Source organism: Cryptomeria japonica, chromosome 3 (assembly GCF_030272615.1).
Source record: "Cryptomeria japonica chromosome 3, Sugi_1.0, whole genome shotgun sequence".
Classification (NCBI taxonomy): Eukaryota; Viridiplantae; Streptophyta; class Pinopsida; order Cupressales; family Cupressaceae; genus Cryptomeria; species Cryptomeria japonica.
Genome location: NC_081407.1, coordinates 753253971 through 753326059, shown reverse-complemented (window position 1 = coordinate 753326059; position 72089 = coordinate 753253971).

Below are 72089 nucleotides of genomic sequence, written 5' to 3'. Positions count from 1 at the left end.
GATTTTATTGTAATATCTTGTAGAGCCGACCTACTATAATTGGTCTTAGGTTATGGTAAAAATGTAAGATGGAATGTGGAATGCGAAAAAGGTTGTGTGTGAAGGTATATGCGAGATTAAGCATAGATATACATGAAGACATCATTTGAAGGTAAAGCTAGGTTTTTCTGAAAGCATGTCAGCATTACACTGGTACTAAATCCAGCATATGAAGATGTTATTTTAAGTAGTACATTCTTATTGGATTTAACCATCCAATTGTAGTCAGCGTGACTCCAATTTGTGTTTGAGTAGTGAGCTCTATGTGCTTGGCCTTTTTGCATGTGCAGACCCCATTTATGTACACTTACTATCTGCAGTAGTATCATTTGATTGTGGGTAAGGTTTCCCACCATGGTTTTTCCCCTTACAGGGTTTCCACATACAAATATTGGTGTTGTGTGTTGTGGATGATTTTTTCTTTTGGTTTCATGGATTAATCTTTATCAGTATTGCATTTATCGGTTAATTTGTTTCACCGGTATCATAGATTGTTTCATTGGTATTAAACAGTAATTTGATTAAGTGGTTTTTGGTTTAATATTATAAGACAACTGATTCACCCCCCCCTCTCAGTTGTCCCCAGGACCTAACAGCGCTCACTTTCTCATCACGTTCATTTTTAAAAATTCCTCTAAATAATTTATGCTCAATTCATTATCATTGCTCAAAATTACCTATCATCATGTACCCTTGCTATCTTTTGATTTCACTCTTGAGGGGGCATACTCGTGACCTTATGACCTCACATCTTCAATGTCGAGAAAATTTTTAAATCTTCATCAAAAGTCAAGCCCAAAAAAAAATCCTTTCAACTAAATAAAATCAAATAAGACTTCATCGCCAGGGGCATCTCAACTTCATTGCTTTATATCAAGTTGAGATCTCTTGACCATCTGAATCAAATCAATCGCTAGGGGCATATCAGTTTTATCACTTCATATCAAGTCGATATTGTCTTTGTTTGAATCAGTCTCTTAACGTTAATCAGTTTCATCATTTTTCATTAAGCTAATTATTCATTTAAACTCAATCAAGGGTTTAAAGAGTATCTTCGATCACACTCAATCTAAGTAGGTGTTCAGTTTCATCGCATTGAATCAAGCTGGACAGTTTATCTTCGCTCATCGTATCTTGATCAATCAAGTTCAAGATTGATTTTATCTTCACTCACTATGTCTAGATCAATCAAGTTCTAGATTAGTAAGATCTTCTCCTTGATCAATCAAGTTCAAGTTTGGTATCTTTTCTCTCTATCATTCCTAGTTCAATCAAGTTCAGGACTAGTATCGCATTAATCAACTTTGTTCAGTTTCATCGCATTGAATCAAACTGGACAGTTTATATTCACTCATCATATCTTGATCAATCAAGTTCAAGATCGATTTTATCTTTGCTCCCTATGTCTAGATCAATCAAGTTCTAGATTAGTAAGATCCACTTCTTGGTCAATCAAGTTCAAGTTTGGTATCTTTTCTCTCTATCTATCCTAGTTCAATCAAGTTCGGGTTCGGTAACACTTTAAATCAAACTTTGTTCAGGTTCATCGCTTCAAATCAAGCTAAACACCTCACTCTTCATCCGGTTCCTGATCAATCAAGTTCAAAACTAGTATCTCGTAGACATCAAATTTTCTTTGAACCAATGCACTGCTCACACATTATTTCAAAGAGGGGCAAATGTAATACCCTAAAAATGGTCATCTAAACCATGAGCCGCTAATCTCGACAACATCACCAAGGTCCTAACCAAAGGCAATTAAATAAATCTTGAGCATACAATTAATTTCTAAAATCATCAATGTCACATGGCAAAATTAATCACTCAATATTAATTAAATATTTATTTAATTAATTGATCATTAAAAATAAATCATTTTAAACAATTATCTTATTTATTTTAATTAAATATCTTTTGCATATTGAAATAAATAAATCAATTTGCCATTAAATCATCAAAAAGAGGAATTAATTTGAAAAATAAATAAAATTTACCATAAACCTTCAAAAAAGGAAACAAATCAAGAAAGAGGAATTGGAAACTATGAGCACAAGTCTTCAAAAAAGGAAAGAAATAAAAAAAATGAATTAATTGACCAAAAAAGAATTAAAATTTGAGAAAAGAAATCAATTGGAGATAATCTTAAAAAAAACAAATTAAAAATTGATAAATAATCTCAGAGAAAAGCAATTAAAACAATTAAATCTCAAAATTGAATGAAATAGAGAATAAATCAGTTTTTTTCTTATTTTATCTTAATTTTAGTTCAATTTCCTTTAAAAATGAGAAAAGCATCCAATCACATCAATTCACCTGGACTGTGCTTCCTCTTGGAAAATCTTGACTGCTCATCATCATTTGATCTCAGCCATTGGTTTCTTTCTAAATTTTCTATAAATTCAGGCTCTCATCTCTCATTCAAAAATCTTGGAGAATGTATTGTTATTATGTTGTTTTTTCTCTAGGTTCATTGAGAATTTTTATTAAGATATTGCATATTAGTTATTTCATGTTTCTTAAATCATTTAGCTTAAATATTCATATATTGCTTAAATCATGTTAGATTAATCTTGCATATCTAGCTTAAATCTTGCATCAATTTAGCTCATATTCATGCTCATATGGATTTAAAAATCATTCATTTAGGTGTTGTCTAGTCACTGGATAGTGTAGCAATCTGAGAGCAATCTAAACTTGCATCTACTAGAAGGCAATGGGTCGCTTTGTAATGGTTTATTATTCATTAATTATTGATTTACTAACCATGCATCTAATGACTTAATTGAAGTGTTGTGTATTTCAAATATAGATACAGGTCCACTTTTCACCACATAGTAAATGATATATCAAAAGAGATGATTTCATTGGAAAGTTTGATCCTAGATGTGATGAAGTGATATTTCTTCGTTATTCAACTAAAAGCAAAGAATATAGATGTTATAATAAAAGATTGTAGAGAATTGTGGAGAGTTTTAATGTCAAGGTGGATGAGCAGTACAAAGGTCAAATTAAAACTTATGAGAGGAACTAGAAGTGGAAATGATCAAAATTGATCTAGTAGTTCCTGTACCGAAACAAAATGTTGAACCAGTTACGTCAACAATATCAAAAAATTCAATAGTAACTGAAGATCAGAGAAAAGAAACATAAAGTCAGAAGACTCCCAGGTATGTAAGGTTGAATCATTCAAAAGATCAGATCATTGGAGACAAGAGCAAAGGAGTGATGACCAAGAGAAGGTTGGCAGCTGAAGAGGTATGCTTAATTTCTCAAATTGAATCGGCATCAGTAGTTGAGGCATGTAAGGATGAATGTTGGATGAAATCTACGGAAGAGAAACTAGATTAGATAAAAAGGAACAACACATGGACTTTAGTTTCTCGACCTAAAAATAAGAATGTTATTGGAACTAAATGGGATTTTAGGAATAAATTGAATGAAGATGGACAAGTTGTGATAAACAAGGCTAGATTGGTTTGCAAAGGATATTCTCAGAAGGAAGTAATTGATTATGATGAAACTTTTGCTCTGGTAGAAAGGATTGAAGTTGTGAGATCATTTCTTACTTATGCTGCCCCTAAGAACCACAAGGTTTGTCAGGTGGATGTTAATTGTGCATTTCTAAATGGAGATCTTGAAGAGGAAGTCTACATTGAGCAGCCATATGGATTTTCACTTTCAAATGACAAAAACATGGTTTGTAGATTGAGGAAAGCTTTATATGGATTGAAGCAAGCCCCTAGAGCTTGGTATGTCAGATTGGACATATATCTTTTGAAGCTTGGTTTCACTAAAGGTAATACTAACAATAAATTGTATTATAAGATCACTAATGATTACATATTATTATTGAGGTCTTTGTTGATGATATCATTTTTGGAGGTGAAGAAAATTTATGTATGGAATTCTCGAGCAATATGAAGAGCGAATTTGAGATGTCTATGATTGGGGAAATGAGATTTTTCTTAGGTTTGTATATTTCTCAGACTGATAAAGATATTTTCATCTATCAAACTAAATATGCTAGAGATTTGTTGAAGAAATTTGGTATGGAAAATTCTAAACTAGTTGGCATTCCTATGGTTACAAGTGAGAAATTGACAAAGAAAGATGCATCTACTCCGGTAAATCCTACAAGGTACAAATCTATGTTTGGAGGTCATTTATATTTGACTCAGAATAGACCAGATATAATGAATGCAGTTTGTGCTGGGATCCAAGAACACTGAGAGAGGGGGGTGAATCAGTGTTCTACTAGTAACACAAGATTTTATCTTTTTATACCATACACATATAAAATGGTAAACATATAAACATATAACTTGAAGCAAATAAACCGTCCACATAAATAAACACCATAACACACAAAATTTATACATGGAAAACCTCAAAGAGGAAAAACCACGGTGGGATTTGTGACCCATAATATCAGTTCACTAGCAATATGAAAGGATATTACATATAATGGGGGCTTGCACATACAGGAAGACACACTTCCTAGATCATACTGCTAATCACTAAAGAGTCTCACAAACTACAAGTTTCTACTGAAATAAAATAATAAATTTGAACTAAAAAATGCATCTGCTATGCCTAATAGAGTTCCAGTTCTAGCTCTGCTTTGTACTAGTTCATAAACCCTAAACTCTAGTACCAGTATCTCTTCTCCTCCAAAAATGGTTTCCAAGCTATCTATAGATCATTGCATGATATAACACTTGCATACAAATGATCTACATACATATATTTTGCATTATACAGTTTTACTATATTCTCCTATGTTGCATCGTATGTTATATCATTATCACACTTCAAAATGACCTAGAAAACTAACCTAAATACCCATTATAAACAATATGCCTTATGTCAGCTCACAATGGTTTACAAAAGATATTCAATGTCGGCCTCGAAAATAATTACAAAATTATTTACTAAATAAATTTCCCTTGATGTCAGCTTCCTTCAAGTATTCATGTTGGTGCTTGTGTAATCCTAGATACTCCAATGTCGCTATATGACTTACATATAATCTTGTTGCCGTCAATGACAAAAAAATGAATCCAATGAGTGTCAATTGCCAACAATCTCCCCCTTTGGCATTGATGGCAACACTCATGTGAAAAATGGATTCCCTATCGGTTCAATCTAAAATATGCTCCCCCTAAGAAATACACTCCTTCTGATATCCTGATATCATTCCCATTTGATCCTATCTGATTTTTTTGATATTTTTCATATATATACATACTCCCCCTTTTGCATCAATGCCAAAGACCGGTGAAAAAATTGAAAGACTTTAGAACAAAATAATAAATGAATACTATTAATTTTACTGGAGTTTAACCAACTTCAAAATTTATGGGTAAGCCTAATTCAACAACTGAAGATATGTATCCTAGCCAATTTTGAAGGTGTTAGATATGGATGCTAGTCCACTTAGTAAGTGGGCAAGTGTTTCCTTCTCCTTGACATCTTCTGGTGTAGGTTTAGCAATCATGTCCATGCACTCTATCTTATGAACACCTAGTGAATCCAATCTTGGACTCACCAATCCACTAAGACTTATTGCTCTCCTAATGACTTTATCTCTCTCCTTATCGAAAGAAAAAATTTGGTTCTCCAAGGACAAAATTTGTCCATCAACAAATGTGGTTAGTACGGTTAATCCATCAAAAGAATTAGCAATACTAGCTACCTTATCATGTAACTCCTTTAATCTTCTATCTACATTAGCTATAAGAATTCCTATGTTACAAGACAATTTGTAGATATTTGTACCTTGTTTCAAACAATTCTCATAAGAATGAGTGTGGCCTCAATTTTCTTTTTCTTTGTTTCTATTATCTGGTCAAAGGCTACTCTTTTAGCTGTAGTGAATCTTTCCAGAGCTTGTTGGTCTGCAATTTGCCTCAGAGATTGAAAATTGTTAGAAATGTGTTCTGTTAGAGTCTTGAGCTTGCCAGAAAGGCTTGCTCCATCTTCAATATGACAATCAGCTGTCAATCTATGCAATATTGTAACTAATTGATCAATTATTCCCTTTTTTGTAGTACCCTCCTTTAATAGTTTCTAAGTAGCCATCATCATAACTCAGTGGGACTCATCTTAGTGACGAATTTCTTCTCAACTTGAGAAGTGTCAATTGCCAAAACCTTTGTCGGGGAATCAGATTTAACTGTTGGCATAGATTCAGTTTCCTTTACCTTATCCGCTACAACCTCTTTTGCATCAGTGGCTTCGCCACTTGGTGCAGTGTCAATTACTACCAGAGGAGTATTATCCATAGTATTTAAAATATCTTGTACATTTCCTTGCTCAAAAATAGTTTATGTCAGTACATACTTTACACTCTCCTTTACTATCAATTGTGTCTGCATGTCTATAGTTACTGCTGGTGTAGTCAAAACTGGAGTTGAACTATCCAAAATACCTTTCCCTTTTGATTTGTCAGGAATGGTGGAAGATATAGCCTTAACAAATTCTTCATGAGATGTGACAAAATCAGGATTCTTCTGGAAGAATTTGGTCCAACCCTTACTGGTCTCATTTACCACCTCATTAACTTTGCCCATCATTAGGATTATTTGCTGGGGTTTACTATTGAAAACTGTCCTATTTGCAACATCTATGCATCTTTTTATTTTCTCATTGTTTATAGAACCACACATTTCTAAAAGTTATACTTCCTTAATCTCCCTATCTCTCTTGACAACGTCAAGTCTTCTAGCATCAAGTTTATTATTGTAGCGTCCTAAAATTGTGACACTTGCAATTTTGATTGCATTTCGGTCTTCACGATGGTGACGCAACACGTAACCTGAATGGAGACCCCGAAACCTGATTACGACACTAAAAACTGCATTTTCTTGCACCCTGGCCTGAACCTCCTTTGCACCCTGCTGTCCCGGGAGGTGGGACCAGAGCGCCCAGCGCCCTAGTCCTTCAGGACCAGGGCGCCTAGCACCCTGGTCCCCCAGGACCATGGCGCCCAGCGCCCTAGTCCCTGGGCCTATTTTGGGCCCGGTCTCCTATGGGGTATCGGGTCTTTTTGTTTGCAAATTGGAAAATAAACTTTCCTGGTCGGCCTAAGGTCGGGAAAATCAGTCTTGTAACCCTAATTAGCAAGTATATAAACTACATTTTCCTCTCCCATTTGGGTAGATGAAAAAATGATGAAGAGGATATGTGTACAAGTGTGGAAACTATACTCAAGCATTCAAGCATTCAAGCATTCCTTCTAAGTCTCCATTCAAGGCTAAATGTTGCATTCAAGACAAGGATTCAACCATTGAAGAGGAGATCACTTACTACAAGCTACATACAACATACGACAATACAACAAACAACAACATCTATACCTTCGCACATAAGGATACAAACATCCTTAGAACAAGGTATTAGTACTTGTTTTACATTACAGACATTTACATTTACAACATTTCTCATTTCTTGGTTAATTCCAAAACCAGGGTTTGACCTAAAGGCAAACCCCTAATCCCTAACCCCCCAATCGTTTTCGCTTTTATGTGTGTAGGTTGCAGGTACGCGGCTGAAATTGAAGATCTGGAATCCTTGTGCAGAGACGAACAGATCCCCCTTCGTTTCGCGGATTTTTCGGAGGACCATGGCGCCGGGTGCCATCGTCCCGACAAATTTTTCTCAAATTTGTAGGACAGCACCGTATCGACATTTTGCTACTAATTCCAGGTCCGCAGCTTCATCATATATTCCTATCTCAGTTTATAAGTGAATCTTTGTCACTTTCTATGCATTCCTAGCTTAATTCTTCTATCAACTTCTTTACAAAAGAGGGTAGCCTTGCTTTCTTAACCCTTGAAACTCATTTAGCATCCAATCTTGCCTTGTGTGGGATTGGATCTTGTGGGTTTCAACCCCTCTTTTGAATGTAAAGTCTCTCCCCTAAGTGAAAACCATCAACCCTAGCAACCTCCCTTCTCTCTCCTCAGAGTTGGAAGAGGGGAGTGCAACTAGGGTTCGATTGCAATTTTCTGCTTTACATTTTGGTGAACCCGGCATGAACATCCTTTCTGATTATTCATGATTAGATCTGAAAATTGATTCCTTGATTGCATTTCCATGTTTGATCTTTTGCAAAATTTTAGAGGTTAATTGCATAAAAACCCTAAATTTTCTTTTTGAAAATTGAACTTGTGAAATGTTTAATTGTTAATGCTGGTTTCAGATCTCCCCTTCTATTACAAATTATCAATTCATATTTGTGCTTTAATTTTAAAAATTAAGTGGTTAAGTGTCAAAACCCTAATTTTTGAAACCCTCTTGATTCAACCTTTGTCCGACAATTTCACTTATCAAAACATCTCCAAATCAGCTGTAACTTTGGATTCCGCAATAAAATCACAATATCTTTCATCCCTGAAAATTTGGAAAAACGTTGTGAGGACCGTGTGCACTCCGAGCGCTATCGTCCCCGACATTTTTTCTGAAATTTCGGGAGCAAGATCTTACTGTATTTTCCTGCTAAAATCCAAAATTTTGGCTGATTTTATCAATTATAACACTTTCAAAATTACAGTCAAAGTTGGTCTTGTGATTGCTTGGTTTAAGGCTTCTAATCATTCAAAAATCATTGAAATTGAAATTTTGTGTCAAAATTGTGTTCTTACTATCCTAAATCTGAAAAGTGTGTTTACATTCATTCGAAATTTCAGTGCTTCATTCAAATTCTTGCAATTTGTGACTTTTGAAATTAAATGCTTAATTACAACAACTTTGATTTCCACTTTCAAAATTGAATTTTGCGTGAAATTGAGTCAATTTTTAAAATCCAAAACTTGCATTACTTTTGGTATTCCCTCTAAAATCATAAAATTCAAAATTTCAGTTTCCCTCTCTTTTTCAAAATTCAAATTTTGCATTTTTTCGACAATCTTGATAGGGTTCAATTTTGAGATTGCAACTTTAATTTGGCCTATCTACAAATCGTAAAATCACTCAATTTTTTCAGATTAGCTCTAAAATCATCATACCTTTCATCCCTGCAAATTTCGAAAAAAGTTGCAAGGACCGTGTGCACTCTGGGCGCCACGGTCCCGAAAATTTTTTTTGAAATTTCGGGAGACTGTCGTGATTGCATTTAACAGCTTAAATCTAGAAGATTGGCTGATTTTACTGAAAATTGCTACCTCTAAAATCAAAATCTTTTCTCCCTTTCTAGTGCATGAGTTTTACAACAATAAGCCCTACTTACACTATTCCCATTAGATGAAGCCGTAGAATTAAGTCTTTCCGAGGTTTAACTACCGAGGAGATGGAACCTAATTTGAATAGCCTTTTTAACGAGGACATGGGTAATTCCTCTAATCCTCCTAATGATGAAGAAGCTCTCCATGAGGTTTCTGTGGAACAAATTTCGAAATTGGATAACCAATTTGATGATTTTCACCAATGGATGTCTCATGAGTATCCCGATAGTCAAGCTCTTCCTTTAATTGAGGGTCTAAAACATATGCTTCAAAGTGATAAGAATGGAATTGATATTTTGCGTGGTATTGCACACATTGTGGGTTCGAATGTGATGCCTATGAAGAGTTGTGCTGAAACTTTAGGTTATACACAACCTCCTACACAAGTTAATCATTCTATTCCTTTGACAACTCCTATTGCTAGCATACCTACCTTTACATCAAACATAATGGCTACTTCTATACAAGACATTCCTCCTATGATTACCAGTCATGGGGGCAATCCCTCTTCTTCAATTAACCCTATTCCTTCATTCAATCCAACTTCTTCATACATTCCTTCAATGAGTGTTCCTATTACATCTTCACAAATGAACATGACGCAAAGGGGGCAATTCATTTAACCATTCCATTCCTCCTTGTAGTGTTCCTCCTGTCCAATCATCTCCTATGACTAACTATCATAGGGTCCCACCACCTTACTCTTTACCTTCTTTCAATAACATAACACCTCCATCTCAATCCAACACACCTAATATGAATTCTTCGACTGAAGCTACCATTAACAATCTAGCACAAACTGTCTCTTCTTTACAGCAACAAATTGCCTCTATGAATCAATCTAAGTTTAGTGTGCCCACATTTGATGTTGCGAGCCCACTTTCTCTTGACATTGTTCGAGCTATCCCTCCTAAACATGTTGAAATCCCACATTTGGAGCTTTATAATGGTAAAGGTGATCCTCTAACACATGTTAAGACTTTTCAAACAATATGTACTAATTTTTCTTATGACCAAAGGTTGCTTGCAAAATTGTTTACTAGAACATTAAGAGACAAAGCCCTACAATGGCATTGCTCGTTGCCTTCTTATTCTATTACTTCTTTTGAACAACTTGTAAATGCTTTCATTCAACAATTTCAAAACAATATAAGTCCTAAAGTTACTTTGATTGATTTAATGCATTGTAAACAGGGTGTTAAAGAAAAAGTGACTGATTTCATTGGTAGATATAAGCATTTGTATGCTCAAATTTCTTTTCCAGTGCCTGACAATGATATTCAAAGAATCTTTATTTCTAATTTGCAAAAAGATATTCAAGACAAACTTCTGTTTTCTGAGTTTACTTCTTTCCAACAGTTGTGTGCAACTCTTCACAATTATCAACTGACTGTGAGTCAAATGGAACAATCACATCCTATGGCTCCGAGTGATAAGGGTGATAGCAGTCAACAACCATTTGGAAAGTTTAAACCGAACAGAGATTCCATCAAATTCAATGAAAACATCATCAACAACAATGTGAATGCAGCATCAGGTGTGCCTCCTATTTCTAAGTTTTTCAAGAAAGAAAGAAAGTATACTCCTTTGAATGAATCATTGCATAGTATTATGAATAAGTTATTGGAACAAAATGTGCTTACTCTTCCTCCTATAAGGCAAATTGATCCTGCAAAGATTACTTCACCTTATTTTGATAACAAATCTTTTTGTCACTTTCATCGTCAGCCTGGGCATGATACTAAAAAATGTTTTTCTTTAAAGGGTAAAATTCAAGATTTGATTGATAATAATACTATCTCTGTTTCTGGAGTGAATGATAAAGGCAACACATCTGTAGCTCCTCCTAACCAAAATCTTCAGATTTTTACTGATCCATTACCTTCTCATACTTCTCATACCTCTAATGCGATTGAGGCTAATGATTCCTCTCTCTCATCTGATGGTCTTGTGTCTATGACTCCGAATGTGATTAACTTTGTAGAGCAGCAAGAAAACCCTAAAGAACCTTCCATCACATTTGATTCTAGTGAAACCATTAGAGCACCTGATGGTCCTTTATACATAGTTGCAAAAGTTAAGAATACACCTTGCCGTGGAGTACTTATTGATCCTTCGTGCATGGTTAATGTTATTACCAAAGAATTTCTTTTTACTTTGCAATTGAATCAAGTGATCTATGACAAAACAGATGTGGTTGTGAAATTATTTGATGCATTCTCTTCTCCTGCAATTGGTTCTATTACATTGCCTATTGAGGTCCATAACAAATCTCTTGATGTGAACTTTGCTATTATTCCTTCTTCTGAACAATTTCGTGTGAAGCTTGGCTATCCTTGGCTATCTTCCATGAAGGCTATTGCTTCTCCTATTCATAAGTGTTTGAAATTTCCCCATAATGGTGAAGTTGTTACTATTAATCATAGTCTCTTTAAACCAGCTGAAAGAACTTCTAGTGTTCCTATTGATTATTTTTGGCCTAAACAATTCCAATCTCTTCCTCCGCGAGGTGATCATCTTTTCAAATCCTATCAAAAGTGGAAAACAGATATGATCTTATCTCTAAGTGAACCTAGAACACCTAAACTTGATATTCCTATTGTTCTTGAGAAGGAAGTTCTTCCTTTGAAAGATAAAACTAATGTCTTTCCTCAAGAAGATTCCCAACCCATCCCCATGGGTATGACTATGTCTATGCCTAATAAACCTTCTAAAAGTAGACCTATACCTCCTCATCATGATGGACTTGGTCTCCTTCCTAAACCAAAAATTCCTCCTTTATATGGAGCAGTTCCTCCTCCTTCCTTTTATAGAGAGAAGAGACCTTCTTCTTCTCCTATTATCCAGCCTAAGAGACCACAACCTAAACACCCAAGTAATAAGGATGAGAAAATTCCTCCTCCTCAATTTTCTCCACTTCCTACTAAGACTAGATGAAATCATTCTGCATGTGAACGCCGACGAAAGCGTTGTCTTAGGGCTCAAGCAGCTGCTTCTCAAACTTTGCAATCTCCAAAAACACCTTCAACAAGCATTATTCCATTTTCTCCTTAGCCGGACATTGAGCCTAAATCTCCTAAACATAAGATACATGATGGTCTTGATCCTATGCGAGTTAAAGACCCTATTTTTATAAATCTTGATGATGATATAGATGAAAATGTTACTCCTCTTGCTTCTGATAGTGAATATGAACTTGTTGATGTTGATAACCATTTATCTAATGAATTTTCTAAAGCACTTATCCTAGCTCCTAGACAAGGACAATGTGGCTCAGAACATGAACATAGCCCTTGTTTGGATCTTGTGATAGCTCCATCTGCTGTGTTCCCTGCCTTCCTGAAACATTGATCAGCAAGATCGGGGGGTAGATGACGTGCTAGACTAGTTACATTAGCATAGCAGATTCTCTCCTCCTCTCTTGTGTTACTTCTTCTATATGTTATTCTCATTCTTCTATTTGTTGTCCTTAGTGTTGTCTACTTGAGGACGATGCAAAGCATTGAGATCTCTTTTGGTCTCTCTCATGTTGACTCAAAAGACACATGTGTTCCCTTCTTCTAGGTGACCTTCCTTGATTGGGGAATGAAGAACAATTATGCATACATACATATGATATATACATGAATTATTATACAGCATACTGACCCTGAGGAAAGCGAAGTCACCTCGTACTTTGTGTTTTGTGTCTATTATCCTTGGGTTTATCTCACACTTGGGGGCTAAATCTTTGTGATAACGTGCTCCTTTCCCTTCACATTTCTTATGTGTATCACTACGCTAAAACAATCACCCCTGTTGAGGCGTGTGCGATCGCTTTAACATAGGGGGGCATACACCCTGTCTATCCTTTCAAGATACTTGAAAATTTCTTGGCAAACTTAGCTTTGCCTTGAAAATTTTTGGTATTTTCTCTTGCATGACTCATAGTGAGGGAACCTTACTACTAACAGTCATGGTTCTCCTTTGTGATCTTCCCTTTTACTTTGTCAATTGAAGTCGTAAGATCCTTAGTCCACTGGGGGCTTGGTGTATCTTGCCTCCTTGACGTGGTGAAAGTCTTTCAATGTTGTTTCCTTGTACTTTACCGGAAGTATGAGCATACATACTCCCGCTAAAGTGGGGGCTAAATGTAGCATCCTAAAATTGCGACACTTGCAATTTTGACTGTATTTCGGTCTTCACGATGGCGACGCAACACGCAACCTGAATGGAGACCCCGAAACCTGATTACGACACTAAAAACTGCATTTTCTTGCACCCTGGCCTGAACCTCCTTTGCACCTTGCTGTCACGGGAGGTGGGACCAGAGCACCCAGTGCCCTGGTCCTTCAGGACCAAGGTGCCCAGCGCCTTGGTCCCCCAGGACCATGGCCCCCAGCGCCCTGGTCCCTGGGCCTATTTTGCGCCCGGTCTCCTATGGGGTATTGGGTCTTTTTGTTTGCAAATTGGAAAATAAACTTTCCTGGTCGGCCTAAGGTCAGGAAAATCAGTCTTGTAACCCTGATTGGCAAGTATATAAACTACATTTTCCTCTCCCATTTGGGTAGATGAAAAAATAATGAAGAGGATATGTGTACAAGCGTGGAAACTATACTCAAGCATTCAAGCATTCAAGCATTCCTTCTAAGTCTCCATTCAAGGCTAAATGTTGCATTCAAGACAAGGATTCAACCATTGAAGAGGAGATCACTTACTACAAGCTACATACAACATACGATAATACAACAAACAACAACATCTATACCTTCACACATAAGGATACAAACAGCCTTAGAACAAGGTATTAGTACTTGTTTTACATTACAGACATTTACATTTACAACATTTCTCATTTCTTGGTTAATTCCAAAACCGGGGTTTGACCTAAAGGCAAACCCCTAATCCCTAACCCCCCAATCGTCTTCGCTTTTCTGTGTGTAGGTTGCAGGTACACGGTTGAAATTGAAGATCTGGAATCCTTGTGCAGAGATGAACAGATCCCCCTTCATTTCGCGGATTTTTCGGAGGACCGTGGCACCGGGCGCCATCGTCCCGACAACTTTTGCTCAAATTTGCAGGATAGCACCGTATCGACATTTTACTGCTAATTCCAGGTCCGCAGCTTTATCATATATTCCTATCTCAGTTTATAAGGGAATCTTTGTCACTTTCTATGCATTCCTATCTTAATTCTTCTATCAACATTCTTTACAAAAGAGGGTAGCCTTGCTTTCTTAACCCTTGAAACTCATTTAGCATCCAATCTTGCCTTGTGTGGGATTGGATCTTGTGGGTTTCAACCCCTCTTTTGAATGTAAAGTCTCTCCCCTAAGTGAAAACCATCAACCCTAGCAACCTCCCTTCTCTCTCCTCGGAGTTGGAAGAGGGGACTGCAACTAGGGTTCGATTGCGATTTTCCGCTTTACAATTATAAAAAGATAGAGGTATCTCCATCAAAATTTCTATGAAGGATTTCTTATAAATTTCTATATGTAACAAAATAGCCTCTTCTATTTCATTTTTCTCATCGTCCTCTAAATCTTCATAATATATAGATACATTTTTCAAAATTCCATCTTTTGTTATTTCATCAATTAGCTCAGCACAGGTCTTTTTAGTCTTACCAGACTTAGTGTCATCACTCTTCTTCTTTTTGCTTGAGGTTGTTGGTGTAGATGTGATTGGTTTCCTCTTCTTTATAGGCTTCCTTGTCAGAGGTGGTGGTGTGGTAGGTTTAGTTGCCTTTCTAACAAGTCTCCTCCTAGGCTCTTCCTTCTTCTTCTCTACCAGTGGTTGATCCACTTTCTTCCTTTGTACCCTTCTGAAAGATAGAGCTTCATTATCCTTAGGGTCAGAATCAGAAGTGATGGTAGAAATGTAAGTTTCATGCTTCTTCACCTCTCTAGTACTAGCCACTATCAGTTCAGCTACCAGTTTGGATCCAAAACCCAATTGAGTGTCTATCTTATGAATTACATCTTGTACATATGCAAACATCTTTTTTATTTTCTTCTCTCTTCTCTTCCTGTTAAAACTAGTTTTGACTTGAAGTGCCTTTTATTCTATTGTACCAAAATGCTTGAATGCTCAGTGAGTGAAAATGAATTCATTTACCCCTTTTTATCAGTGAATAAAACCCTAATCTATCTCTATAATAAATGCTTCGTGAAAAACCCTACAGATGTTGGTTACACAGCCTTGTGCTAGGTGAACCTTCATCAATGATGAACACAACTCTCCAAATCTCCTTAGATCTCCTCCGGGGTAATATGTAGGATTTTGCAATGACTTTTCCAACCCCTAAGGCTTATGCCTTAGTTACCAATGAAATTTCTTGCCAGTGGAGGAATGCCCTATTCTACTGGTGGAGTTACTGGTGCAGATCCATCTTCACTTGGTTCTTCAGATTTTCTAACCCATCTCTTGGTGTGATCTTGTTATATTTCATCTACCTTCTTCTTTCCTTTCTCATTATGTTTATTATTGCTAACTGGTTGAGTCTTACTTTTGTAGTATTTAATAATATGACCTATTTTATTGCATGCATAACATGTAACATTGTTCTTTTGAATTGCTTTGACAAATCTAGTGTCATTCCTTGACCTACAGTGATTAGCAAAATGTCCAAACTTTCCACATGCATGAAATTTAACATTCATTCTACAATATTCTGATCCATGATCATATTTCTTGCAATTTGTGCATTGATTGGAAATAGAATTGTAGTTTTGATTTGCTTTATTTCTACATTGTTTAGCCATATGCCCAAATTCATTGCAAACAAAACATCTACCATTGAATTGGTAAGCATTATATTGCCTTACCAGTTTCCTCCGTTATGATGAGTTCCGCATACTGGTTATGTCATTTTCATTTGCAGTACCGAAGACTTCACCTTTTACAAATCCAAGTCCTCTAGAATCATCAATCACTCTTTGTCTTTTCAATAAGTCATCCAACTATGCAACACTAATCCTAAAATTTTCTTTATACTCACTTGCAGTAGTTAGATCATCTCTCAGAGTAGTTATTTGTCTTTCAAGTTCTTGTTCATTATTCTGGGAGTGTGCCAAGTTAGTTCTCAAAAAATTATTCTCATGACTCATTCTGCCACATTCATCAAATTTGCTTCTCAAAGATATAACAGGATTATCTTCCTTCTTCTTTCTATCTTCAATATCTTTTGATAACCTCATAGTCAGATCTTGCATTTCATTCTTCATGAGCATGTTTGCTTGACTTAGTTTCTAACATTGTTCCTTAAGGGCCTTCTTCTCCTCATCATCTGGGTTTTGCAAAATTTCTTTTCTCTTGGCTTGAGCTAATGATAACCTTCCTTGCAGGATAAGAATGAACTCATTTACAGAATTCAAATCTTCTTGCAATTTCAAGTTCTTCATCCTTTCAACATCATAATCCTCAAGAGCCATATCAAGTTGCTTCTCCATAGCCATGCTCAAAGATTCTAGTTTCAGGATCTTCCTCAAGTTGTTAAACTTTGTTTGAGGCACCAGGCATTGATACCAATTGTTGGTATCCACGAACACTGAGAGGGGGGGTGAATTAGTGTTCTATCGGTAACACAAGATTTTATCTTTTTATACTATACACATATAAACTGGTAAACATATAAACATATAACTTGAAGCAAATAAACCATCCACATAAGTGAACACCATAACACACAAAATTTATACTTGGAAAACCTCAAAGATGAAAAAGCATGGCGGGATTTGTGACCCACAATATCAGTTCACTGGCCATATGAAAGGATATTACATATAATGGGGGATTGAACATGTAGGAAGGCACACTGCCTAAATCATACTGCTCATCACTAAAGAGTCTCACTGACTACAAGTTTTTGCTGAAATAAACAATAAAATTAAACTAAAAAATGCATTTTGCTATGCCAAATAGAGTTTCGGTTCTAGCTCTACTTTGTACCAGTTCATAAACCCTGAACACTACTACCTGTATCTCTTCTCCTCCAAAAATGCTTTCCAAGATATCTGCAGATCATTGCATGATATAAAACTTGTATACAAATGATCTACATACATATATTTCGCATTATACATTTCTTCTATATTCTTCTATGTCACATTCTATGTCATATCATTATCACACTTCAAAATGACCTAGTAGACTGACCTATATACCTATTACAAACAATATGCCTTATGTCAGCTTACAATGCTTTACAAAAGATATTCAATGTCGGCCTCGACAATAATTACTGAATGATTTACTAAATAAATCTCCCTTGATGTCGGCTTCCTTCAAGTATTGATGTCAGTACCGGTGCCGGTGCAGGTGTAATCTTGGATACTCCAATGCTGGTGTCTGCTGGTATAAGACTTCCATCTAATCTTGTTTGCATCAATGACAACTAAATGAATCCGATGAGTGTCAATTGCCAGCAGTTTGTATTGTATCAAGATATCAAAGTGATCCAAGAGAGAATCATGAAAGTGTAGTGAAAAGGATTTTCAAATATTTACAAGGAACAACTTAATATAGTTTATGGCATCCCAAAGATGATGACTTTACACTATGTGCATATACAGATGTAGATTGGGTTGGAGATATAGATGATCGAAAAAGCACATCCGGTGGAGCTTTCTTTCTTGGAAATAAACTTTTTTCATGGATCAGCAAGAAACTGTCATGTACTTCTTTATCTATTGCTGAAGCTGAGTATGTTGTTGCTGCTACTATCTCTACACAAATTCTATGGATGAAGCAAATGTTGAAAGACACAAAGATAGACTGTGATGAATAGGTAGTTATTCACTGTGATAACTCTGTTGCTATTGGCATATCCAATAATCTAGTATTTCAATTAAAGACAAAGCACATATCAATTAAGTATAACTTTTTTAAGGAAAAGGTAGAAGTAAATGAAGTCAGATTGGTTTATGTCAACACTAAAGAGAAAATTGTAAACATCTTTAGTAAACCTTTGCCTAGGGAATCATTTTAGTACTTTAGAGATAGATTGGGGGTCTTTGCCTCATCGGTGGAGACTTAAGTGATTCTGATTGGCATTAGTCTAGTATGCATTATCAGAGCTATTATTTATTTTGAATTGATGAGATGGTGCTACTACTCAGGGGGAATAGTTAGCTGTGTGGTTCAAAGGTTCTATGGTTTTTCTTTGATGTTTATGTCATATTTTTGGCATTGATGTCAAAGGGGGAGAGATATACATGTGAAAAATAGAGGAAACGAAGATATAAGTCAAAGGGGGAGAAACATAATTTCAGATTGATTGTATCCCATAGGGAGAGTTTGGTTCAGGTCTATGGATGGTTAATTGGTATTGAGATAATTGATTTAGAGCTTCATTGATATATCATTGGTGGGATATTTTTGGGTGTCTTCCATTGGGGGAGACTTGGTTGGTATTTCCTACCACTTGGATGTTTTTCACATCTAGTGTTGCCATCAATGCCAAAAGGGGAGATTGTTGGCAATATGATGGAATTGATTATGTGTTGCCTTGATGTTTGTCATTGATGTCACCACTAGCTTATTCGGTTGTCTATTAGGTTCTGGTAGAATGGATGTTGGATTGTTTAGATTAATGGAAATGATTTGGTTTGGTCATTCATGTGGTTCAGATGTGTGCCACATTCAGTTGGTTCAAAATTTGGTGATTTGTAAGCTATCATATGTTCTAGTAAGCCCTTTAGTTATGGGTAAGGGTTTTACTGAAAGAGCTTTGTTAAATATCTTTTGATGGATTTGATAAGTGGTGTTGGTGAAACATCTTGAAGGTTCTCAGGATTATAATAGTTATCATGTTCATGTTCCAGTTGATTGGTGGTGTTGCATTTGTCTTATGGTGACCTATTTTAGGTCTGGCGCTATTCTGTGTTATTGACACTTAGGTTATGGACCAATTTGTGTAACGTGTTGTTGGTTGTTCCAGATGCATCACCAGTTGGATTTATTGATTGTATAATGTTGTTTTGGCCTCAGGCCAACTTGGGTTATCATTGGATTGTTGATTTATGTAATGGATTTATTGTATTATCTTTTAAGTGGTCGACCTAATTTTTTAGGTCCAGGGTTTGTATAAATATAATATAAGATCTCTTTGTAGATGATAATGGTTATGGGTTATGGGATTATCTATGTGCATAAACTTCTAATCATATGCAGAGATTTTGGTCGATCATAGGTGATCAAATTGAGTTTGTGTAAGAGGTTTAAGACCTCTAGAATTGAGCTTAACTGGAAGCGTACTCAGACATAGGAGATGATATTCTTGCAGTTCAATCTTCTTTTCAGATTATAGTCCAAAGATTTCTTGTAGTTAGTGATGATGCTTAGCGGTGAGCAGTGTACTCTAGGCAGTGTGATTTTCTGCATGTGCAGGCCCCTTATTGTAATCACATACTTACTACAAAAGTGTCATATGATTGTGGGTAGGGTTTCCCACTGTGGTTTTTCCCTTTACCATGTTTTCCACTTACAAATCTTGGTTGTATGTGTTGTGGATGCATGGTAAATGGTTTATGATTTATGTTTGTGCTTATTTGATAACGTAATTGATATCTTTAATGTGAAATTTTAAATGATAGAGTTAATGATAAAATGAGAGTATTGCTCAATTAGTGATTTCATCTATGATGACACGATTAAGCCAATGAAATTAATAAATAAGGAAGAAGTATTATCATAAAATACACAAACTATATAGACATTTATTACACATTTAAAAATCCTTTTAATGAAAATTGCAGTTCCACTCTTGTTTGCATCATAAAATGTGGACCTTGACACTATAATCCAACCATGTGTTGAGGGAAGGATAGGTCATCTTCATGCTTGCGCTTCTTATTGAAAATGGCTAATGGTTTTTTAGCTTTACCATTTTATTTATGACTTATATTTATTTTTTTATTAGTGTGTTTCAATCAATCGCATGTTCAAGATGTGGCCCCTCAACATGTTAGCTATTGGTGTGTTGCAAATCTAGATTGATGATTTAATTTAATGCTTTACTTAATTGATATGCAATATAGTATTCAAGTGTGAGTTAATCATTAGTCTTATATTATGATGTTTTATTATTTTATCTAGATATTAATATGTTCATATACACATTGGGTGTTTATGATATGTTGTGCCTTGACTATATATATAATGAGCAGGTACACTTGACATGTACATTGAGTGGTTAAATGCACTAGTTTGTTTCTCCACCTAGCTACATATCTCTAAGATATTCCTTAATGGTGGTTATTTCAAAGATGTCAATTTGAATTCCTTATTGCATTATCCAATCATACTCAAATTGAGTATGGTATGTGTCAAATTTTACCCTTAATTTGATATTGAATCAACGATGATTTCAAAGTCTATTTATATTTAGAATGCCTATAAATGCTCAACTTAATATTTTATTTTAATTTTTATAGAGTCAAAAATTGCATACTCCTTTGTTGTTTCACCTAACTTTTTGTAGTCATTTTAGTGTCCATTCCCCTAGCATATGATTATTCTCATTTCATCCCTTACATCAACCTTTTCTCTCTCAAGATGCTCAGGACGTGCCTTTTTAGCAACTGCCTTTCAGTGTTACTTTCATGTTGACCAAATGTTTATCTTGTCTCCCATCATTATTTAGCATGATTTATCTAGACACATGCATGCCACGTGGATGTTCACACACTGTACACTATTGTCCTATGATATCTAAACATTCAAATGTCATTTTTGAGCATTTTGACATTTTTCACCTGCCTAGGTTAATGGAAATAGCTTGGAAGCTTCCAAAAAAGCTCGACAGCCCTCTTTCCCTCCTATTCTCTCCTTTTAAATATATTTTCATTCAATTTATCAAGTAATTTACCAAAAAGTAGAGATACAAATATATGGCATGTTAATTTAAATTACTTTTGGGATAGAATTAGCAAAGAGGATAGAGCCCTAATGAAACAATGACTAGTAGAAAGTGGGTTATTTCAAGGTTCATGTTTTTCAATAGAATTGGAATGCATAGACTTAGTAATTGAGTACATAAATGATTACAATTTTGAGACTCGAGAGACAAGAAAAAATGATAATAGAATAATTATAAAGGTGAGAAGATGGACCTTTAGCTCATACCTATGACTACATAAGAGAGAAGCATATAAAGACATCAAGTGTTGGTATTATGGATGTGTTGCATTGTCTTTGTCATTGGTGTCAACACTTATCCTTTTGGAGATCTATATTGTTGACTTGGCAATATGGTTATATTGGTTTACTATTGAACCGACACATTGTGTTCACCAGTACTGATGATGACTTGTTATCATCTGGAGATCACTTGATTATGTCTAAGACATGGTTTGGATATTTGGTTTTGGTATTTTGGTTATAGGTCTAATCAGGTTGACATATTTGATGTTACTGGCAGATAGGTCTAGGTTATGGACCAGTATGTGTTATCTATTCCAGATTAGCATGACACATTATGGAGATAATTTATTTATTCGATATTATTGTAAATGTATTGAGCCGATATCGCATCAAGACTTATTTGTAATTGATTTAACTGTAATATTCTTAGTGTGTCGACCTACACATTTTGTCTTAGGTTTTGTATAAATGTAAGATCTCATTTATGAGATGGTGTGTGGAATTATTGTATCGTATGGTCATGGTATGTGCAAATATTGAAGATCATATGAGCAGATCATAGAGAAAATCAAGCATACATCATTTGAAGGTTCAAGGAAGGTTTGAAGGTGTTTATTATAGCTTAAACCAGTACTGAATCTAGCATTGTAGATGCACTTTGAAGTAGTACATTATTCTAGGATTTAACCATCCTATTGTAGTCATTGCGACTCCCATTTGAGCAGTGTGCTCTAGGCAGTTGACCTTTCTGCATGTGCAAACCCCATTTGTATACACATACAATCTGCAGTAGTATCATCTGATTGTGGGTAAGGTTTCCCACCATGGTTTTTCCCCTTACAGGGTTTCCACATCAAAATATTTATGTTGTATGTTGTGGATGTTGTTTCTCTTTTTGTTTCATGCATTAAGTTTTGTCGGTATTGATATTAATTGCTAATCTGTTAACCGACATTAAGGTTGGTTTATTGGTATTAAGTATTAAGTTAGATTACTTTATAATTGGATTGATATTTATTGACAACTGATTCACCCCCCCTCTCAGTTGTCCTTCTGGTTACTAACAATTGGTATCAGAGCTAATTCCTCTTTTTGTAGAAATCTAATAGCTTGAGGAGATCGTATGGCAACGAACATTTTCAGGAAGGACAGTCTGAAACTTGATGGAAGTAACTATGGTATATGGAAGACCATAATGGAGACACATCTAAATTGCATTGGAAGAGACAAATGGGAAGTTACAAAGAATGGCTATGTTGGTCCTACTACAAATCAACCTAATCCACCAACATTGGCTAAGGATCAAGAGAATGATTGCAAAGTAAGAGAAGCACTTCTAAGTGCATTATCAGATCAGAAAATCATGGGATTATTAGACCGATCTACTGCTAAATCTATTTGGGATAAATTGGAAAAATTGAATGAAGGACATACCACTATCAAAATTGCAAAACTGGAATGTTATCGGGTCAGGTATGAAAATTTGAAAATGGAAAAAGATGAAAGAATTTTTTCTTTTTTCGAAAGAGTTAATGAAATAATTTTAGGAATACAAAGTTGTGGAGGATCCTTAAGTGAAGATGAAATTGTTTCTAAAGTTTTAAGATCTTTGCCACCAACTTACAAAATGAAAGAAACTAATATTAATGAGTTGAGAACAATGCCTAATACATCAATATCTAGAGATACCTTGGTTGGAAAACTTTCAGCATTTGAGCTTGAGGAATTTTAACATGTCGCTACAATTAAGACTGATTTAGCCTTCAAAGCATCATAATCATCTGATTGGAAAGCACTTTATGCAAAAGAACTTGAAGATATCAAGAGGGAAAATGAACAATTGGAAGAACTTGAAGCACTATTTGCAAGAAAGATGCCTAAAGGTCCAGTTGGAAGAAGTATGAAGGTAAAGCATTGTTTAAATGTTTTAATTGCAATAAAGTTGGTCATATAGCATGTAGATGTCCTGATAGACATCTAAGATTGAGAGAGGAAGCTAAAAGAACATATAAGCCTAACCCTAAATATCAGAGATGCAAATTTAAGAAGAATAGAGATAAATCATGTTACTATGCTAATGAAGGAGTTACAGATGATTCAGATGAAGAACTAATAGACAATGGATGGGCATTTGTTGCAATAAAAGAAGATCAACTAACACCTACTGTTCCACCAATAGAGCAGGCCTTGGTAGCTAAAATTGAAGAAAAAGATGAATGGATCATTGATAGTGGATGTTCACATCATATGACTGGTGATAAAAGTAAATTCTTATCTTTTCATAAATGTAATGGAGGTCTAGTAAGATTTGGCGATGATAAAGCTGACTCTGTCATGTAAATTTTGATTGCATTGTAAAGATCAGTTCTACTAAGGCAGTAAGGGATTTACCTAAGATTGTGAAACCTCATAATCTGGTATGCCAAGAATGTCAAATGGGAAAGCAAGTTAGAACAACTTTTAAGAGTATTTCTATGAAATCGAATAATGCTCTTGATTTAATTCATACTGACTTGTGTGATCCAATAAGAACAAGAAGTCTATAGGGAGATATATATTTTATGCTAATTATTGATGATTATTCTAGAATGTGTTGGGTTACTTTTCTTAGGGAGAAATCAAAGGCTTTTGGAAAATTCAAGTTATTGAAAGCAATGGAAGATGAATTAGAACAAATTGAAAAGAACAATACATGGACATTAGTTCCCTGACCTAAAGACAAAAATGTAATTGGAACTAAATGGGTATTTAGAAATAAACCAAATGAAGATAGTAAGGTGATCAGGAACACAGAAAGATTAGTTTGTATAGGACATTCACAGAAAGAGGGAATTGATTATAATGAAACCTTAGCACTAGTAGCTAGAATTGAGGCAGTTAGATTATTTCTTGCATTCGCAGCTCATAAGAACTATAAAGTATATCAGATCAATGTAAAATATGTATTTATGAATGGTGATATTGAAGAGGAAGTTTACATTGAACAACTTGATGGATTTTCATTGACAAATGATAAAGATATGGTTTGCAGATTCAGGAAAGTTTTGTATGGATTAAAGCAAGCTCCTAGAGCTTGGTATGCTAGATTGGACAAATATCTTTTTGAAACTTGGTTACACTAAAGGTAATGCTGATAGCAACTTATATTACAAAGTGACTAATGATGACATCTTGGTTATTGATTTTTTTGTTGATGATATCATTTTTGGAGGAGAAGATGGATTGTGTAAGGACTTTGATAACAAGATGCAGGAAGAATTTGAAATGTCTATGATTGGGGAGATAAAATTCTTTTTAGGATTGTACATTTCACAAACTGATAAAGGTATATTCATATGTCAAACAAAATACTTGAAGGAACTACTTAAGAAATTTTGTATGGAAAAATCTAAACCAGTAAGTACTCCTATGACTACAACTGATAAATTAACATTGAAGGATGATGTAGCTCCTATTAATCCAACAAGATACAAATCTATGATTGGAGATTTAATATATTTAATACAAACCAAATCTAATATAATGAATGTAGTATGTATTGTTTCAAGGTTTCAGAGTAATCCTAAAGAAAATCATGAATCGGTAGTAAAAAGAATTTTTCGGTATCTACAAGGCACAACAAATCTTGGTTTATGGTATCCTAAAGATGAAAATTTTGAATTATGTGCATTCACCGATGCAAATTGGGTAGGAGATGTAGATGATATAAAGAGTACCACTGGAGGTGAATTCTTTCATGGTAGCAGATTGATTTCATGGATAAGAAAGAAGTTGAGTTGTACATCATTATCAACAGCTGAATCATTGTTAGAATATTTAATCTTTACTTAGCTTAGGTTTATTTTTATTTAGTTTAGGATATTCATTTGGAATTCCTACATGTAATTTGTCCTCTAGTACATGTGTGAGGACAAGTCATTTCTTTTATTTTCCTTTATTAAGGAATATTAGATTTCCTCCATAAGAGGATGTGGACACATGGCACAGACATTTTATGAATGGTGGCATTCATAGATTTGGAGTTACTTTGTAACTCCTCTCCTCATCTCTATTTAAGAGATGCCTCCTCTCTCATTTCTTCTTAATGACAATATTGTAAAGAGCTTCTTGCTCTCTCTCTCTCTCTCTCTCTCATTTTTAGCCATTGCCTCATTCATAATATCACAAGGGGTTTTTCTTTGCTTTTCCCCTTTCAAAAGTTCTTGTGCCTCCTTCTTCACATTTGGGTGATGCTCCAAGGTCTTTTCTTTTCTCATGGTAACAATTACTTCATCATAAACTTTCTTGGATTAATTTTCCTTTCCTTGCTCTTTTATTTCCTTTCATGGTATCAGAGCAGGTTTCTAATCCTTGTTTTAAGTTAACATTGATGAAGGTTACCATTCTAAGGAGTTCACCTTGTTGGAGGCATTCTTGAGAGGAGAAGAAGTTCTTTTACTAATATTTTCTATTGTGCAGGGTTTTGGTTTCAGATTTTTAACTTTTTTTTCTTTCAAACTTGTTAACAAGTTTGCCTGCAGGTTTAATCTCCTATTCTAGTTAGTTTTTTATTAAAAAAAAGGGCTTTGGAAGGCTTGCCGCCAAAGTTCCTCCTTTTTTAGTTTAAATTTGTATCTTTGGAAGGCTTGCCGCCAAAGTTTCTGTTTTTTTTAGTGTGCATAGTTTGGAAGGTTTACCGCCAAACTTAGTCTCCTTAATTTATTTGGTTGGCTTGCCGCCAAAACTAATTTATCATTAAACTTCATTTCTGATTTACTTGCAGATTTTAACCTTTTTCTTGCTTACAACTATTCTGATTCAATTTGTTTAAATCTGCCATTCAGTCCTAACATCTTTATTTGCAGGTGTTATTGATAAATAAAAAGGATAATCTTTATTTAAACTTAAATTTGTTGAGGATTAAACTCAAACTTAAATTTGTTCTTCTTGTATGATTGCATCTGATTACAGAAAGTACACAACACATATTAAATTTAACTGCTGGCTATAAGTCTTGAATTCTCATTGTGAAGACCAAAACAACTGCGCATCAATATTAAATTGTATGGACTCTTAAGAAGGGTGGATAGTTTTTTATAACTCAAATATAGTATGATAATTGTATTGAGGCTCAAACACTGATATAAGAAAAAAAAAACATTGACATTGATTTTGGTCCTCTGTATAGCATTTTTGTGTAGCTAGAAACATTTTGCAAAGGTTCAAGTCTATCTTTAGTCAAACCCAACTTGGAAGCAAAATTGAAACCTCTAATTGAAGCAAAACAGAAATTTACTTTTTTTTTATCACCTCTCCAGCTCTCAGCGCCCATAGGGCTCTCTGCGCAGCAACATTAGAGGGTAAGGCAATTTCCTTTGTGATAATTTGGGAGAGGTTGGTGATAGAATCGTCCATCTATCAGTGTGTAATCAAAATCAGACCTGTGCATTGAGAACCCCTCGATTTGGGTCATACCTTCATTATTTGGCGTTGAGACACATCAATTAGCGAAGCGCTTTCCTCTAGGGTTGAGGGCGATCAACTAGGAGTTGGTTTGGAGCCTTTTTTCTGCAGTCCACGTTGACATCTCATACCTCTTATTAGCAACAGCAGGGACGATATAGGAAGAGCTTCGATCTTGCACATTGGAGGCTCTTTGGTAGATGATAATAGCTGGGAGGATATTTGTATAAATCTATAACTCCTCCACGCTGCATACCTCCTCGCTCAGTTTGGCTTCGAATACCTCGTGGCTATATAACCCCAGTGGATCTCCCATTACAGCTTTCAACTTTCATTCCGTCCACAGTATTTTCTTTGATAAAACATCAGTTGCAGTTATTATCAGTGAGTAGGGTGAGATAAAGAGAAGCTTCTTGCCTGGGAGAAGTTGAGCTTTGATGATCTTTTGAAGTTTTATTCTGACTGCGGGTCTGAGGCGCATGCTAAAACCCTAAGCGAGCACAGTCCTGCCATGCAGAAAACATTCGCGTGAGTTTAATGACAGATTGAAAGCTCATTTCGTCCGTCCACGAGGCCTCAAGGGTCTGTAACAGACATCAAAAATCCTCTTACGGTACCCTCAGATTCTCCAGTTTCACCTGCAAGTTTTTTTTTTTTGTCTGGACGCCTCTGCTCGCTTCTACCTCTTCTTCAGTTTGCAGTAACAACTCTGCAATCATTTTCCCACCTTCTCTCAAGTTTAAAAGTTTTTTAAAAAAAAAAGCTTATTTTATTTAAATTAAGTTTACCCTTGTATTTTAGTTTATTTTCAATAAAATTTAAAATAAAGTTTAGTTTAATATTAAATTTTATTAAACTTTTATTTTTTTTTTTTTAAAAAGAAAAAGTTTTAATTTAAATAGTTTTATTTTGTTATCATTAAGATTTAAAGTTTTTTTTTCTAAAGTTTGCTTCAATAAATTTAATTTTACTATTAAGGATTTGAAAACAATATTTTTTGTTAAATAGTTTTGTAAATTGTTATTATTGAATTTCTAAGTTCAATTCTTAATCAAGGAGGTTAATTTTTATCTTTATTTTTAATCAAAGGGGTAATTTTTTTTACAAACTATTATTTTGCTATCATGTCTACATTAATTCCAGAAATTAAATTAAATAGTTCCAATTATCATTCTTGGAAAACACATATCTCGTTTATTTTTCGTTTCAAACACCTTTTGGATGTTGTGACTGATAAAACTTTTGAACCCGCTACATCTGCTCCTCAAGCCGACCTAGATAGATGGAAGGCTCAAAATGAGGAAGCACTTGGTTTAATTGGTATTTCAATGGTTCCTGATTTGTATGTTTTAATTGGAAATTGTACAAAAACGCATGAAGCTTGGGAAATTTTAAAAACTACTTATGATAGCTCAAATGAATCCCGAAAAATTCAACTTCAAGATCAACTGGAAGATCTAAGGTATACGGACTTTAAAACTATGGATGAATTCTTATTAAAGTTTGATTCTGTTAATAGTCAATTAACTGGTTTAGGAGTTACTCTTGCTGATTTACGTTTAATTCATCTTATTCTTAAAAAATGTCTTCCTCGTCAATTTCAACAATTTATTACGAATATTCATGCTCAACTTGCTATTCCTAGCTTAGCTACTCAATTAACATATGATATTTTTCGTAATTTATTGCGTCAAGAGGAAGCTAAATTAATTCAATTTGGTACTCTTAAAAGTAGTGAACATGCTTTTATGTCTAAAAATCAAAATCATAATAATAATTTTAGATCCAATAATAATAAACATAATCATAATCATAATAATAATCATCATAACAATCACAAATCTTCTAATTATCAATCTCATTCTAAATCCTATCATAATAATTCTCATAATAATAATCATAATAATAATCACAATAATCAAAGGAATAATTCTCAAACAAGACCCCATTGCACATATTGTGGGAAAGATGGACATATTACTAATAATTGTTTTAAGAAACAAAATGGTAAAAAGCCCATGAATCAAAATAATCAAAATAATCAACATAAACCTCATTATAAGAAGGGTAATAATAATGGTAATTCATCTCGTCATGCATTTACATGTACTTATAATGTTTCTCAACCACTTGAGTGGATTATTGATTCTGGTGCATCTCAACATGTTACTTCTCATAAAGAATGTTTTGAATCTTTGCATCCCGATACTTCTAATATTCCTGTTCAATTAGCTAATAATCATAGTTGTAAAGTTGAAGCTATTGGTGATGTGAATGTTCCTAATGGGAAATTACATGATGTTCTTTATGTTCCTGAATTAAAATCAAATTTGATTTCAGTTCCTAAACTTTGTCAAGATTATAAGATTAACTTTTATAGGGGCATATGTTATATCATTGATCCAAACACTAATCATGTTATTTCTACTGCTAAAATGGATGGTGATAACTTATTCAAGTTCTATGAATTTGCTCCTCCAAAGTATTCTTTGCTTACTACTGTTGATTTTACTATATGGCATGAAAGACTTGGCCATCTCAATTCTGATTATATTTCATTGATGCAAAAAGCAAATATGGTTGATGGATTGCCTAGTATTGTTCCTTCTCAAATTGTTTGCAATGGTTGCATGAGTGGTAAGATGCATAGGGAACCCTTTCCTCATGGTCAATCTTGGAGGGCATACACTAAATTGCACCTCGTTCATAGTGATCTCTTGGGTCCCATGGAGAATCCCTCCATCCAAGGTTCAAGGTATGCACTTACCTTTGTTGATGATTTTTCCAGAAGAACATGGATATATTTCCTTCATAGTAAGGATCAAGTGCTTGATGTTTTTACTGAATTTCATATGTTTGTAGAAAGGCAATCTGGTTCTAAAATTAAGATTCTCCGTACTGACAATGGAAGAGAATATGTCAATAATGCATTTAATGCTTATTTGAAATCTTTTGGAATTAAACATGAGCTTACCGTTCCTTATACACCACAACAAAATGGTGTGGTAGAACAGAAGCATAGGACAATTGTTGAAATGGCTAGATGTTTATTGCATGCTAAAAATATGGATTACAAGTTTTGGGCTGAAGCTATGGCTTGTGCAACATATTTAATTAATAGAACACCTACCAAAGCCTTAAAGGATAAAACTCCTGAAGAAGCTTGGTCTGGTAGAAAGCCTAATTTGCAGAATTTAAGAATTTTTGGTTCCATAGCTTATGTTCACAAACCTAAGGAGAAAAGGAAAAAATTAGATGCTAAATCTTCTCCTTTTATTTTTGTTGGTTATGATGAAAATACTAAAGGTTATAGAGTTTACAATCCTATTACTAACAAGGTAAAAGTTGCAAGAGATGTTTATATTGCAGAAAAGGGCATTCATGATTGTTCTAAAGTGGAGGATGATGAACTTGGTCAAACCAAAGTTGTGCTTGTGGAGGACCAACCTCCTTCTCTTAACCCTACTCCTAATGCATCTCTTTCTATTCCTTCTAGTGATAGTGATGATGATAATAATAACTCTACTCCTCATGACTCTTCTTCTAGTGATGAATCCATTACTTCTAAAAGAAGACCTAAATGGTTTAAATCTTTAATTCAAGATAGTGATGAATACTTAGCTAGAATGGATAAACTTCAAGCTAGAAGAGTTAATTATTGTAATTATACTTTAATGACTACTATTATGAATTCTAATGATCCTAAAACATTTGATCAAGCTAAAAATCAACCACATTGGCAAAAAGCAATGAAGGAAGAATATGATACTCTAATTTCTAACCAAACTTGGGATTTAGTTCCCTTGCCTCATGGTAAAAATCTTGTTTCTTGCAAGTGGCTTTATAAAACTAAATTGAATAATAATAATCAAGTTACTAAATTTAAAGCTAGATTAGTTGCTAGAGGTTTTTCTCAAATTGAAGGCTTAGATTATAATGAAACTTTTGCTCCTGTTGCTAAAATGCCTACAATTAAACTTGTGCTTGCTTTAGCTTCTAGAATGAATTGGCCTATTCACCAAATGGATGTTAAAAGTGCTTTTCTTAATGGTGATTTACATGAAGAAATTTATATGTCTCAACCTCCTGGTTTTATTAAAGAAGTTAATGCACACTTAGTTTGTAAATTAAAGAAATCAATTTATGGATTAAAGCAATCTCCTAGGGAGTGGTATTCCAAGATTAATGAATTCTTTCTTTCTCAAGGCTTTATAAGAAATAAAAATGATCCTAACTTGTATATTAAACATAGTGAAGATGATATTATAATTATTATCTTGTATGTAGATGATTTGATTCTTACTTCAAGTTCCAGTACTTTGATTTCTGATATTAAGTTTCAACTTAATCAAAAATTTCAAATGACTGATTTAGGTCTTTTACATTATTTCTTAGGAATGCAAATTTGGGAAACCTCTAAAGGAATTTTCTTATCTCAAAGTAAATATGCTCAAGATCTCATAGATAAGTTTAAAATGAATGATGCTCATCATGTTTCAATTCCTATTGAATTAGGCACTAAGTTAATGCTTCATATGCATACTCCTCTTGTTGATGCTACTTTGTATAGACAATTAGTTGGAAGTTTAAATTATTTAACTCTTACTAGGCCAGATATTGCTTATAATGTTGGTTTGGTTTCAAGATTCATGTCTAAACCTCAACAAACACACTTTAAAGTTGCTAAAAGAATTTTAAGATATATTAAAGGAACAATTAATGTAGGTTTGTTTTATGATGCAAATTCTGATTTTACTTTAAAAGGTTTTACTGTTTCCGATCTAGGTGGAGATCCCAATGATGGGAAATCTACTTGTGGTTATTGTTTTTTTGTTGGTTCAGGAGCAATTTCTTGGAATAGTAAAAAGCAACAATCTACCTCTCTTGGATCCACTGAAGCTGAGTACAAAGGATGCACTAATGCTTCCAAAGAAGTCTTGTGGCTTAGAAGACTACTTGAAGATTTGGGTCTACCTCAACACGAACCAACTCCATTATATTGTGACAACCAAAGTGCCATTGCCTTGGCTAAAAATCCAATTTTCCATGCAAGGACAAAACACATTGCTCTCCAACACCACTTTATTAGAGAACAAATTGAAGACAAGCAAGTTTCACTCCTCTATTGCAAGGGGGAAGACCAAATTGCAGATATTTTGACCAAGCCACTTTGTAAAGAAAAATTCCAATTTCATTGTAAAAATCTTGGATTACAACCCATTGAAGGGTTTGATGTAAGCTCCCCAAGTAAAGCTTAAGGGGGGGTGTTAGAATATTTAATCTTTACTTAGCTTAGGTTTATTTTTATTTAGTTTAGGATATTCATTTGGAATTCCTACATGTAATTTGTCCTCTAGTACATGTGTGAGGACAAGTCATTTCTTTTATTTTCCTTTATTAAGGAATATTAGATTTCCTCCATAAGAGGATGTGGACACATGGCACAGACATTTTATGAATGGTGGCATTCATAGATTTGGAGTTACTTTGTAACTCCTCTCCTCATCTCTATTTAAGAGATGCCTCCTCTCTCATTTCTTCTTAATGACAATATTGTAAAGAGCTTCTTGCTCTCTCTCTCTCTCTCTCTCTCTCTCTCTCTCTCTCATTTTTAGGCATTGCCTCATTCATAATATCACAAGGGGTTTTTCTTTGCTTTTCCCCTTTCAAAAGTTCTTGTGCCTCCTTCTTCACATTTGGGTGATGCTCCAAGGTCTTTGCTTTTCTCATGGTAACAATTACTTCATCATAAACTTTCTTGGATTAATTTTCCTTTCCTTGATCTTTTATTTCCTTTCAATCATAATATGTTGCAGCAACAACTAATTGTACTCAGGTATTATGGATTAAACAAATGTTGAAGGACATAAAGGTAAAATGCAAAGAACCAATAATCATTTATTGGGATAATTCAACAACAATTGATATATCAAAGAATCTAGTATTTCAGTCTAAGACAAAGCATGTTTCTATCTTGTATAATTTTCTGAAAGAGAATGTTGAAGCAAAAGAAGCAAGATTGGTTAATGTGAATACTAAAGAGTAGATTGTAGATATCTTTACAAAGCCTTTAACTAAGGAAACTTTTGAATATCTCAGAGAGAATCTTGGGGTAATACCCTCACTAGTAGAGACTTAGATGATTAGAGATTGGCATGAAACAGACAAAAACTAATAGAGAAATCATTTTCTGGCTTTGATGGAGGAGAGCTACTTCTCAGGGGGAGTAGTTGGTTGTATGTTCTGGTATTTCTTCTTAACTTCTTTGGCATTTGATTTCAAAGGGGGAGAGATATCTATGGAAAAACATTATTAATTAAAGAAAACATTATTCATTGGGGGAGAGATATATACTCTTTGTATTTTGGTTTTGATTTCTGGTATTGATCTATTTTGGGAGATTGTTGGTTTTTGTTTTTGGCATTTTGATTTGGCACTTAGATGTTTTTTCCATCTACTGTTGTCATGAATGCCAAAGGGGGAGATTGTTGGTATTATGGATGTGTTGCATTGGCTTTGTCATTGCTATCAATACTTATCCTTTTGGAGATCTATATTGTTGATTTGGCACTATGGTTATATTAGTTTACTATTGAATCGACACATTGTGTTCATCGGTAAGGTCAATGACTTATGCACAGTCACTGGTATATGCTCACCGGCAGGTTATATGATTCACTCGTACTAATGATGACTTGTTATCATCTGGAGATCACTTGATTATGTCTAAGACATGGTTTGGATATTTGGTTTTGGTATTTTGGTTATTGGTCTAATCGGGCTGACATATTTGCTGTTACAAGTAAATAGGTCTAGGTTATGGACTAATATACACTATCTATTCTAGATCGACACGACACTTTATGGAGATGATTTATTGATTTGATATTATTTTAAATGTATTGAGATGACATGTTGTATTGCATCAAGACTTATTTATAATTGATTTAATTTTAATATTCTTAGTGAGCTGACCTACACATTTGGTCTTAGGTTTTGTATAAATATAGAATCTCATTTATGAGATGGTTTGTGGAATTATGGTATGGTATGGTCATAGTATGTGCGAATATTGAAGATAATATGAGTAGATCATAGAGAAAATCAAGAAGACATCATTTGAAGGTTCAAGGAAGGCTTGAAGGTGTTTATCAAAGCTTAAACCAATACTGAATCTAGCATTGCAGATGCACTTTGAAGCAGTACATTATTCTAGGATTTAACCATCCTACTATAGTCATTGTGATGCCCATTTGAGCAGTGTGCTCTAGGCGGATGGCCTTTTTGCATGTGCAGACCCCATTTGTATGCACATATTAACTGCAGTAGTATCATCTAATTGTGGGTAAGGTTTCTCACCATGGTTTTTCCCCTTACAGGTTTTACACATCAAAATATATGTGTTGTGTGTTGTGGATGTTGTTTCTCTTTCTATATCATGCATTAAGTTTCACCAGTATTAATATTAACTACTAATCTATTAACCGTCATTAAGGTTGGTTTACCGATATTAAGTATTAAGTTGGATTAATTGATAATTGGATTGAAATTCATTAACAACTAATTCACCCCCCCTCTCAATTTTCCTTCTGGTTCCTAACATCAACTTCCTCTTCTCTCATCAACATTTCCATCAGAGGAAGAGTTGTTGTATTAATATAATTTATTATAAATGGTTCACCACTCCCAAGAAAAGTATCTATCAATTTCTCAAAGGGTTACACAAGTCCTATTTTGTTGAGGAAGTTTTATATATCATATACCTCTTATACCAACTAAAGGGTAATGAAAATACCCATGACTTTGAAGATTGGATGCATTGCCTCATCTAATTAATTATTAATGGAGAACAATTTCTTGACTAGGATTAGCTCATCATTAACCAAATACACTCAAGAATAACACAATTTCCATTGAGGAATTCCTTTTACATGTCCTCTTACTTATTTTAAACAATTGTGTGTACTAGACCTTGGCTTGGCTTGCATTCAATAGAGTACATGATGAGATGATTAAACTTTATGACTACTATACTTAGCTCTAATTACAAAAGAGTTACAAACACTTCAAAATAATGAGTGATGCATTCACTATGATTATGGTGAAGGATATCCAAGGATATATGGACTTGAGATTTTATCTAAAGGCCATCTCGCTAGTTAACACAAATAGAAACCACTACATGCAATTCCAATTATTCACCTACCTTAAGATTGGAGTATTTGATTGTAATCATTCTTAATTGGTCTTTTGTTTTGATGATAAATTTATCCTTATTGAGGTGTGCAAACAAATAGCCAAAGTAAATGAAACATTTGAAGAAAAGAAAAATGTAAGAATTCAATTTCCTATTGGCCTCAAGGCTACTATTCATGTATGTCCATGTTTAATGCACTTCACATTGAAAAACATTTGGTGAAATTTTTTTATTTTTTACAAAAGAAGTTTCTCTTTTGATGCTAAATATTTTGTTGACAATATTATTCAACTAGGTCTAAGTTTCCACCACATTTTATAGTTAGAAGATTAGTGGATAGATTGTGTAGATAAGTATGAAATGAGGAAGAAATGTTGGATGAGAAAATATTTGAGGTAGATTGTAAATTTCAAATTGAATTGGGATAATTTAATTAAGTATGGGTGGGTACAAGAAGTTGGGTCCCAATCAGGGCCAAGTGCACACATTAGGAAGAATGCTGCTAGAATTTGGGACACATTTTTTAGAAAATGGACACCCATTATGCTCTGGAGCCAAAAATTCACAAAACAAGACCCCCCTTTTTTTAATATATATTTTTAAATAATAGGGCCCCATTGTGTTAAAAAAAAGGCCCCGTTGTTTTAAAAAAATAATACCTTGTTTTGTAAAAGTATTTTTTATTAAAGAATCCTACAAATTCATTTTCTCACTTTATATAATGAGCACCCATTACATTTAAATAATAGGGTCCCATTATAGAATGAGCCCCATTATTTAAAATTATAAAACCAACCCCGCCATGTGCCTCAGGATTTGGGTCAGGTAAGGCCTGGAATGCCCAAATCTAAGCCTCGAACCTACAAGTACAAGATTGGACTATGTGAGTAACAAAATACTAAATTCTAGCATATGTTTGATACCAAATTTTACATAATTATCAGAAAACATTAACACCCATTAGAGATTATGTTATGTAGATTTCAAATATAGAGTCTTTTTAATATTTGATTATTTTTTCTATTTTTTAATCAATTTGTACTAGACCTGGTCCATAAACTTGAAATACCATTTTTTCTTATTCATTTAATAGCTTTCTATTTTTTACATTTAAAAAAAAATGAATTATATGACATCAATCTGCACAAAAATATTTTCTAAATGAAAAATAAATAAATTATAAATTAATAATTTAGGTCAAATTATGGTGGTCCTACATGAGAGGTTTTTTAAACAACAATTAGGGAAAATATAAAATTAATAAAAAAATATTCAAATAAAATTATAAAAAAATATCCTCATCAATCTTCAGTGTCTTATAGATCTTTTGTCAAAGGGGTTTGAAAAAAATCTTTTATTTATGTCAAAAAGTGGTCATCATACATGTGAAAGATATGGTCCTCAAACAAGCATTTTTAAATAGTGGTTTTAAGAAAATCCCATTTGAAGGTCAATTTCTATTATCTAGGTATTAAAATAAATTACCTATTTGGAAACTAGACTCTGAGTACTATATTTCGTATTACTAACTTTTTTTAGGATTCAATCTCTAAGTGCTTCAAATTGTTAGGTCAAATATGTCAAAATCTTAAAATCGGGGAAAACACTTCCACTTTTTGGCCAAAACGTGGACTCAACTTCTTGTACACACTCGTATGTTGAATCTAATTTGGTATATCCCATTTTCATTAATCATTTCTAGACACAATCAATTGTGCCAATTGATTGGACCATTAACAAAGTTAAAATCATTGAAGCCAAATGATTTTCTTGTATTTATACATTGGGATTAAAACTAATTTTCTAATATTTAATGAATTGATTATACTATCGCAAAAAATAATATTTATGAAAAAATAAAACAATAAATTTAGGTGATTTCAATACAAGATTAAAAGAAAGAGGAAGCAAGGAACATAGTGTCAAATGGAAAAGCTCATTGTCTAGGAAACTAGAACTTTGCATAGACATCTATAAATTGTTTAATTTTCTATATGATACAAATATCAAGATAATTATTGTTGGCATGATTGGCATAACTGATGCACATGAAGAATGATGTCGGAATAGGTAAAGGACTATTTGTGAAGACATTGTGATGAAGAGATTGAGATTGCATGACTGGATGACATTCATCAGTTATTTGTGTTGTCATTGATGGAAACTGATGTTTACTATGTTGTATTTTGTCATCTTAGTCTTTTTCGTCTATCGGAAAGAGCTTACCAGTAAAGAAATATGAAACTGGGAATTAGGACCTTAACCGGTAAACCAGGAAACTTTTTGATTAGATTTGGCGATTGGTGATGATTGCAGTGTTGTGGTTTGGAATGTGATTTTATATCGTTGTAATATGTATATGACAGGAAGCACATCATGTTTTTGTTACTGGAAGTCATGTTTATGATTTGTATTGTATTTTTACTAGGGTTTAAGAAGGATTTAAGGACCGGTAAATAATTATCTTCACCAGTAATGATTTTTGGTTTGGTGGTGATCTACATCAAGTTCAAATGTTGGAGGTGACATGGCACAACCCGTGTTGAAAGTTGAATTGCATTTTTGGTGCGTTTGAAAATGGAATTTATTGGGAAATAGTGAAGCTCTTAGAAGAGTGTTCTAAGGGTTTGAATTTGTATCAAATTGAGTTTCTATGATGAGTTACGATCACTCAATGGTTGATATTATCTTGTAAAATATTATAATGATCTATATGATGATCTGATATGATATGAGATGATCTATATTGTAAATTCTTGATGTATCTAGGGTTTAGTAACCGACCTAGTTGTAAAGGTTATTTATGTCGATTTAGTTGATGTTTGTTGTGTTGGTGGTTTTGAAAAGAGTGTGAAGTTGAACCAGAGTGTGAGAGATCTGCTAGAGTGTAGGAGATTTGGAGAAGAATTGGATCTGATCAAGCAAGGAGTTAAGTGTTATACCTAGATTATTCATTGTTGTTCCCTAACAGATGCGGTAGTCAAAATCTTTTAACCAGGTAGGTCCTAATAGACCTTACATTATAAATCCCCTAATAGGGTGGCTCAACATCTTAATCTTAAATCCTCTTGCGAGGTTGATCCTAACAGGTAAAAGTTCCTAACAGGGCTCATCATCTAAATCCCTTAACCAAGTGACTCCTAACAGGGCATCTTTGTAAGCTCCTAATCGAGCTAGGCTCCTAACAGGGCACATTCCAAAAGAGTGCACAATTTTTGTGGGTACCAATTCCCATTGTGGTTTTTCCATATTTGGGTTTCCATGTGAAAAATATGGTGTTCATATGGTGAATGTTTTTATGTGTTGTTATGTTTTATTTTTAGTTAATGCATGGTTAATGAACACTTAATGTGCAGACTTGATAAATCATATTAGCAGATGATTATCAGCAGATACTGGTATTGGTAAATGGTTTTGTTGATGGTTATTGTTTGATTTGGTAGAAGTTTTATAAGGTTGAGTTTCAGATTTGAATTTGTTGTTAATACTGACTCACCCCCCCTCTCAGTATTAGCCGGATCCTCTAAGATTAACAATTTGTCTCAGAGCATTGGTCCTTTGTGTGCAAAAAGCTTAACATCTTGAGGGAAAGATCTTGAAGAAAGATGATGAAGAAGGAGGGCCCCAAATTTACCAAGGACAACTATTGGATATGGAAAGACCAGATGAAAATATACATCAAAGGATTGGGTGGTTAGTATTGGAATCATGTGGTCAAAAAGTATGTTGCTCCTACTACCAGCCCCTTGAAACCAGATGAGCTTAAAGAACAACAAGAAAACATTCAAGCCTTGGAAGAAATTGTAACTACTCTATCTAATTTTGAGTATATAGATGTTCATGGATTAGAACTGCATTTGAGGTATGGGAGAAATTAGACTTGATTTATGGAGGAGATGAACATGTACAAAGAGCAAAAGAAGAAATTTAAGAGGCAAATTTGATGACATGAAAATGGTTGATGCTGAGAACATTGCACAATATGGTCAAAGCATTAAAGAAGTTGTAGGTGGTATTAAGAGTGTTGGAGGTAAGATTGATGTTAATTATGTAGTTAGTAAAATGCTTAGAACTCTCCTAACACAATATGCTATTAGAGTTTCTATAATTCAAGAACTAAGATCTATTTCTAGAGATAAATTCGCCATTGATTCTCTTATTGGAAAGTTGACTGCATTTGAGTTAAACAACTTTGATAATAGTGTTTCAAAATCATCTGAATCTTCTTTTAAAGCTTCTATAACTGATACACCTATGAGGAAAGGAAAGTATATTTGTCATAATAATGACTATAGGTCTAGTCATGGCATTAACAAAGCTAAGGATGATAATGAATATGATCTGATGGAGTTTGAGGCATTATTAGCTAGGAGATTACCGAGAGGCACTGGTAAGTATAAAGGTAAATTAACCTTGAAGTGTTTCTCTAGCAATAAAATTGGACACATAGCTGCTAACTATCCTAACATTGATAAGAAAGAGAAGTTTAAGAAATTCAAAGGAAAAAATAAGAAACAATGCTATGTTGCAATTGATGAAGTTGTAACTGATGAAGAATTAGAAGAAGATGATAATGAGGAGATAGTGTATATTGTTGTGAAGGAAGATCTGATTGATGAAAAGGCATTGGTGTCTCACATGGATAGCAGTGATGAATGGATAATAGATAGTAGTTTCTCACACCACATGACTAGTGATAGAAACAAGTTCTTATCCCTTGAAGAATTTGATGGAGGTGCAGTAAGGTTTGGTAAGAACTCACCTTGCATTGTTAAAGGTAGATGATCTATTTCACTAAATGGAAAAAATAATGTAGATGATGTCTTTTGGGTTGATGGATTAAAACATAACCTTTTGAGTGTTGGTCAATTAAATAATAATGGATATCTTCTAGAATTTAAAAGTGGAGTGTGTAGGATTCTTGGAAGTAATGGAGAATTGATTTCTACTAGAAAGCAGACAAGAGGTAATATTTTTCATCTGAATACTAATGTGAATAGTTTTTTGGTGGCAAAGATTGAAGATAACTGGCTATGGCACAAGAGGTTTTGTCATGTGAATTTTGACAATTTGATAAAGGTTAGTAAATCAAGTATTGTGAAAGATTTTCCCCAACTTGTTAAACTGAATAATGTGTTATGTAAGGACTGCCAGATGGGTAAGATTAATTATGTATCTTTTAAGACTAAGTCTTTCTCTTTAGTAAATATTCTAGATTTGGTTCATACTGATCTTTGTGGTCCTATGAGGACTAAAAGCTATTATGGTGATAGATATTTCATGATTTTCACAAATTATTTTTCCAAGATGACGTGGGTAACTTTTATAAGTGAAAAGTCTGAGGCATTCAACAAATTCAAAGTATTCAAAGATTTAGTTGAGAAAGAAACTGTGAAGAATTTGAAATGTTTGAGATCTAACCAGGGAGGAGAATTTAATTCTAATGAGTTTGTGAAGTTCTATGATGAATAGGGAATCAAGAGGCAGATGTCAGCTCCTAGAACTGCACAACAGAATGGGATAGAAGAGAGAATGAGTAGAACAATTGTTGAAGATGCTAGAACCATGTTGATTCAAGGTGAAGTATAAAAATGTTTTGGAGAGAAGCAGTTAGCAATGTTGCTTACACTTTGAATCAAGTACTTGTCAAGAGAGGTAACAACAAAACACCTTATGAATTGTGGCATGGCAAGAATCCTAATGTAAGTTTAAAAAATTTGGGATTAAATGTTTCATTAAATGTGATGATTTCACTAGAAAGTTTGATGAAAAGTGTGATGAAGGTATTTTTCTTGGTTACTCTACAAAGAGTAAGGATTTCAAATGTTATAACAAGAGAACAAAAAGGATAATTGAGTGAAAATGTGAAGGTAGATGAACTTTCTGAGAAATCCGATGAGACCACTAGATTTGAACCTGAGAAAGATGAAGAAAAACTTATGTTTATTGAACTTGAAGTGCAAAAGAATGATGAGCAAGAAGATGCAGAAATAGGTGCTCAATCGATAAATGAAGAAAGCGATGAAGAAGATCAAGAACATGAAGCAGAAGGCACATCACTAGAACCGATAATCCAAGATATGTCAGACTGAATCATTCAGAAGACCAAATTATTGGAGATAAAAATGTTGGTGTACAAACAAGAAGAAAATCAAAGAAAACTCCTATCTAATTTCAACTATTGAGCCTAAAATAGTAAGAGAGGAATTGAAGGATGATGATTGCATTAATGCTATGAATGAGGAATTGGATCAGATAGAGAAGAACAAGACATGGACACTTGTTCCCAAACTGAAAGACAAGAATGTGATTGGCATGAAATGGCTCTTTAGAAACAAGTTGAATGAGAAAGGCAGGGTTGTGAAGAATAAAGAAAGGTTGGTATGCAAAGGCTGTACAAAAGAAGAAGGAGAATATTATGGAGAGACCTTTACACAATAGGCAAGATTGGAAGGAGTAAGAATGTTACTTTCTTATGTTGCATCTAAAGGTTTTAAGGTCTACCAGATGGATGTTAAATATGCTTTTCTTAATGGCATCCTTCAAGAAAAAGTGTACATAGAACAACTAGATCGATTTGATTTTTCTGAGGATAAGGATATGGTTTGCAAGTTACATAAGGCACTGTATGGATTGAAGCAGGCATCGAGAGAATGGTATGAAAGATTCCATGCACACCTGATCAAGATAGGATTCCAGCGTACCAGTGAGGATAGTAACATAAATCTTAAGATTGATGGAGACAAAGTGTTGATAGCAGAAGTATGTGTAGATGATATAAGTTTTGGAGGCGATGATGATTTATGTATGGCTTTTGCTGAGGAGATGAAGAAATAATTTGAGATGTCTCTTATTGGTGAGATTATTTTTTTCATTTAGTTGCAGATCCAGCAGTTGGATGGTGGAATATTTATCTGTTAGAGTAAGTATGTAAAGGAAATGTTGAAAACATTGGGCATGGAGGATTGTAGACTAGTTGGTACTCCAATGGTGACAAGTTGTAAATTGTCTAAATAGGATGATTCACCCTCTATTGATGAAAAATAATACAGGTCCATGATTGGTATGTTGCATTATGTTGTTCGCAATAGGCCTGACATTGCACATGGTGTTGGTTTATTTGCTAGATTTTAGATGGATCTCAAGGAGATTCACTTGGTAGCGGTGAAAAAGATATTCTAGTACTTGAAAGGCACAATATATTATGGTTTATGGTATCCCTATAAAGGTGATTTTTCTTTGAATGTGTTTACTGATGCAGATTGGGCAGGCAATGTTGATGACTGGAAAAGCACTACCATTGGAGCTTTTCTTCTTGGAGATAGATTGGTTGCTTGGACAAGTAAGAAGAAAACTTGTGTTTCACAGTCAATAGTGGAGGCAGAGTATGTTGCAGCATCTATGAATTGCACACATACAATCTAGATGAGACATGTGTTAGAAGGTTTTAAACTTGATATGTCTGAATCGGTAACTATTTATTGTGACGATAGAAGTGCAATTAATATTTCAAAAAATCATGTTTTACATGCAAGAACAAAGAAAATAGAATTGAAATATCACTTTCTGAGGGAGAGAATATAGTAAAAACAAGTCAAAATGGATGATGTGACGAGCAAAGAGCAGCTAGCAGACATTTTCACAAAACCATTGCTAAAGACTATATTTGAGTACCTCAGAGGTAAATTAGGGGTTAGACCCCTATATAGGAAAACTAGGATGTAGTAGATGCATCAATCTAGTGGGCTTAATGAATATTTTTCACCATGGATTGATGAAATATTGGCTACTCTATAGGGGGAGAAAATTAGATGAAGTTTGCAGAGATGTTAAAGACAACAGCAATAGATTTGATGACTAGTGATGCATATGCACCTTTGGCAATGTTATCAAAGAGGGAGAATAAGAAATATGATTGGGGAGGAGAAATGAAGATTTAGTTCTAGTTGGAGAAGAGAAGAACCAACTGAAGAGTGAAGTGTAGTAGAGAAGTTCCAGAACTAAGCAGGATGATTTCAATTGAATATGTTGGTGTTTCCATCAATGTCAAAGGGGAATAATGTTGGCATGATTGGCATAATTGATGGAGATGAAGAATGATGACTGAACTAGTAAAGAACTGTTTGTGATGACATTGTGATGAAGAGATTGAGATTGCATGATTGGATAAATTTGATCCGTTATTTGTGTTGTCATTGATGGCAAATGATGTTTACTATGTTGTATTTTGTCATCTTAGTCTTTTTGGTCTACTGAAAAGAGCATACTGATAAAGAAACAAGAAACTAGGAATTAGGACCTTAACCGGTAAATGAGGAAATGTTTTGATTAGATTTGGGGATTGGTGATGACTGAAGTATTGTAGTTTTGAATGTGAGTTTGTATCATTGTAATATGTATCTGATCGGAACCACATCATGTTTTGGTTACCGAAAGTCATGTTTATGATTTTTATTGTACTTTTGCTAGGGTTTAAGAAGGTTTTAAGGACCGGTAAAGAATTCTCTTAACTAGTATTGATTTTTAGTTTGGCAATGATCTAAATTGAGTTCAAATATTGGAGGTGATGTGGCACAACCCATGTGGAAAATTGAATTATTGTTTTGGTACATTTGAAGATGGAATTTGTTGGGAAACAATGAAGCGCTTAGAAGAGTGCTTTAAGGGTTTAACTCTATATCAGATCAAGTTGTTGTGATGAGTTACGATCACTCAACAGTTGGTATTGCCTTGTAAAATGTTGTAATGATCTATATGATGATTTGATATGATCTAATATGATTTGTACTGTAAATTCTTGATGTATTTAGGGTTTAGTAACCAACCTAGTTGTAAAGGTTATTTATGTCAGTTTAGTTGATGTTTGTTGTGTCGGTGGTTTTAAGAAGAGTGTGAAGCCGAACCAAAGTGTGAGAGATCTACCAGAGTGTAGCAGATTTGGAGCATAATTGGATCTGATCAAGCAAGCAATTAAGTTCTACAACAAGATCATTCATTGTTGTTCCCTAACAGTTGCATTAGTCAAAATCCCTTAACCAGGTAAAACCTAATAGGTCATACATTGTAAATCCCCTAACAAGTAGCTCAACATCTGAGTCTTAAATCCTCTTGCGAGGTTGATCCTAATAGATCAAAGCTTCTAACAAGGCTCATCATCTAAATCCCTTAATCGGGTGACTCCTAACAAGGTCTTCTCCTAACATCGCATCTTTGTAAGCTCCTAATTGGGCTAGGTTCCTAATAGAGCATATTCCAAAAGAGTGCATAATTTTTATGAGTACCAATTCCCACCATGGTTTTTCCCTATTTGTGTTTCCATGTGAAAAACATGGTGTTCATATGGTGAATTTTTTTATGGGCTGTTATGTTTTATTTTCAGTTAATGCATGGTTAATGAACACTTAATGTACAAACTTGATAAATCAGATTAGCAGATGATTATCAGCAAATACCAGTACTAGTAAATGGTTTTGTTGATGGCTATTGTTTGATTTGGTGAAAGTTTTATAAGGTTAAGTTTCAGATTTGAATTTGTTGTTAATACTGACTCACCCCCCCTCTCAATATTAATCAAATCCTCTAAGATTAAAAATTATATCAAATATAAATATTATCCATCCTAGTTGTTCACATTGTCTACAAAATCCAAAATAGAATTGTGTTGGAAGATACTAGAGAATACCAAAAAAAAAAGAATAAAGATTTAACCAGATTATTTAAAGAGACCAAAGAGATGGAAAGGGATGAGAAATGGAGATATCACTATAGTCATAAGAAGCTAAATATTTTTTCCTAAATAAAAACTTGTAGCTGCAAGAAACAAGAAAAAATATTAAGTTTATTTATATTTTTTCTTTAGATCAAACCCTTACTTTGGTATTTCTTTCTCCACAATAACCAAGGTAGATAGATAGAAAATATTTTGTGGATGCTCCTATCGGAAGCATGTTTGGGAATGGTCAAAGCAATAAATCTCTTATTGAAACATCTAAAATGAAAAGCAGGATATGTGACCACTCTGAGGTCCTTAGGTGCACAACAAGAAATGAATGCTATAATAATAATGAAAATAAATATTAAAGAAAATAGTATCACCTACAATTTATTGTAAAGGAAAAAATAGTGAGAGAACTTAAATGATAGTGATATTGATAGTTGTAGAAAGTTATGGAAAGTTGCAAATACTGTTAGTAAATCTTGAGAGTTCATGGAAGTTTTAATAAAGAGCCTTCAGATTATTCAATGTGAAAATATTAATTTAAAAATGAGAGAGGATGCTACAAGAAAAGGTTGATGATTTTATTGATTGATCCTAAATGGATTCCACTAACTTTGGCAGGCAACAAAGAAAAAACAAGCTCAAGAAAGGCCACAAATAAAAAAATTGTTGACTAATGCTAGTACATCACATAGACATCCATGTGTTGTGCTAGTATCCTAACAATTTGACCTTAAAAATAATGAGACACTAATAAAAGTTAAAGGTCAAAAAATGAAACATAAAAATTAACAAAAACAGACCTTAGGAAACAATAATTGAGCATGTTAAGAAGGAGAAAAATCTAATGTAGGATTGAAATGAGCCTAGACAAATGCTAAGGTAATGGAAACCAACACAAGAATAAATGTAGTGTTAAATTGTAAGCTATACAATTTTCAATGTTAAATAGTAACTTAAACTTAATTATCTATTTATTATTTCTCATGAACAAATTGGTCGAATGTAAGAAGAAATGAAATGTTTATCTCTATTCTTATTAAATTTTTCAATGCTTTCAATTGAAGATACAATAGATATGTAGTTTCATTCTATCTACTTTGCTAGAACTACTACACCTTTTATTCATTTATGGAATCCATAGGGTAGCCTTTGTTGCTATGTATTGTTTTCTAGCAACGTTATCTTGTTTCTTCTAAATATTTGTTTCTCTTATTTTTAAATATCATGTGTCCCACTTCCACTAGTGCTACTAATGGTTATTATTGTAATATCATTGTATGTTATATTTGTGTTGATAACTTGACAACATGAATCTATAAGTTTTCTTCTTAACAAAATTAAAAGAATAAAGAAAAACAATGAGATGTATAAATTCTTGTAGGAGTCCATTCCTATAATATCATAGAAAGAGAATGACTATTCTCATATATATGAAAAAATTGACACAAGATAACATAGCACATTAATATCATAGGGCAAGTAGGTATGGGTGATCATGGAAGTGAAGCATAAATAAAAATTTGAAGACTCGTCATGAAAATAACGCAAAAATATTTAGTAGTTATAATAAAAAAACCACAAAGATTTACTAAAATAACATAAGAATAGAAGGAAGATAGATTGCATAAAAAATTGATATTAAAATGAAATGATTATTATATTTTTCACTTATATATAATATCTATATGATAATTTATAAAATACTATTACACATGTTTAAAAAATGGAGCTAAACAATCACACCCCTAATATTTGTACTCGAAACATATAAATATGACCTCCCATTCTTTCGACATACATATATGCTCTTAGATTGATCCATTAGACTAGTTCACTTATTCACGAGATTTCAAAGGAAGATATCAAGGAATTTAACACCATTGGCCGAAGATGATGAGGTGGTAGGCAAAGAGGCCCCCAAAGATGTAGATGGCTTATGCACAATGAAAAACACTATTTTAATTAAAAATGATTACAATAATAATTAAGGTTGCATATCAAATTCTATTTTTTTACCTTCAAAGGTTAAGTTGTGATTGCCTTTAATCTTTGATATAACAGGCGAGTTCTTTTTTTCTTCAAAAGTTAAGTCATTAAATTTAAAATATATTAAATACTAAATCTCATCTTTAATATTTCATATGATAAGTAGGTTTAAAAGGTAGGGAGCAAGAATAGGGGGTGGGTTAAAAATAAAAAAATCATATATTAATTACTTTATTATTTCAATGGAACATATTAAAGTGTAAGGTAAAAACTATTTCATAAGAGCAAGAAATATTTTCTAATGAAAAGATTAAAATATTTTACCTTAACTATTAGTGTGAAAATATTGCATAGTGTGCAAGATAGATATATAGATATATGGAAAAATGCTATTGCTTTTATCTTTGATCATGAAAAGGGAAAGGGTGGCATTGAAATTTTAAAGCATCATAAATGGATAAAGAATGTTGAAAATCATGGTGCCCCCCCTTGCAATAGGTTGGTTTGTGTGGTGTTTAACAATGTAGGAGAAACAATTGGCATATTCTCTCTTTATGCCTCAAATGCCTATAGGGAAAGGGTGGATCTTTGGAATTGGATGGCCACAAATCTTCCTAATGTTCCATGGGTTTTCATTAGGGACTGTAACATGATTGATAATAAGAAGATAAGAAGGGTGAGAAAGAGGCTTCGTTGAAAGGTGATAAACAATTTTTCTAGTCCAAATTAAAGTAGTCTTTGAGTTTGATTAACTCCCTTACAATGAGTAAAGACTCTTCTAGATCCATTTGGTATATATAGTGCAACAATCAGGCTCAAGCTAATAGAATTTACTGCAAACTTGATATAGTATATGCAAATAAAAGTTATTTCTCCTTCAAGGCCCTTGATGATGGTAAAGTGGTCTTTGATATTCCAACTTCCATGTCAGACCATTCTCCCATTGCAACTTGTATGTATTGGAATGTATCCTCCCTTCAAAAGATGCCCCCTAGGTATGGGATCTTAAAACATAATACTGCTCTACTGAAAGATGAGGATAGCTTGGGAGCCATAAGAGAAACTACAACTATCACCAAAGCCCTCAACAAGAGTAAGAAAAATATTCAAGTTTGGGATTCTCTTATTGAATTTTGGAGGAAACTTTTCCAAATTGTGGGAAAAAAGAAAGCTTTAGATAGGAATATGATTGAAAATTTATTGTATCGAAAGCTCCTTTTGCTAAAAAAGTCAAGTTCAAGCTAGCAAACCTAACCCTCTTCTACAAGCCAAATTGGTTAGGAGTAGGACTCTTCTTTGAAAAATTTAGAACTACAAATTTAAAGGGCATAAAATTATGACCAAAATGAATTGGTTGAAGGAGCGTGATAAGGGCTCTAGATATTTCTTTAACCTTATTAAATTCAAGAAAGAAAAGGAACTCATTGGCCCTATAAATCATGATGGTCAAAGCTCTAGTGATCTTGTCTTTTTTAAGATTGCTTTTCAGGAGTTTTTTAATAATCTTTTTAGCTTAGAGCAAAATGGCAAGAGCCAAGAGACCAAGGAATTTAGTCTAAAAATGATCCCCAAGAAGGTTATAGATGAGGATGCAAAAATTTAGAATATGGACATCTTTATCCAAGAGATTGAAAACACTATTATATCCCTAGGAAAAGGAAAATTCCCAAGGTATGATGGTCTTTCTATTGCATTTTACAAGAAAAACATTTATTGGATTGCTTATGATCTCATAGATCTCTATAATGTTGCATTTTCCTATAAATCCAAGAGAAAATATTAACAATTGGATCATAAAACTCATCCAAAAGGAGGGAGAAAAGACTCAAATTAGGAACTAGAGGCCTATAAGATTGTTAAATGTTCTATATAAGATATGAGCTAAAAACCTAGCTAGAAGGCTCACTGGGGTCCTAGGGAAACTTGTCTCAATGACTCAAACTAGGTTCATAAAGGGGAGGTACATTCTTGAAAAATTTGTCACTAGTTGGGAAGGCATGTACTAGGCTAAGCATGAGAATTGGAATGCAGTTATGATTTTTTTAAATTTTGAGAAGGCATACGATCGTAGAGAATAGTCTTTTGTGCTAGATGTGTTGAATGCCTTTGGATTTCCTCCTAAATTTTACTAATGGATTTTTATTATGTTTAAAGAATCATAAAATACCATTGATATTAATGGAGACTTGTCAGAACCTAACAATTTATAGAGATCTATTAGGCAAAGGTGTCATATGACACATACCTTATTTATTACTATTGCAATTTCATTTTACTATATCCTTATAATTCATCTAATCTCACTACCATTAAAGGGCATCACACTTCCCAATCAAGAGAAACTTATTAATGCCTATTTTGTTGATGATATTGTTGGTCCTTGCAACTGGAATGGCAACTAGGTAATAAAACACAATTCAGAGATTGAATATCCTTGAATAGCAAGTTTTCCTGTAGCAAAGGCTCATTTACTTTTCAACCAGGGACATAAACTTAAAATGGGCTAGCATTGTATGTGTACCAAGTTCATATCGCAACCATCCTATATTACTACAGGAAAGGAAATTCTTTAAAGTAAACACACAAAATCTCAATGAACTAATACTTAATCCAAATTCACAACTGGAAATTACTTAAATTGTGGGAATAGAAATAGGAACTATTTCCAGTGGCTACAGGAATAGATGATTGCTGAAACAACTATTACTGAAGAAAGAAAAATAACTTGAAAAGATGAAGGATTACTCACCAAGTAGGCCCCCTTGAGTAAGTATCTCCAGAACTTTAAGATTACAATTGTTAAACGTTTAAAATCACATTGATTTCTCTATCCATCTTGACCATGAAAAATACATAAAGTACCAGAAGACTTCGTATTACAAATATTATGGTCGTTCTCTACTATCCCCAAGAGGAGAGAGATCCCTTTATTTATAAGAAAACTTAAAATAGACTCTTAATGAATCGACCACATTCCTACAGAATAGCCAAACATGATTTATTAAACAAAAGAAGAAGTCAGCATAGGAAAACAGAACATCTGTCTTGTAGCTGAGAAAATATAACATGACTTCCTTCCTGGAGCTAAGCTCCACTAAGAACAGTTATAAATGTTTCATAAATCATTTTGCTGAAGAACCGATCAAGTGCCTTCGATCATTTTAGCTTTTCTCTGACTGGGTCTACATTGCGGCTATATACTTAGTGCTTCTTTAAACCGCCACTTGGTCTTTACTTCTCCTTTGCTAACCCTGCATCATGATATTAATGTGCACAACAAACATGCATATATACTAATGCTATCATGATATAATGTAATTCATACTTAAGATTGATTTTAGATATTTGCATAGATAAATCATTTAAAAGCCATTATATGACAACCTTAAGTATAAGTCAATTCAACTTCAAAAACATTTAAAAGGTATCAACTAGGAGAGTATCATGATCCAAATGTCATCTAATCATAAGACCTAGGAAGGAGTATTATAACAAAAATCTATCAAAATAGAGCCATTATTTAGGCTCATCATCTCCCCCTAACCTAACTTCTTGTTGATCCTCCAGCAATAGGAAAATTCTGAATTCTGGCATTGATTCGAAAATTGCCTAGAGTAACCTGCCCAGAACCTCCTATAGAAAAACTCGAGTAGAATCCCTTCATTTTCTCCAATCTTTTCCACCTGGTACATTATTCTGCTTCATTGTATGGTGGGTCATTGTCCTTGCATCCCATCAATTGACATAGGAGGATTGGAGGCTCAAAACTAAGAGGCAGCCAATTTCATCCCATTTTTCTTCCCAAATGCATATACTTGGGTGCTCTGTTTAGGGCTGCATGGTAGTTTTGCACAAAATGTGGCTTAGATTGCCTTAACCTATCTAGCAAGCTATTCCAGCATTGTACTAAATGACCTATTGCTACTTATCATTTCCATGGAGCCATTTTTTCGTATTATTTATACACCTCTTCCCTTAAGGGTAGGATATCGTTTGCATAATCTAGCTCATATACAATCTTTTCCCAGACAAAAATAAAGTCTCCTAGGCTCTCTTGATTTAGCCCTTAATGGTAGTGAAAGGTCAAGTTCTTCCTTTTCATGCACCTGAAACTGCTCTCCTCTTTCTATTTCATTATGAATTCATGACATAAGAGCTCTCAATTGGATATCTCCAATGTAGAGGAGAGGGTTCCAATCGACATCATTAGGAACAACATGGTTATGTACATAAAATTCACAGAGTAGATTTTTAATTGCTATAGGAGATGTCTGATAACCATTGTAAAATTCCTCAGCTATCTGCAATGAGGGACTTAGATCCCCAATAATTCTCATCATCTAGAAACCAATATGTTGTTCTTTTAAATACAAAGAGTAGACACGAGGAGGTTCTCCGCATTGCATTAGTTGTGGTACCATGGTGGCTACTGTTTCCACCTTAGCTTTAAGCTAAACAATTTCCTTGTCTTTTTGTTCAATAATTTTCTTTTGCTAGTTGATTAGCATCTGCTTTTTTACCTTTTCCAATTCCCAATCCTCATAAAGAGCAAGTCCCACCACATGACTGGTAAGGGAAGTAGGTGGTCTATGAATAGGTGCCCTAGGTTTCTACTTTTCAACTTTTCTCCCTGCTTCAATAATCTATTCTACAATGGATGATAAGCTTTCCAGCCTTTAAAAACCCACTTCTTTCCATGGCTGCTCAATGTTCTCGAGTTCTTCCTCTTCATGCAGCTCCAGTTCTTGTTCTTACTCTTCTTATTTTTCTTGTTCTCTTTGGGGTTCATTAGGTGGAGAAGGAGGAACATCATTGTGAGGTGGACTGTGTGGCTCTTGTTGTTAGTCTTCCCAAAGACACTGAGGGGGGGGGGGGGTGAATCAATATCTAACTGGTTAATAAATTTCTGAACATATCAAATGAAATGCATTCCAAACCTGTGTACCGGCAAACCAAAATTAATGCAGTAAATAAGAACAATAACCACAACATGAAAAGCACACCATAACACAATATTTTAATGAGGAAACTCGGTGTGGGAAAAACCTCGATGGGATTTGTGACCCACAATATTCACTTACTAGCCAATAAGTGAATATTACTGTTACAATAGGGGCCTACACATGCAGGAAGGCCAAGTGCCTAGGGCTCATTGCTCAGTTACAAAAGAAGTCTCACTGACTTACAAAAATGGATTATACAAATTCAATGTCATGTACTACTTCAGATCAGCATCTACTATGCCAGGTTCAGTACCAGTTTAAACTCTACAATAATCATAAACCCTTATCCAGAATCTGCCTTACAATTCATACATTAGGTCTGCAATAATATTTCATGTCCGCTTCCTATCCTATATCTAAAATGATCTACAAGATCTCATACTTATATGAGTCTTATTATAATTCCCCATGTCGGCTTACAAAAATATTTTATAATTAAATACAAAATACAATTAAACAAAATTCATGTCGGCCATGGTGTCGGTAATCAAACTTTTTGGTGCCGGTGAGCTGTATGTCGGTGTAGAGTCTACTAGTGTCAGTGCCTATCGGTATCATATGATTGCAAGGTTTCCATCAATGACAATACCTTCAATCAACTACAATTTCTCATTTGAGTGTGCATTTGCCAACAATCTCCCCCTTTGGCATTGATGGCAACACTCATGAGAAAAATCCTAAAAGTGTCATCCAAAATGAATCTGCCAAAACTATCAAAATTGTGTTGCCAAAATGTGTGCTCCCCCTGAGCTGATGATGTCTTCTGCTGATCATTTTTCTCATTTCCACTACTATCCCTTTGGCATCAATGACAAAGGTTGTTATTCAATATCAATAGAGTTTGGTTCCTGTCTAGATCCTTGTAACCAGTGGGTTACAATCTGATATAGATCTGCTAGGGTAATATTCAGACTATTGTAGAATCTCTCATTGTCCTTTATTGTTGCTTTTGTTCTCTGAATTGTACTGGTGAGTATGTGCATTTTCTCTTCCGGTGTCTTAAGTCCTGGAACAAGAGCCTCAGAAATCTCTTTTTCTCAAATAGATGAGGTTATCTAGTTTAGGACCTAGTTTGCTTTTCAAATCCTTTGCCTTAGATTTTATCTTTTCCTTATCTTTCTCCAGTTTTTCAATTTTCTCCTCAAATTTGGTAATTTCGTGTTCTACTACTGATAATGAATCTAATGAACCTATCAAATTATCAAAAATATCATTGATTTCATTTTGAGCTATGTTGATCTCTTTGTCTATATGCTTTGTCAAAATGTTAGTTTTGCAGGTGTCTCTGTACAGTTTCTTAAGTTCCAAAATTTTCTCACCTAATACCGGTAATAAGGTTTCTATTTGTTCCTTATTCTTCTTTACCATTTCCTCAAAGAATTTTTCTTTTTCCTTAATCATTTTCTCTCTGAAGGTGTCTTCATTTATCTGATCTAGTGTTATTAGGTTGCCAATTATATACTTAGACAATGTTTCTAATTGTCTCAAAGAATATTTATTTTCTATGTTACATTTTGGAGCTATCATCTTCAAAATTGGTAAAGTGTTATCTATAGCTCTATATGCCAGTGCATTACAATTAGTTATTTTCTTGATTGAATCAAGTAATACCTAAGTCACATTGCTTGGTCTGAATTCTGTTCCGGATGACTATCCAACTGTCTCCACAGTCTGTAATACCTCAGAAGGAGTAATAGCTTTGCTTTCTTCTTTCTCTAGAGAATCTGTTTGAGTTTCCATTTCTATTACCAGAGGTTTAGGCTTTTTAAATGTAGCCAGTGGTACAGTCTCTATATGAACTTGTGAATCCTGTTGCTCTACCTATTTCTTAGTGTTTTCCTCAGCATGAGTCTGTTGCTCTAATGGTTTCTCTATTTGTGCCTCAGATGATTTTACTGTGTTATCCATTGCCAGTTTTTCTGATTGTAACTTTGTTTTATCTGCCAGTTTCTCTTGGTTTACCTCTATATAGTCTACTGCCAGTGAGTCAGTAGATACATTAGTGTGTGTACCTATGGTATCTGCCTTTCTTATATCTAGCGGATCATTTAGTATTTCAGTTTGTTTCTCATTTCCACTTTCAATGTTTCCAACTACAATATTTTCTGTCAGTGGCTCAGTTGCCACATCCTTCTTGTAAGTTTTTTCTTTATCCACCACAATATTGACTTCTTGAGTGTCAATGGTCATTGTGTATAACACCTCAGAATCAAGATTCGTATCCTCATGTGGTGTATCCATACTCTCAGTTGCCAGTTGTGTGTCAATAGTTTCTACCAGTGGAGTATTAGAGGTTGGTGGGGGTAAATTGTCTATTATCTTTAGACTTGGAGGTCGACCTACTTTACCTTTCCCCTTATTCTTCTGGTAGACTCTGATAGTCCTTGGTCTCTTAAGTTATTCCTATTTTTCCTTCTCAACAAAGAATATGTCCCAGTTATCTGTTGTTTCTTCTAATATTTCATTTACTCTACCTGCCATCAGTGCTGCATGTCGGTGTCCTAGTGAGAATACTATCCGGTTAGCTTCATTGATTAACTCATCAATCTCTTATGTGGAGCTCACTGGGTGAACTGTAAGTAGTTTTTCAATTTTAATATTCTTGTCTAATTCCACAATAGCTACCCTTCTAGCTTCCAGTCTTCTATATAAATCATTGGGTATGTCATCCACAATTTCCAACAAAAATTTCTTATAAATATCTAAGTGTAAGATTAAACTATTCTCTATGCTCTCTTTTTCATCATTAGACAGTGTATTATACAGCTTGCTAATTTTTGTCAGTTTTCCATCTTTAGTAATCTCTTCCAAAAGTTTATCAAAAGGAGGAATAACCTATTTTTGTTTCCTCATCTTTGGTGTCAATTTCTTATCCGGAGGCCTAACTACCTATTGTTTTTGTCTTGTCTTTCTGGATGAAGGTGAGGGTGCCAATGAGGGTTTTCTCTGTCTTACTACCCATTGGAATTCAACCGATACCTCACTGTCAGAAGAAGTTGCAACTGGTGAAAGATGTGCTTCTAGTTGAAGTCCTTCCAGTTTTCTTTCCTTAATACTATTTTTCTTTAATACATCTTCTTTTATTGCTTTTGCTTGTCTGGTTCCCTTCCTCACTATCTGTTCAGTTTTCTTAACTCTTTTCTGGGATTGAATGCTACTTTCAATTGTTTCAGAACTACCAAAAAATTTCTCAGTTGGTTCCTTAGGTTCTTCTAAGAGGGATTTTGCATAGGTTTCAACTATGTTGTCATTAGCCTCATATCCCATCTTTGTAACCCAAATAGTTATAGGGACAACTACCTCCATCCAGATTTCATCTTTCTTGATTACAAAACATATCTCCTTTTGATACTTATCAACAATTTCTTGAGATAGCCTTATTCTTGTCTTCATTCTTGCTTTCACCGTTTGAATATATTCATTTAAGTTTTTCTCTATGTCATCTCCCATATTGTTCAGTATGTTCAACAATTGTTTTCCTACTGGTATATCAAAACCAAAGTCTTTCCTACCAATACCGGGCACTTCCTTAGTAATGTATAACATTAAGCACACAAGCAAGTTGCCAAATCTAAAGGTTCCCTTCTTATCACCTTTGATTTTCTTCAAGTTGTCTATCAGCTCATCTTTAAGCCATTCACATACATCAATTCTTGCATTGTCATCTACCATATCATATGCACTTTTGATGCATAAGCTGGAAACTGAGTTCAATTTATTTGCATGTGTAGCCTTATAACCAAGAATCATACTAACAAATCTAACACTGATATCCTTCACATCATTTACTCTTAGGGATCCTTTTATCAAATGTTGCACCAATTAAGGTCATCACAGTGTCATTTCAAACCTTTTTAGTTCTGTCAGGCCTGCTACTAGTGGAAGGTAAGCCTGTCACTACCCTAACTGCCTCTTTAGTTATCTTATGGATGGAATCCAACCAAAAGAACTCCCCATTTACTCTGCACAAGATAACTCTTATCATATCCCTAGGAAAATAAGGGATACTAAGAATGTCTAGAAAGCCTAGGGTTTCCACTACCTTGTGTTCTGGTTTAACATTACCATGTTCATCACAAATCATAGTCCTATACATATTCATTATTTCTTTAGCTCCTAGTTCCTCAATATGACAATGTATATATATTCTAGGATCCTCTGCATAAACTACTCCCTTGGGTATTTTTGAAAATGCTCCTAGGGTATCATCTTTCTTTGCAATTTTGGGAATAAGTTTGAACACGGGTCTAGGGTAGTAGATAACTTCAATCATAGTAGGGTTTGCAATAAATTCAGGTGCAGATGAAGAAGCCATAGTTATAAATACCTTAATCTTCCTTTAGGATGAATGCTTGAATGAACTGCTTCACTTTTCACTAAGGATGCCTTAGATTGGGATTTTCACGCTCTCTGGAGATTTGAATGTTCAGTGAATGAGAAAAGAACCAAAACACTTGCTTTATAGTGTTATAACCTTCAACTACCACATTTAATGCCTGCCAAAAAACTTAACTCATCTATCGGTAAAGAAGTATTTCAACTTCCCACCATCAACCGAGGGTAAATTACCATGTTTTCAATTTGTTTCCATACCCCCAAAAGATTTTCCTTTAGTTAGATGAAGAGTCTCCTACCAGTGGAGTGATACTTTGTTCTGTTGATGGAGGAGTATTCCCATCAACATTCTAATCTGACTTTCTGATCCATTCCTTTGAGAATTCTTGTTTTACCTCTTTAACTTTTTCTTTACCTTTCAAGCCAAGTCCTTTGTTATTTGTCGGTGATGCCTTACTTCTATAAAATTTTGCAATATGTCCAATCTTGTTACAAGCATAACAAGTCACATTATTTTTCTGAATAGCTTTTCCATATCCTATGCCAGTATGTGTTCTGCATTGATTAGATAGATGTCCAAATCTTCCACAAACATAGCATCTTACATTCATTCTACAATTTTCTGAATTATGACCAACTTTGTTGTATTTAGAACATTGACCGGTGGGTGCATTAGTGTTTTGATAATTTCTAGATCTGCACTGATTTTCTCTATGACCATAATTGTTACAGTTAAAGTATTTCCCACTAAATTTATAAGCATTAGGTTGTCTTATCGGTTTGTTGTGATCGTGATTGTTTGCAGTACTGGAGCTTTCACCAACTTCAAAGCCAAGGCCATTTGTATCTCCATTAGGTTTTTGATTCTTTAGCATGTCATCAAGTTCTTCTAAACTTTTCTTGAATTTCTCCTTGTGTTGATTTGCAGTAGCCAACTCATTTTCCAAGAAATCTTTCTATCTCATGAGTTCAGTTTTATCATGTTCTAAGTGAATTAGATTTGTCTTTAGCATATCATTCTCATGACTGAGTCTTAGATTTTCAATTGTAGCATCATTGATTCTTCTAGCCAAATCATCTTCATTCTTTTTCCGATTTTCAGTCTCTTTACAAAATCTCATAGTCATATTTTGCATCTCGTTCTTCATTGTATTGTTTTCTTGTCTCAGTTTGTTCACTAGATCATTAAGAGTTTCTTTCTCATTATCATCATTCTGCATCTTCTCACAAAGTTCTCTTCTTTTGTTTCTTACAATAGTGAGATTCTCTTGAAGTCCTTGAATAATCTCTTGTGCAGCCTTCAGATCATCTTCAAGTTTGATATTCTTCACTTTTTCTGCATCATAGTCTGAAAGAGTTGTGTCCAATTGCTTTTTCAAATTTTTCATCTCTACCAGTGTCAGAATCTTCCTCACATTGTTAGAGTTTTGAAAATATAGGACCAAGCTCAGATACCAATTGTTAGGATTCCCAAAGATACTGAGAGGGGGGGATGAATCAATATCTAACCGGTTAATGAATTTTCTGAACTTATCAAATGAAATGCATTCCAAAACTATGTACCGCTAAACCAAAATTAATGCAGTAAATAAGAACAATAACCACAACATGAAAAGCACACCATAACACAATATTTTAACAAGGAAACCTGGTGTGGGAAAAACCTCGGTGGGATTTGTGACCCACAATATTCACTTACTGGCCAATAAGTGAATATTACTGTTACAATAGGGGCCTGCACATGCAGGAAGGCCAAGTGCCTAGAGCTCACTACTCAGTTACAAAAAAAGTCTCACTGACCTACAAATATGGATTATACAAATCCAATGTCATGTACTGCTTCAAATCAACATCTTCTATGCCAAGTTCAATACTAGTTTAAGCTCTACAATAATCATAAACCCTTATCCAAAATCTGCCTTACAATTTGCACATTAGGTCTACAATAATCTTTCATGTCCACTTCCTATCCTATATCTAAAATAATCTACAAGATATCCTACTTATATGAGTCTTATTACAATCCACCATGTTGGCTTACAAATTTTTTTTACAATTAAATACAAAATACAATTAAACAAAATTCCTGTCGGCCATGGTGTCGGTGAACTGTATGCTAGTGTAGAGTCTACCAGTGTCGGTGCCTGCTAGTATCATATGATTGCAAGGTTGCCATCAATGACAATACCTTCAATCACCTACAATTTCTCATTTGAGTGTGCATTTGCCAACACTTGTCCTGGAGAATCAATCAGGATGGTGACATTTGGCTCCATTGATTGGTCTTAATTTTTAAACTTTTTCCGGAGCCTACCACTACTTCTCGTAGATTTCCCTTTAGTGGCTGCAGGACTACTTCCTATAGCCAACTCTTCAACCACTTCAATGGTTATAGGAGAAGCTATTTTTACAAATTTCTTTTTCTTGGCCACAGGAGAGGGTAAATTCTCACTTTCACCTCTCTCTTCCTTTTTTATGTCAACCTATTTTCTTTGCCTTTTTCCTTTCGTATGGCAGCCCTAGTTTCTATTAGGCTTTGAGAAGGAACCCCTATTGTAGCTTTTTCTTGTAAGAGTTCCTCTGTTGTAGGAACATTTTTTTCTAATGATATTTTGGAGGATGAGGTTTGAATAGGGGAACCAGGTTTTTCAAGATTTTCTAAATTTTCCCATTCTTGAGATGGAAATGGTTCCTTTAAACCCACATTTTCTACCCTAAACCTCCTAATTTCAACAAATTCATTCCAAGACACTAGAGCGACATCTCTCAAAGATCTTGCAACTAATAGCTTAATTAGGCAATGATGAGAAATAGAGTGAGGCTTACCTCTCTAGGTTTCTATTTCAGTTATGGAAAGAAGGTTGTACAATAGGCTTGGAACATTCATCCTTCTTTCATGGCATAGATGACTCAGAAGATTGAAGTGATGGGAATGCAGATACGAGAACCTTCCTTCACATGTTAAATACGTTAAAACATATAATGCTACTACTTTCCATTCAGGTGGAAGAGATTCTCGCCTATCTCCTTGTGTATCTACTACTAAGGGTTGGTCTCCCGGACATGTAAATTTTTCTCTTGCGCTTTGTGCATCCTTGGATTCTGAGTACTTTTCTCCATTTATTGGTAACCTAGTTACCTCTGCAATCTCTTCCTCTATAGCTACAACTCTCAAACCTTTTACCTGGGCTTCTCCATCTAAAAGTGTGTAAGTAAATTCCCTTGCAATTTCCTCATTAAAATCCGTTAGCTTCAAAAAATAATCCAGCCACCCACTATTGCAGAATATTGGCTCACAATATTGGTCCTGAAGAAGAACTTCATGGACTATCAGCTCATGATGAATTGGTGGACCACCCATTGTAGTGATGACACTTTCTACTCTCTAATGGTGTAAATCTGTCTAATTTCTACAGCTAAAATATACTCAATGTGCTCTTACTTGGTCGGAACCTAGCTACAATCTAAAAATAGCTCTAAGTAGACAGAAGAGCAGAGTACAAAATATCACCTCAAACTAGAAATTTGGAAAATTAAAACGCAATCCAAGAGGACACAAGAATTATCTACTAGAGTCATTATTAGCGTACATTCCCCCCCCCCCAACCTAAGGTTTAATAGGTGTCCACACATGCAAAGGGGGATTGAAAAAGGACACTATGCAAAATATCACAATTATAGTTAATATGGTTTAATTATATACATGTAACAAAAATAAATACACATGAGTGTACCTGACATCATGTGAAAATGATTGCAGCTGAAGACATCGAGTCATCATGCATGGAAAATGAAGCAGAAATGGATGAAGTGAATGGAAAAAAATGAGTGAATACGGAATGGAATATTTATTCCATAGAAATGTACTTCCTCCAGACGTGGAAGTATTTATTATGATCATCAAGAAATGATTTAGGATGGAGTGGTAATGGAAAATCCATCACCAGTTGTTGCAAGAATTTCGACATGCTCGACAATGGAGAACTGTTGCAGAAATTCATCCTTGCTAAGATGTTTGTGGTACTGGCATAGCCGATGACCATTGACTAACAATTTAAATTTGGCAGGATCAATTGTAGATTATCTGATGAAACCATTAGAGAATGTTTCAATTATCTCAAAAGGTCCTAACCATTGTGTCTGTAATTTTTGTAGTACCCCTCCTTGATTGAACTTATTAGACTCATATTTTATGATTGTTTACTTTCAGTGGATACATTACCATTATGTGTTATTCAAACTTATATGACATTATTTCATGCTTTATCTAGATATGAGATGCATAATTTATTTACAGTATTTCAGTACTTATGATTTATGGCATTTTATAGATTATTGCTATGTACTGAAACTTTACTTTATCTATGCAATGTGTAAATATATGTTGCGTGTCTGTGAGTGTATTGGATGCAAGGGGATGATTTTCATTTACTCACTCCGGTGAGATAGAGAACATCATGATTCTCCTTCATTGATGTGCAGGTCGTGTATTCTATATTTGTATATATGCATATGTAGTTCGATGATGCAGGTCATTGTAGGTACAAGTACCGGGTAGGTACAGGGTATCATCTCCACCTGGGTTCATAGGTCTCAGTGTCCCTTACTTGTCCGATGGGAGTGGAGGAGATAGTGGTTGACCCTAATTGTACCTCAGTTACACTCTTGTAAGTGTCGTCCGTCAGTCATCCCTTTTGGTTTTGTTCAGCCGTCGAGTCAGTTTGTGTGCCCTAGTAGAATGGATTAATTAATTGAGTTTATGGCGTCACTTTATAGTTAGCATATTTAATTTAAGAACTATAATTCTTAGGTGATTATGTATTTAATTAATCAAGTGAAGTGATTAAATTTAGTTACAAATTGCATTATATTAGAAATATATTTTTATTTAAATTTAGTAGAAAATAAATTAATTGCATTTATTGTTCTCTAGATTTTAAAAATAAAATGTGTTTCCTTTATTAGTTTGCAAATTGCATTATTTTAGAAATATAATTTTATTTAAACTTTACTGGGAAAATAAATAGAATTAAATGCATTTATTGTGCTCTAGATTTCAAAAATAAATTAGAAATAAATAAAATAAAGTAAATTTACTTTCCTTAAATATTTTGTTAGAAAGTTAATTAAATGGGCATGAAAAAAGAAAAAAAAGAGGAAAGTAATGATTTTTGGGAAATTGCAATTTCAATTGCTTTTGTGGAAATTAGAAAATAAAATCCTTTTTAGTTTTAAAATGGAATATTATATTGGGGGAAAGAAAAATATTTTCAACCTAGAAAGGTTTAGGTTAAACATATTTTTCAAAAAGGATTTTTGGGAGTTCACGGGAAGCAGGCAGTAGTCTGGAGGAAGAAATTTCAAAATTTTCTTAGATGCATGTTGGAGAAGTGAGGATTGGCATGGATATCTGATTGCAAGAGCTCTTCCTCAAGATTTCCAGGAAAGCTTTCCAAGGTTGGATATCTTTTGCCTGGTTATATATATATATATATATATATATATATATATATATATATATATATATATATATATATATATATATATATATATATATATATAGTATAGCTCAAGTATTTCTCTTTTCTTTGTAGTTTTCTAGTGTGTATTGTAAAAGAAAAATAATTCTGGTTGAGTCTTGTTTTTTTTATGTTTAAACGTTTTAATATTTTCTTTTCAGTATTATTTAGCTTGATATTGTGAAATTATGGGGGGTTATGATGGCAAAATTTTGCCAGATTTATCCTCCTTTGTTCCATATAATTTTCTCTTTGTGTTATGTGATTTTGTGTTCTTCTTGGTTGAGAAGAAAAAAGCAAAAAAACATTAGAATTTGGGTTAAAAAAAAATTTGGGATTATGGAGGAAAATTTTGCTTAAAGAAATGGGGTTTTTGTAGTGTTTTATAATTATTTTTATGTTGTGTTTTATTAGACTTTGTTGTCTCAGAGTGGGAATGTTGAGATTTGAAAATCTCTGTTGAAATTTTCCTTTTAAAAAAAAGAGAGTATTGAAATGTTTAATCTGTGTTAAATTTAAATTTAATTTAATTTTTTTTTTTGTTTAAAAAGGATAAAAAAAAAAGAAAAGTCAAATGGGGAGGGAGTCGGTAGCTTGCTACAGACAGTAGCAAAGCTACCGTACTTTAGCAGTACTACCAGTGGTGGCAGCTTCTACCATGTGGTAGGACCTGCTACCGTAAGGTAGTAGTACTACCTGTGGTAGGACCTACTACCCTAAGGTAGAAGTGCTACCATGCGGCAGCACCTGCTACTGTAGGGGTAGCATGCTACCATAGGGTAGCAAAAAGGCTACTAGGGCAACAATTAATTTCGCCTCCCTGGTTTGCGTGCCTCCAATATTAATGAAGAATTTGGTTGAGTATTTGTATAGGCTCATGATGTGGTGAGAAGGCCTGGAATGGTAAACCTACCACCTTCACGAAGGGATTGGTAGGGTCCGCATGATGCTTAGATGGAGTCGAGGGATCGGGAGAGGTTACTAAGATAACCCAGGATGGGGGTTGGGACCTATGGAGGCCTAGCCAGGGTAACCACCTTAAGCCATGCAATGACACTCTCTCCTTAGGGTCAGTAGTGTTTGTGAGTTGAGTCACATGATTTTTGTGAAGTCATGTTATATTTTTGTACTTGTCTTGTTTTTCTTGCTTGAGGGTCTTCTGCTATCTCCCAGCACAATGTGGTGGTTCCACTTTGGGATCACATGGTTGGGTGGTAGTGTCACTTCCCATCGGATAGTTGTGTTCATACCTTCATGCAAAGATCAGCTTCATTGGTGTTTCCTGGTTCGTGACTCTTATATCTGCTCTTGTTTGAGATTATTGTATATTTGAGACTATGTGGTCATTGTATCAGTAAACTATGTAACCTTGGCATTGTAACCTATGTATTTCATTTGTATTATTGGAAGCAAGGTAATTATTGAATAATGTAATCTTAATTCAATGGAATGTATGTTTATTTAAGTTATTTTTCTTCTTATGTGTAAATGGTTCATTGAAAATAAATATATTGTAACACCTTAAATCTTTCAATATGGAATTCAGTTTTATAAGAATGGTTCTATTAATTGCAATTGAATTTCCTAATTAGATGAATAATTGGGTTAACCTGGTGTAGTTGTTTAGTTTTGAAGTAATCTTTATTAGTAACCCTTAGGAAATCATGTGTTAGACTTCCATTCTGTTAGTAAACATGCAATGTTATAATTAATGTACTTGATCTTTAAAAAAAAAATATTCCACCTTTTTGTTGCCTAGATGTATTGTTTTCCTTTAGGGTTCCTGGCAGGGCATTACATTTGGTATCAGAGCCCAAGTTTCAACACTAGGTACTCTGGGTTTGTAGTGAGCCCATTCAGATTGACCTTTTTGCTTACATCTTAATGTTTGTGTTTCCCTTGTTTTATCCTTGCCATAGATCTAAACTGTTTTCTCTTTTGTAGTGTTAAGTCATGGCTAGGAAGGCCAGGGGAGGTGGTCATACGGGTGCTCACAATAGAGACAGGGGTGGAGGACAGAGCCATGGTTCTAAGCGTCACAATCCTTCACCACCACCCACACATGTGAGTGTTGAGCCAGAATAGTCTGTTCATCAGGATTCACAACATGCAGGAGAGCAAGTTTTCGAAAGGGAAGATCTAAGACAGATGTTTCAGGAGGTTCTGGCCAAGTTAGGCCCCAGGCCTAAGGTTGATCAACCTATTCATGCTTAGGTTGAGGTGTCACATCAGCAAGTTCTAGAGGAGAGAGAGAGAGAGAGAGAGAGAGAGAGAGAGAGAGAGAGATCACCTAGGAGGAGGGAGATCCCAACTGACTGAGATCCATCTTCCTTGGGTCACATAAAGGACTTGATGAGGTCCAACCCTCCCTTCTTTGATGGTAAGGGTACCGGTCTCATGGCAGGGACCTGGCTTATCAGTTTGGATCGGTGTTTCGCTATGTTCCCATAAAATAGCAACACCAACGTGAGATGTGCTATCATGCATATCAATAGTTTTGCTTCGATCTGGTGGAGATTAGAGGAGGAGAAGATTAGTGTGTGCATTAACACCGTATCATGGGAGATATTTCTAGAAAGATTCAAGGCATGATTTCTCTCACCCCAGTGGAGGCAGACTCAGGCAAACAAGTTCTATGCTTTGCATCAGTATGGTATGTCAGTAGATCAGTTTGAACATAGGTTCTATGAGCTTAAATAGCATGTCAAGATTTGTAACGATGAGGCAATGCTTGTTCAACACTTCTTGAGGGGTCTAAATGACTACATCAGTGGAGGAGTGAGAGTGTTTGAGCCAGCTTCAGTTGAGGTAGCCATGGCAAAAGCCAGGTTGGTAGAGTAGAACCATAGCCGTGCACATGGTGGTCTGTTAGCAATGCAGATTGGCAGTGCACCTTTTAGTGGGCCCATAATTTGTGGGAACCAATCCTAGCCATCTGCACCATTTAGGAGTCCTCAAGCACCCGCTAAGGGTGGACAATAGTAACAACATCATCCATCGAGACTGAAACAATTCCAGGGCTAGTAGGGTGGCAATTCTTAGTATAGGAAGAACAAGAACTGACAGAGGAGCAGATAGAGTCCTTCAGGGCAGTGCTCATAGGGTGCATCCCATGCCCCTAGTAGGGGAAGCTTCCAGCAGTCCAGTGGGCCAATGGGAAGTAGAGGACCAGGTAGGGGAGCTTGCTTCTCTTGTGGGCAGTTTGGTCACATAGCCGCTCAACATTCTTACTAGATAGGTAGTTAGAGGCCAGCAACATCAGAGCCTATAGTAGGGGATGCAGGTAGATCTCATAGATTTTTTACAGCGGTTGATAACCGCCAGGCTAATCATTAGGGTACAGTTATTGAGGCAGCAGGTGTGTTGTGTGGAATTCCTATCTCTATAATCTTTGATTCTAGTGCTTTAGATTCTTTCATTTCTTCGTCCATTGTGGAGTGGTGCAGACTCACATCTACTAAGTAGGCGGATAGGTGGCAAGTAGAGTTGGCTATATGTGTGCATGTCTCTATAGGTGCCTTTATTCCCAGTTGTGAGTTGGACCTAGGAACTACAATTACCTCAGTTGACCTTCGGGTCATTCCTTTGGGTTCTTATCGAGTTGTGTTGGGGATGGATTGCCTCTCATCTCATAGTGCTCATGTAGACTACCGCAAGAAGATAGTGGAGTGTTTAGATGACCTTGGCAGGGAAGTGGACATTGTTGGAATTCAGAGACCGATATCCCTACGTATGATTTCCGCTATGCAACTTAAGCAGTGTATGCATAGAGGGTGTCAGCATTTTGTAGTTACTCTTGAGGATGTGGATGAAAAAGAGAGGCAAGAAATCACTCTTGATGGTTAACCTATTCTTCAAGAGTATGCTGATGTGTTTCCATTGGATATTCCTAGTATGCGTCCAAAGCGAGACATAGAATTTCACATTGACTTGGTTCCTGGAGAAGAACCTATTTCGAGAGCTTCATATTGGATGACTACTTAGGAGTTGAGTGAGTTGAATTTGTAGATAGACGAATTATTGTCCAAGGGGTTCATTCATCCTAGTGTTTCCCCTTGGGGTGCCCCTGTTATCTTCGGTTATGCATTGATTACCAATAGTTGAATAAGGTAACTATCTGGAATCGATATCCATTACCTCGTATAGGTGATCTCTTTGATCAGATAAAGGGAGCCAAGGTGTTCTCTAAGATTGATCTAAAATCTAGGTATCATTAGTTGCACATTCAGGATGCAGATATTCATAAGATGGCCTTTCGTACTCATTATGGTCACTCTGAGTTCACAGTGGTGCCATTTGGGTTGACAAATACACCTTCAATTTTCATGAGCCCCATGAACGGGGTTTTTCACACCTACCTTGTTCATTTTATCCTTGTGTTCTTGGATGACATACTGATTTATTCTAGATCTATGGAAGATCATGAGGGTCACTTGTGTCAGGTGTTACAGTACTTGAGAGAGAATCAGCTTTATGCCAATTTGGCAAAGTGTGACTTCTTCTAGTCAGAGGTGAACTTTATTGGTCATGTGGTTTTAGGAGAAGTTGTATTCGTGGATCCTTCAAAGATCCAAGCCATTGTTGATTGGCCAGTGTTGACCAATGTTTTAAAAGTTCAGACTTTTATGGGTTTGGCTAGATATTACCATCACTTTGTTGAGGGTTTTTCGCAGATAGGGCACCCGATCACTTCTCTTCAGAGGAAAGGGAAGAAGTTTGTTTGGTCAGAGTAGTGTGAGTCATCTTTTCATACCTTGAAGGAAATCCTTGTCAGTGCTCTGATTTTGGCAGTTCCTGATCCATCTAGATATTTTATGGTATGCATTGATGCCTCTTTAGAAGGTATGGGTGCAGTGCTTATGCAGGATAGACGTGTGGTAGCCTATGAGTCTCGCAAACTCAAGAACCATGAGTTGAACTTTCTAGTTCATGATTTGGAGTTGGCAACTATAGTGCATACTCTGGCTAGATGGTGGCATTTTCTATTAGGGTGTCAGTTTGAGCTGCATAGTGATCACCGTAGTTTGTAGTATATCTTCACGCAGTCAAACTTGAATGTTTGATAGCGAAGATGGATGGAATTCCTCTGTGAGTATGATTTTGAGGTTCATTATATTTAGGGGAAAGGTAACATGGTGGCAGATGCTTTGAGTCATAGGTGGCATGAAGTTTCAACATTGTCTCTTGGAGTAGACTTGAGAGGGAGAATTCTTGGAGTTCATCCTCAGGATTCTTGGTATCAAGATGTTAGAGTCGTGATAGAGTCCAGAAGGCCTTTAGAGGGTAGATTTTCTGGTTATAACCTTGAGGCAGATGGACTTCTTCATCACCTTGGACGAATCTATGTACCTCCTTTAGAGGGTCTTCATATTTTGATCATGACTGAGGCCCATTGTGTACCTTATTCGGCACATCTAGGTGTCAAGAAGATGCACGCAGATCTTAGAAACATTTATCATTGGGTTGGTATTAAACATGACATTTCTTATTTTGTATCAAAGTGTTTAGAGTGTTAGTGGGTGAAGGCAAAGCATTAGCACCCAACAGGGCTTTTACAACCTAATTTGGTACTAGATTGGAAATGGGATATCATTTCCATGGATTTCATTTTTGGGTTGCCTATCTCTCTGCATCGTCATGATGATATTATGGTCATTGTTGACTAATTGACAAAGGTTGCTCACTTTGTTCCTATTCGAGCATCATATATAGTAGCAGTGGTGATACAAGTCTTCTTGGAAGATGTGGTGAGATTGCATGGGATTCCAAGGCAGATCATTTCTGATAGGGATCCTGTCTTTACCTCAGCATTGTGGACCTCACTCTAGCATTCTTTGGGGATTTAATTGAACTTTAGTTCAGCTTATCACCTAGAGATAGATGGTCAGACCAAGTGAGTGAATCAAGTTTTGTATGACATGCTTCACATGTATGTTATTGACCAGTAGTCGCACTGGGAGGATTATATTTATCTAGTGGAGTTTTCTTATAAAAATGGATATCATAGCTCCATAGGTATGTCCCCCTTTCAAGCATTGTATGGCCATCCTTGTCGTACTCCTTTGAGTTGAGATCGACTAGAGGACAGGGTGCGTATAGGACCAGATATTCTTCAAGAGATGGAGCAGCAAGTTGAGTGGATTCATGAGCATTTGGTAGTTGCACAAGATAGGCAGAAGAAGTATGCAGATGCTCATAGGGTAGATCATCAGTTTTTCTATTGGCAACTATGTGTTCTTGAGAGTGTATCTGTGGAAGACTCTAATCCATTATGGAAAGGGTTCTAAGTTGGCACCTCATTTTTTTGGCTCTTTCGAGATCCTTGAGAGGATAGGACCTATTTCCTACCAGCTTGCCTTGCCACCGAGTCTATCCCACATCCATGATGTATTTCATGTTTCAGTTCTTCAACCTTATCATCCTGATGTGAGACATGTTCTTGATTGGAACTCTTTGCAGGTCGAGGACGGGCAGCATTCCATGGAGCCCATGCACATTCTTCAACTTCAGGATTTGACCCTCATAGGTTGTACCATCGACCAAGTAAGGGTCCTATGGGACCTAAATGATGAGACCTCAGTGACTTGGGAGGATGCAGTGAAGATGAGAGAGCTTTATTCTTATCTATTTTAGGCTTCCAGGAGTAAGCCTAGTTTTGGGGGAAGAATGTAGTACCCCTCCTTGATTGAACTTATTAGACTCATATTTTACTATTGTTTACTTTCAGTGGATATATTACCATTATGTGTTATTCAAACTTATATGACATTATTTCATGCTTTATTTGGATATGAGATGCATAATTTATTTACAGTATTTCAATACTTGTGATTTATGGCATTTCATGGATTATTGCTATGTACTGACACTTTACTTTATCTATGCAATGTGTAATTATATGTTGCATGCCTGCGAGTGTATTAGATGTGAGGGAATGATTTTCCTTCACTCACTCTAGTGACACAAGGAGCATCACGATTCTCCTTCATCGATGTGTGTGCCATGTATTATATATTTGTATATATGCATATGTGGTTCAATAATGTAGGTCATTGCAAGTACAAGTACCAGGTAGGTATGGGGTATCATCTCCACCTGGCTTTATAGGTTTGAGCATGCCTTACTTGTTCGATGGGCCTGGAGGAGATAGTGGTTGGCCCTAGTTATACCTCAGTTACACTCTTGTGGTGTCCTCAGTCGGTCGTCCCTTTTGGTTTTGTTCGGCTGTCGAGTCGGTTTGTTTGAATTTTTCAGAATCCTTGTTTAGATCTTCTCGATTTGTGTGCCCTAGTAGATTGGATTAATTAATTGAGTTTATGGCATCATTTTATAGTTAGCATATTTAATTTAAGAATTATAATGCTTAGGTGATTATGTATTTAATTAATCAAGTGAAGTGATTAAATTTAGTTGCAAATTGTATTATATTAGAAATATAATTTTATTTAAATTTAGTAGAAAATAAATTAATTGCATTTATTGTTCTCTAGATTTTAAAAATAAAATTACTTTCCTTTATTAGTTTGCAAATTGCATTATTTTAGAAATACAATTTTATTTAAACTTTACTAGGAAAATAAATAAAATTAAATGCATTTATTGTGCTCTAGATTTCAAAAATAAATTAGAAATAAATAAAATAAAGTAAATTTACTTTCCTTAAATAATTTTTTAGAAAGTTAATTAAATGGGCACGAAAAAAGAAAAAAAAGGAGAAAGTAATGATTTTTGGGAAATTGCAGTTTCAATTGCTTTTGTGGAAATTAGAAAATAAAATCCTTTTTAGTTTTAAAATGGAATATTATATTTGGTGAAAGAAAAATATGTTCAACCTAGAAAGGTTTAGGCTAAACATATTTTTCAAAAAGGATTTTTGGGAGTTCACGGGAAGGACGCAGGAGTCTCGAGGAAGAAATTTCAAAATTTTCTTAGATGCATGTTGGAGAAGTGAGGATTGGTGTGGATATCTAATTGCAGGAGCTCTTCCTCAAGATTTCTAGAAAAGCTTTCCAAGGTTGGATAGCTTCTGCCTGGTTATTCTTTTCTTATATATATCAGCTCAACTATTTCTCCTTTCTCTATAGTTTTCTAGTGTGTATTGTAAAAGAAAAGTATTTCTGGTTGAGTTTTGTTTTTGTTTTTGTTTAAATGTTTTATTATTTCCTTTTAGTATTATTTAGCTTGATATTGTGAAATTATAGGGGGTTATGCTGTCAAAATTTTGGTAGATTTACCCTCCTTTGTTCCATATAATTTTCTCTATGTGTTATGCGATTTTGTGTTCTTCATGGTTAAGAAGAAAAAAACAAAACACATTAGAATTTGGGTGAAAAGAAAAATTGGGATTATGGAGGAAAATTTTGGTTAAAGAAATGGGATTTTTGTAGTGTTTTATAATTATTTTTATGTTGTGTTTTATTAGACTCTGTTGTCTCAAAGTGGGGATGTTGAGATTTGAAAATCTTTGTTGAAATTTTCCTTTTAAAAAAAGAGAGTATCGAAATGTTTAATCTCTGTGTTAAATTAAAATTTAATTTTAATTTTAAAAAAAAAAAGGAACAAAAAAAAACCAAAAAAAAATGGCGAGGAAGTCGGTAGCTTGCTACCAGTGGTAGCAGCTACTATCATACTGTAGCAGTGCTACCATGCGGTAGCACCTACTAAGGTAAGGTAGCAATATTACCTATCATAGTACCTACTACCCTAAGGTAGTAGTTCTACCATGCGGTAGCACCTGCTACTATAGGGTAGCAGGGTTGGTAGCAGGGTTTCCTTACGGTTAGCATGCTACCGTAGGGTAGCAAAAAGGCTACCAGGGCAACAATTAATTTTGCCTCCCTGGTTTGCATGTCTCTAGTATTAATGAAGAATTCAGTTTTTATTTATTTGTGTTATGTGTTATATATATATATATATATATATATATATATATATATGTTTTTAAATTTTTGGTATTTTATTATTTGAGTATTATGAATTTTGGTGCAAATAAATTTATGTGTTAATAGATATATATATTTTCATATACATATATTATATTATTGTATATATATAATTAATTCAAAATTTAGTTATTTTCAGAAAAGCATATATTTAGATTATTTATTTAAATCATGGAAATATGTTAGGGGATTAATTTTTATGTGTCTAAATTTAGCCTGATTGAGCAAATGACAACTCTTCTATTCTTTTATCAATAAAGATGTATTTTCTATTTTTTTGAAATATCCGTATTTGCAAGTAATTAATGCTTTTTACTATTTTAAAAAGATTGCCTATTATAGGATCTTTAGAATAAATGGTATTTTCTGGTAAACGCATTTTTCATTGTAAATCTATTTTTGAGTGGTTGTCATGTTGTAAAGGTTGTTTATACCCCTTGGTCAAGTGTTGTTGTGTAACCCTTCTGTTGTGAACCATTAAGTGTTTTGTTTCAAATGGTCAACCCTAGGTTATTGATTGTGTATCCTTCACCTATAAATCTATCAGGATTAGTTATGGCTGTCAGTTTCACCATAGAGTTCTTGTAGAGAGACCATTCCTATTAGTGTCCTATGAGAGAGAGGCTTTTGAGTGGGGGCCACGCCCAAAGTGGATGGTAGGATAACCTCTCGAAATTCAGTTAAGAAGTGATAACCTAATAATTGATTAGGGGGTGGGTAGCTGAAATATTAAACTAAGATAATGTGCCTCGCACATGGTTGAGTGCTTGTATAGGGTCAGGATGTGGTAAGAAGGCCTGGAATGGAAAACCTCCTACCTTGTCATCACGAAGGGATTGGTAGGGTCTGCATGATGCTTAGATGGAGTTGGGGGTTCAGGAGAGGTTACCAGGATAACCCAAGATGGGGGCCGGGACCTATGGAGGCCTACCTAGGGTAACAACCTTAAACCATGTGATGACGCTCTCTCCTTAGGGTCACTAGTGTTTGTGAGTTGAGTCACATGGGTTTTGCAGAGCCATGTTATACTGATGTACTTGCCTTGTTTTGCTTGCTTGAGGGTCTTCTGCTATATCCCAGCACAGTGGGATGGTTCCACTTTAGGATCACATGGTCGAGTGGTAGTGCCAATTTTGATCATATATCTGTGTTCATACCTTCATGCGAAGATCATCTTCATTGGTGTTTCTTGATTCGTGACTCTTATATTAGCTCTTGTTTGAGATTATTGTAGATTTGAGACCATGTGGCCATTGTATCAATAAACTATGTAACCTTGGCATTGTAACCTATGTTTTTCATTTCTATTATTGGAAGCCAGGTAATTATTGAATATTGTAATCTTAATTCAATGGAATGTATGTTTATTTTAGTTATCTTTCTTCTTATGTGTAAATGGTTCATTGAAAATAAATATATTGTAACACTTTAAATCTTTCAATATGGAATTTAGTTTTATAAGAATGGTTTTATTAATGGCAATTGAATTTCCTAATTAGATGGATAGTTGGATTAACCTGGTGTAGTTGTTTAGTTTCAAAGTAATCTTCATTAGTAA